This window comes from Nicotiana tabacum, chromosome 14, assembly GCF_000715075.1.
Source record: "Nicotiana tabacum cultivar K326 chromosome 14, ASM71507v2, whole genome shotgun sequence".
Lineage (NCBI taxonomy): Eukaryota > Viridiplantae > Streptophyta > Magnoliopsida > Solanales > Solanaceae > Nicotiana > Nicotiana tabacum.
This window is the reverse complement of record NC_134093.1, coordinates 34091797-34163885: the sequence shown is the minus strand read 5'-3', so window position 1 is coordinate 34163885 and position 72089 is coordinate 34091797. Positions and strand designations below refer to the sequence as shown.

At 38.4% G+C, this 72089-nt stretch overlaps 3 protein-coding genes and 1 non-coding gene across 4 annotated transcripts; 1 reads left to right on the top strand and 3 right to left on the bottom strand.

Annotated features, from left to right (window-relative positions):
- The first annotated feature begins 38083 nt into the window (after positions 1-38083).
- On the top strand, positions 38084-46428 carry LOC107793955 (uncharacterized). The gene is made up of 9 exons (XR_012698612.1): positions 38084-38281; positions 38367-38466; positions 40610-40999; positions 41829-41955; positions 42436-42730; positions 43062-43134; positions 45460-45550; positions 45626-45705; positions 45980-46428. It is a non-coding gene; the product is annotated as an uncharacterized LOC107793955 (transcript).
- A 459-nt stretch (positions 46429-46887) lies between these two features.
- Positions 46888-50834, bottom strand: LOC107793577 (uncharacterized). Its single transcript, XM_016615990.2, has 7 exons — positions 50826-50834; positions 49159-50766; positions 48807-49076; positions 48660-48733; positions 47639-47750; positions 47493-47559; positions 46888-47235 (listed from the first exon to the last, which is right to left on the bottom strand). Exons 1-5 carry the CDS (start codon positions 50832-50834, stop codon positions 47720-47722), a joined length of 1992 nt encoding a protein of 663 aa, XP_016471476.1. The 3' UTR covers positions 46888-47235; positions 47493-47559; positions 47639-47719.
- A 130-nt stretch (positions 50835-50964) lies between these two features.
- LOC107793865 (uncharacterized) lies at positions 50965-53889 on the bottom strand. The gene is made up of 4 exons (XM_016616340.2): positions 53712-53889; positions 53429-53547; positions 52095-52601; positions 50965-51431 (listed from the first exon to the last, which is right to left on the bottom strand). The coding sequence occupies exons 3-4, from the start codon at positions 52567-52569 to the stop codon at positions 50965-50967; spliced, it is 942 nt and encodes a 313-aa protein (XP_016471826.1). The 5' UTR covers positions 52570-52601; positions 53429-53547; positions 53712-53889.
- A 3352-nt stretch (positions 53890-57241) lies between these two features.
- On the bottom strand, positions 57242-63962 carry LOC107793780 (uncharacterized). Its single transcript, XM_016616248.2, has 2 exons — positions 63827-63962; positions 57242-60882 (listed from the first exon to the last, which is right to left on the bottom strand). Exon 2 carries the CDS (start codon positions 60758-60760, stop codon positions 57566-57568), a length of 3195 nt encoding a protein of 1064 aa, XP_016471734.2. The 5' UTR covers positions 60761-60882; positions 63827-63962; the 3' UTR covers positions 57242-57565.
- Positions 63963-72089: the final 8127 nt, after the last annotated feature.

Below are 72089 nucleotides of genomic sequence, written 5' to 3'. Positions count from 1 at the left end.
CCTGTTGTCTATGTTTAATAGAAGAACAATAGTATTGTTGCCACAACTTTTATCCCACAATATTGACGATAGTACTGTCTTGAATTATGTTCTGGGGAAATAGCGCATCTGCGTTTCCTGTAAATTGTTTACTACTTATAATCCATCCCTATTTCTATACATAACTGCCTTTTGCTCGGTGTTATTTGTATGGTTAATGATATAGCGTGAAATGCCTGGTTGAGAGTTTAAGTTAGAAATTTGAAGTTGTTGTTTGAACTTTGAAGCTGCATAAATTCAAGCTTTGTTAGGCGTTAGATGCAGGCCAAACGTTTCTGTGTATTCTGCTCACTTATGGATTAATCATTTTGAAATATGTATCCTGGACTCACTTTGAATATAGACTGGAATTTCCTATTCTGAATTTGTATGCTAGGCGTTAACAGACATATCTATGTCTGGACTCATGTAATGTAGTCTGTTTTGGGATTTAATGGTAGGCGTTAACATACATGTATGTCTGGACTCATATGTAGTCTGCTTTGGGATGTAATCTAGCCTACAATGTGTTCTACTTTTTTCACTCTACAACACATGACACACTACATCATTCTTATGTAGGCGTTAGCATACATGTTTGTCGGGACTCAATGTGTAATTTCCTATTATGAATTTGTATGCTAGGTGGTTAACAAATAATTAATGCACGCAATATAGATTTAATTAGGCCGATAAACCGTCCGATAAGAGCTAAACCGATACCAATCCGCCCGATATCTTATCGGGTGGCTAGCGGATTAATACATTTAAAAGCCGATAACCGTTAAGCCAAACCGTTAAGAGTAATTAACCGCCCAATCCGCTCGATAAGCAGCCCTAGTCATGATAAATCTTCGTCGACCCAGGGTGAATGGAGTACCATGAATAATGTGCCTCTGACATAATCCTGTCTCGTAGCCCTGCTACATCTGGAACACACAAACGACCCTTGTATCTAAGAACCCCATCTCCCTTGAGTTCTAACAACAGCTTCTTCTACTGCGGAACTCTCTCTCTCTCAACTCTAAGTCCTCGTACTGCTTCTCCTTTACTTCAGGTATGAGAGATGATTTTACTGTATTTTGGAGTACAACTCCACCATTGCCAGAGTCTACTAACCGAACCCCTAAATAATCCAATTGATGAATCTCTCTATTTAATTGTCTTTTTTCGGCCTCTACATGTGCCAAGCTACCCATAGATCGGCGACTTAAGGCATCTGCTACAACATTAGCTTTCCCTGGATGGTAGAGAATGTTAACATCGTAATCTTTCAATAACTCAAGCCATCGCCTATGTCGCAAATTCAATCTTTTTGCTTGAAGATATATTGCAGGCTTTTATGATCTGTGAACACATCAACATGAACACCATATAAATAATGTCACCATATCTTAAGTGCATGGACAACTACAGCTAATTTGAGATCGTGGGTCGGATAATTCCGCTCATGTTTCCTTAACTGCCTTGAAGCATATGCAATTACTTCCCATGTTGCATCATGACACATCCTAACCTGACACCTGAGGCATCACAATACATGGCATAACCATTTGGACCCTTTGCAAGTGCTAGAACTGGCGATGAGGTCAACCTATTCTTAAGCTCTTGGAAACTCTACTCACATGCCTCTGTCCACTGAAACTTAGTCGCTTTTTGCGTCAACTTCGTTAATGGTGTTGAAAGAGAAGAAAAACCCTCTACGAACCTCCGCTAGAATCCTGCTAAGCCTAAAAAACTATGAATCTTTGTCGGAGTGGTAGGTCTAGGCCAGGATTTCACAGCCTTAATCTTATAAGTGTCTACCTTTATACCTCCATCGGATACAATTTTCCCCAAAAATGTTATAGACTTCAACCAGAACTCACATTTAGAAAACTTAGCATATAATTTATTATCACGGAGGGTTTGGAGTACCGCTCATAGGTGGTCCATATGCTCATCCTTTGAACGTGAGTAAACAGAATATCATCAACAAAGACTATCACAAACAGATCTAAATATGGCCGAAATAGGCTATTCATCAAGTCCATAAATATGGCAGGTGCGTTCGGCAACCCGAAGGACATGACAAGGAACTCGAAGTGGCCATATCGGGTCCTGAAGGCTGTCTTGGGAATATCTTTCTCTCGAACTCTAACCTCAAATCTATCTTTGAAAAGCATCTAGCTCCATGCAACTGATCAAACAAGTCGTCTATCCTTGGAAGTGGATACTTATTCTTAATAGTTACATTGTTCAGTTGCCTATAATCAATACACATCCTCAGCGAGCCGTCTTTCTTCGGCACAAACAGTACCGGTGCACCCCAAGGTGAAGTACTGGGCCTGATGAAACCTTTCTCCAGTAAATCTTTTAACTGCTCCTTCAACTCCTTCAATTCGGCAGGTGCCATTCTATACGGAGGGATGGATGTTGGTTGAGTCTCCGGAAGCAAATTGATGCCAAAATCAATATCTCGCTCGGGAGGAATACCTGGAAGTTCATCTAGAAATACATCTGCGTACTCTTTGACTACTGGAATAGACTGAAGTGTATGCATCTCAGTATCTATATCTCTAACTCGCACAATATGATAAATGCACCCTTTTGCGATCATATTCCTCGCCTTCATATAGGAAATAAACCTACCTCTGGGTGTCGCTGTATTACCTACCCACTCACGGACTGGCTCACCCGGAAAATGAAATATAGCTATATTTACTCGACAATCAACTGTGGCATAGCAAGCTGCCAACCAGTACATGCCCATGATAGCATCAAAATCCAACATCTCTAGCTCAACTAGGTCGGTTGAGGTCTGACGACCACAAACCGATACCGTACAACCTCGGTAAACTCGTCTAGCAATAATCGATTCTTCGACCAGTGTAGATACCGCAAAAGGATCACTTAGTATTTCTTGCACTATACCAAACTTCCCTGTGACAAATGGGGTAATACACGTTAAAGTAGATCCTGGGTCTATCAAGGTATAAGCATCGCGAGAGCAAATGGTCAACATACCTGTCACAACGTCTGGTGAGGATTCCTGGTCCTGTCAACCCGCTAACGCATAGCTACAATTTTGGTTACCACCTGAGCTGAAACCTCTACCTCTGCCTCAACCTCTACCATCAGAATACTGAGACTCACGCCCTGAAGGATGCACGATCATAGATGATCCTATTGCTGAATTCGCTGGTTGAGCCATACCCCTAGAATCTCTATTTGGGAAATCTCGCATCATATGCCCTGGACGTCCACATGTATAACAAGCATCAGAACCGGCTCGTCATTGGCCTAAGTGTCCTCTACCGCAGATGGCACACCGCGGTGAAAATGGCCATGTCTGCCCCGAACCTCGTTGTCGCTGCAAACTTGATACTTGGGAGCTTTCACCTGGTCCTGACTGAGTATAGCGATCATCCCTGTAACCCTGTAGCTGAGGTGGCGGAGGTCTAGGTGGCCGTTCGAAGTACTGGGGCATGTAACTACCCTGAGACTGCTCCTGAGACTTAGCAAATCTCATCCTCTTACGCTGCCCTGAGTCAGTCCTCTCTGTACCATTCTGCCTATGCCTACCCCTTTCTATATTCTGGGCAAATGCCTGAATCCGGGAGATATCCATACTATCCTGTAATGCAGTAGTGGCACATGCCTCGGTCAACTCTGGGGCCAACTCTGCTATACACCTGTGGATTCTATCTCGCATAGTAGCAACTATGGATGGTTCATATCTGGACAATGAGTCAAAATGGAGACTATACTCTCGAACACTTATATTGCCCAACTTGAGGGCTAGAAACTGATTGACTCGGGCATGTCGGATCTCTCGCGGTAAGTACTGGTCAAGGAAAGCATCCAAAAAATTCTCCCAAATAGCAGGAGGTGCATCATGTCCCCTGGACCTTTCCCATCCCTCGTGCCAAAGGATGGCTATATCTCGGAGTCAAAAAGCTGCTAGATCAACTTCCGCTTTCTCCATGGTATGCATAACCCGAAAGATCCTGTGAAGCGGATCTATGAAATCCTGCGGGTCCTCCCTCTATTATGTCCCCGTGAACTCTGGGGGACTCAAAGCAATAAACTCTCGGACCTTTGAACTCCCAGATCCCTCAGAAGGTCCTGCACTAGCTGATGCCCTAGCCTGTTGTTGGGTAGCTACCAATTATGCCAACAAATGCATCGCATTCCTCAGGTCCTGATCTGATGGAAGCGTAGGGGAACTGGATGTGCGGTCTCCCTAGGAATCTCCTCAGGTGGCGGAGGAGCCGGTAATGGCTGAGTAGGGGTCTCTCCCTGGGCCTCCGATTGGTCCCCATCTACTGGGGGTACTCTGCTAGTCCCCTAACCTACTGATGTTTCTCTCCTAAGGATAGCTGTAGTCTTCCTAGTTACCGTCATCTGTGCATGCAAACACCAACACTTAAGTTTAACTCAAATTTCCTATAACTCAGTTCTACAGCACGATTTAGATTTGAAATAAGGGTAACCAACTCCTAGATGCCTTGTAGTCCCATGCTTATATAATGTGGTGCACCACACACCTATAAACAACACCTTACTAGACACGACTTATAGACTCCCTAGGACAGAACTGCTCTGATACCACTTTTGTCACGCCCCGATCCTGGGGACGAGACCGGCACCCGGTGCCTCACCGATCCTTGCATACCACTTACGACTAAGAGACTCTGAACATGTAATGTCATGCTTTGGCCATGGGACACATTACAAGATAATGTGTGAAGCAAAATATAAAACTGAATATAGACTAACGCTGACTAAATGTCAACATAAAGCTGGGCCTGTAAGGCCGTCATAATTACTACAACTGGCAAGCCAAAAAACTATACATACAGGGCCTTTAAGCCCACATATTGCACTAACTGATAGGATATGTCTACAAGCCTCTACTAATGGATATACTGTGATTGGAACAGGGCCCCGACCTACCGATAACCTAACTACATATATACACAAGATGTACACAAAACTTCTAGACCCAGCAACTCCGAAGGACGGGGAGCTTACTGATAAAGCTGAACTCGGGCAACACCTACTGAGGAGGTCTACCCGTCTGTCTATCTGAACCTGTACGCATGAAATGCAGTGCCCCCAGAAAGGGATGTCAGTACGAAATAAGGTACCGAGTATGTAAGGCAATATTCAAAAAGCTGAAACTGAACTGATAATCTGAACATATGCTTACCTGTTGATACTGACTCAACTCTCTCAATATAGTAAGTAAAATAGCTGTCTGGCCCTATAAGACTCGGTATATATATATATATATATATATATATATATATATATATATATATATATATAAAACTGCTCTGTCGTAGTAGGCTCGCTCATAGTCGCTCGGCTATACTAGGCTCTGTATCTCGACCAATTGGGCTCGCTCATAGGCTTTCGGCCATAATAGGCTCGGTATATAACTTACCATATGTTTAGAGGTTGCCCAATAGGGGCCTTCCCATCAATTATCGCTCGATGGTAATGAAAATACTGTAATACTGTATATATAGGCTCTCTGCTCTCTTGACTTGAAAAAGGAAATACTCAAATGAATATGAAGTCCCGATAAAGAGAATATTGTAACTTAGAAAACTAGAAAATATACGTAAATTCCGGGATATGAATTTTTCTTTATGCTTCGTTATCAAACTCGTGTAATTACGAGATCATGCAAAAATAAAAAAAGGGCTTAGCCTTAACATACCTGGAGTAGGGGGAAAACCCTTATGATATTCTTGGAAAAGGTTGCACCGTACTCCCTTAGAATCGCAAAATCTCACGTTGTTAATGCTAATAATTCTTGTTGGAATTTCTAACGTTCTGATATAAAGTGTTGTATTCCAAATATGAAGTGTTGCTATTTGGAAAATAAATTCACGTTCCTATGCTCCTTGGATTAGAATGTGATTGTATTATAATGTTCTTGGCAGAATCTTTCTCAGAGATTAGAAAAAATAAATTGAGTTAGGGAATTATCCTTAACTTTAAGTGGCTCCCTTTAATTAATGCTTGGTGTCACATTTCTTCCAAAGTGTGATACCTTGCATTCTTTAGTGCTTAGTCATTAAAAGGAAAGGGGTTGCTTGCCACGTGGGGGGGTGGGGGGTAAATCTTTATCCCACGCTTTAATTAATTACCCACATAATTAAAAATTATCTCAAATTACTTAAAATACTACTCACTTTAACACACTTTATACATCCTACTATCAGGGTCATATGGTACCTTGTATGGTACTAGTCCATAAGTATCGGGTATTATAGCTCGGACCGTATTATATCCCAAATCGACAACCTTCAACGAAACTCATTTTCTTTAATTCGTGTACCCTTTCCTTTATGGCACTTACTTATTGCTTGTTATAAATAGCATAAATATGCTAACCTCAAGATAATCTCATCCCCGAGTCTATGTCAATTAACTGAAGACGAAACTTTAACGTACGAGAAATGCGAGATGTAACATCCTGAGGGCCTCGGGTGAGTTTCGGATGGTTGGCAGATCATTTTTGGACTTGGCTTGATGGCTGAAGACTGCTGGTGTAATTATTCAGGCTTCCTTTTACGTGTTCACGAGAGTGGTATCGCGTTAGCGAAGGGCATCTGGTAGCTGAGGAAGATTTGTGCTTCGCATTTGCGAAGAAGAGGACGCATTCGCAAAGGTTTGGACTGAGAGTGCATCGCGAACGTGAGATAGGGGACGCGTTCGCAAATAAGGAAAGAGGAGACTGGGGGGGGGCATGCTATTAGTCTACGCGTTCGCGAGGGTGAGGCTGCGTTTGCGATTAGAGGGGTTAGTAAAGGTTCGCATTTGCGAGTGGTTGATCGCGTTCGCGAGTGGTTGATCGCGTTCGCGTAGAGGGGTTTTTGGTCGGAGTCAACTTGTGCTTCTCGAACGCGAGGGTGCTTCCGCGTTCGCGAAGGAGGCGTACCTGGGCAGAATAAAAGATTCAAAATTGAGGGTTTCGAGTTCATATCACAAAATGGATTTGGGAGCTAGGTAGAAGGCAATTTTTGGAGGGATTCTCACGTGGGTGTTTAGGGTAAGTGGTTTCTATCTAGTTTTGGTTAATTTCCATGATTATGACTTTAATTATACCATTAAATTTGTGATTTGGGGTGGATAATTGGGGATAATGAGGAAGAGTTCTTGGGTTAGATTTTTGAGGTTTTGAATGGGATATTATGATTGGATTTAAGTAAGTTTTGTATGGTTAAACTCGTGGTTGAATGGCCTTTTGGATTTTGTGACTTGTGTCGGATTTCGAGACGTGGGACCGGGGGAGGTTTTGAGCCAATTTCGGATTTTTGAGTGATAACTTTGTAATTTCTTGTAGAATTGATTCCTTTATCCCGTATTGATTGTATTGTACTGCTTGTGGATAGATTCAGGTCATTTGGAAGATGACTTGCAAGGCAAAGGCATATTGTAGTAGGTATTTGGTCGGATTGAAGTAAGTATCACTTTTAAACTTGGTTCTGAGGGTTCGAAACCCCGAACTTATGTGTTATGCGATTGGTATTAAGGTGACGCACATGCCGAGTAATGGGCGTGCGGGCGTGCACCGTGAGAATTGTGACCTGGTAGATTCCATGACACTGTATAGTGGTTCTATCTTGTGGATATCTGTGTTTTCATCATGTGATAAAGTAATTGAGCTATCACTCATGCTAGATATCATGTTTTAGGCTTTATGCCGGTACTGTTGGGGCCATAGTGTTCATTTCTTGTTGTTGTCTTACTGATTTCACTGATATTTCGTACTCAGTCATATTCATTCATTTCATATCATATCTCAGTATTTGTTGTTATTTATTGATACATCATATCATTATTTCAAGGCTAGTATCATGATATTATGAGCCTGTGAGAGATAGAGACTGGAGAGATTGATAATTGAGTGAGGTCGAGGGACTGATTATGAGTGACATGTATGGGATCGGGCTGCACGCCGCAATGGTTATACTGATTTATGATAGCGCTTGGGCTGAAGGAGCCCCTTCGGAGTCTGCACACACCCCTAGTGAGCGCAGTTGATTATATTGAGGGATGGATCTTCCCCGGACATGGATCTTGTCCGAAGCATTTATACACCTGGAGATGGATCTTCTCCATGGGCTAGATTGGCCCTACTCAGTACTGGGTGACTGATGGTCAGTGATGTATATATTTCGGGATGGATCTTCCCTGGGTCGTATGGTCCATATACAGTACTGAGTGATTGAGCATTTGAGAGTGTAAGCACATGAGGCTGTCAGCATGGTGTGTTACATATAGCATATGCATTGGCATATATAAATAGAGGAGTTATATTCTTCATATCATTCAGATTTGATCTATTTTTATTGTTTTGAGATATCTATCGAACTTAAAAGCATGTCTACATTTCTGCAATGTTATTTTCTATATTGAACTGTGCCGGTTGGGTTCGTCACTACTTTCAGTCCAATGTTTGGTCTTGTTACTTACTGAGTTGGTTGTTCTCACACTACACCCTATACTTCGTATGCAGATCCAGGTGCTTTCGGTTACGGTGGCTGCTGATTGGGGAGACATGATCTCGAAGACTATCGAGGTAGCTGCATGGTGTTCATAGGTCTTGACCCTCCTTCATTATCTTTATCTGTACTTCAGTTTTTACTCCTTAGACTATATTCTGAATGTATCCTGGTATAGATGCCCATGTACTCGGTGACATCCTGATTTTGGGAGAGATTTATATTGCGTTGTGGTTTTGTTTCGGTTTTTAAAGGGTTTTTCTTAAATATTAACTGATTCCATTTAATTTTCAAAGCTTTTACTTGGTTGAACTGGTTGAGTAGTTGGCTTGCCTTATTCCATGATAGGCGTCATCACGACATTTGGTTTTGGGTCATGACAAGTTGGTATCAGAGCCTAGGTTACATAGGTCTCACGAGTCATGAGCAGGTTTCGCAGAGTCTTGCGGATCGGTACGGAGATATTTGTACTTATCTTCGAGAGGCTGCCGAACCCTTAGGAAATTTCACATACTTGTATTCTTGTCGTGCGGATTTATTGATTCCGGTAACTAAACTTATGTTATTCTACTCTCTCACAGATGGTGAAGACACGTACTACAGAGCAGGATGGACAGCCACCAGTACCAGCAGCTAGGTCCGTGAGAGGCCGATGTCGTGGTAGAGGCCACGGTAGGGGCAGGGGTACAGCTCGTACAGCAGCTAGGGCATCACTTGCAGACCTACCAGTCGCTCCAACTTAGGAGCAGGTACCCGATACAATTGAGCCAGTGGGGCCAGCTCAGGCCCCAGTTGTGCCCATTGTGATTCCAGTCCTTTAGGAGGCTTTGGCCTAGATATTAATAGTTTGCACTGGCCTTGTTAAGGTAGTTTCGGCTCAGGCCGCACCTGCCACTTCTCAGGCCGTGGGAGGTACTCATACCCCATGTTTCCCATACTCCAGAGCAGATAGTGCAGGGACTTCAGATATCGGGAGCACTACCAGCCCAGACGGTTACAACTGCTCTGGCCCCGATAGTCCCCGTCATGGCTGATGATGAGCAGAGGAAACCTGAGATATTTGGGAGACTTCGACCTCCATCATTTAGGGGTGCTGAGTCAGAGAATGCTCAGGATTTTCTGGATAGGTGCGAGCAGATGCTTCGGACAGTGGGTATTTTGGAGACCAGTGGAGTCTCGTTCACTACTTTTCAGTTTTCTAGGGCTGCCTTCAGATGTTGGGAGGCTTATGAGAGGCTCAGGTTGGTCGGTACAGCACCACTTACATAGCAGGAGTTCTCCGTTCTCTTCTTAGAGAAGTTTGTGCCGCAGTCTCTCAGAGAGGAGCTGCGCAGACAGTTTGAGCAGCTTCGTCAGGATGGCATGTCTATGACACAGTACGAGATGAGATTTTCTGAGTTGGCTTATCACGCAGTTTGGTTGGTTCCCACTGATAGGGATAGGATCAGGAGGTTCATTGTTGTCCTCACATATTAGCTGCGGTTGCATATGACTAGGGAGAGGATATTTGGTACTACTTTGATGAGGTTGTCGACATTGCTCGGCAGATAGAGATGGTTTGCAGTCAGGAACGGGTTTATAGGGAGGCCAAGAGACCTCGTGGGTCAGGAGGTTTTAGTGGTGTTCCTTCTGGAGGTCAGTTCTACCATGACAGAGGTCGTCCTTATAGGCATGCTGAGGCGGCTTGTCCAGTTCACCGTGGTGCATCATCCGGCCATGGTTCATATAGTACACATCAGGGCCAGTCATCGCTCAGTGCCCTTCTACCTCAGAGTTCGTCTCATATACCATCAGTTCAGGGCTCATCGGCACCGGGATCTTCTAGCGGGTATTCTGGTGCTCGGGGCTCCCTCTAGTCCCCATCGCCATTCGCAGAGAGGGGTTGTTTCGAGTGTGAAGACATGGGTCACATCAATAGGTATTGTCCCCGCCTTACGGGAGGTCCAGCTCAGCAGAGGAGTCAGCCTATGACTTCAGCACCCGTTACTTCACCACCCGCCCAGCCAGCTCGAGGTGGAGCTTAGACAGTTAGGGGTCGCCTAGAGGGGGAGGCTGATCAGGTGGCGGTCAGACCCTATTCTATGCTATTCCTGCCAGACCAGATGATGTTGCTTCAGATGCGGTGATCATATGTAGTGTCTCAGTTTTCCACAAGGAGGCCTCTGTACTATTTGACCCTGGTTACACTTATTCATATGTATCATCGTATTTTGCTCATCATTTGAATATGCCCCGTGAGTCCTTAGTTTCATCTGCTCAATTTCTACGTCGGTGGGAGATACTATTATTGTGGACCGTGTATATCGGTCATATGTAGTGACCGTTGGGAGTCTGGAGACTAGAGTTGACCTTTTGTTGCTTAGTATGGTGGACTTTGACGTGATTTTGGGTATAGATTGGTTGTCTCCATGTCATGATGTTCTAGATTGACACGCTAAGACTATAACATTGGCGATGTCGGGATTGCCAAGGGTTGAGTGGAGAGGTTCTCTAGACTATGTTCCCAGCAGAGTGATTTCATATTTGAAGGCCCAGCGGATGGTTAGAAAGGGTTATTTATCTTATTTGGCCTTTGTGAGGGATGTTAGTGCTGATACTCCCACTATTGATTCTGTTCCGGTGGTACGGTAGTTTCCTGACGTATTTCCTACAGACTTGTCGGGCATGGCGCCCAACAGGGATATTGACTTTGGTATCGACTTGGTGCCGGGCACTCAGCCTATTTATATTCCACCCTATCGTATGGCACCAGCTGAGTTGAAGGAATTGAAAGAGCGGCTTCAGGAACTCTCTGATAAGGGGTTTATTCGGCCTAGCGTTTAACCTTGGGGTGAACCAATTCTGTTTGTGAAGAAGAATGATGGTACTATGAGGATGTGCATTGATTATAGGCAGTTGAACAAAGTTACAATCAAGAACAAGTATCATTTGCCGCGTATTGATGATCTGTTTGACCAGCTTTAGGGAGCGAGGGTGTTCTCCAAAATTGATTTGAGGTCTAGGTATCACCAGTTGAAGATTCAGAACTCGGATATTCTAAAGACAGGCTTTAGGACCCGTTATGGTCATTATGAGTTCCTTGTGATGTATTTTGGGCTGACCAACACCCCAGTAACATTCATGCATCTGATGAATAGTGTGTTTCAGCCTTATCTCGACTCATTTGTTATAGTGTTCATTGATGATATCCTGGTGTACTCTCGTATCCAGGAGGAGCATGCCCAGCATTTGAGGATTGTGTTGCAGCGGTTGAGGGAGGAGAAGCTTTATGACAAGTTCTCCAAGTGTGAGTTTTGGCTCAGCTCAGTGGCATTCTTGAGGCACGTGGTGTCCAGTGAGGGTATTTAGGTGGATCCGAAGAAGATAGAGGCAGTTCAGAGTTGGCCCAGACCATCCTCAGCTATGGAGATTCGGAGCTTTCTCGGCTTGGCCGGTTACTATCGTCGCTTCGTGGAGGGTTTCTCGTCTATTACATCGCCCTTGACCAAATTAACCCAAAAGGGTGCTCCTTTCAGGTGGTCAGATGAGTGCGAGGAGAGCTTTCAGAAGCTCAAGACTGCCTTGACCACAGCTCCAGTTCTAGTTTTTCCATCAGCTTCAGGCTCTTATACAGTGTATTGTGATGCTTCTTGGATCGGCATTGGGTGTGTGTTGATGTAGGAGGGTAGAGTGATCGCCTATGATTCGCGTCAGTTGAAGCCTCGCGAGAGGAACCACCCTGTTCATGATTTGGAGTTAGCTGCCAGCATTCATGCATTGAAGATTTGGAGGCATTATCTCTACGGTGTGTCTTGTGAGGTTTTTACGGATCATCAGAGTCTCCAGCACTTCTTCAAACAAACGGATCTAAATTTGAGGCAGCGGAGATGGTTGGAGCTGCTAAAGTACTATGATATCACCATTCTGTATTGTCCCGAAAAGGCCAATGTGGTGGCCGATGCCTTGAGTAGAAAGGCGATGAGTATGGGTAGTCTTGCATTCATTCTCGTTGGAGAGAGACCTCTTGCAGTTGATGTTCAAACTTTGTCCAACCAGTTCATGAGATTGGATATTTCGGAGCCCAGTCAGGTTCTAGCTTGTGTGGTTTCACGGTCTTCCTTATATGATCACATCAGAGAGCGCCAGTATGATAATCCCCATTTGCTCGTCCTTAAGGACACGGTTTAGCACGGTGATGCCAGAGATGTGACTATTGGGGATGATGGAGTATTGAGGATGCAAGGTCGGATTTGTGTGCCCAGTGTGGATGGGCTACGTGAGTTGATTCTTGAGAAGGCCCACAGTTAGCGATATTTCATTCATCCGGGTACCGCGAAAATGTATTGGGACTTGAGGCAGCACTATTGGTAGAGGAAATGAAGAAGGATATAGTGGGGTTTGTAGCTCGGTGCCTTAACTATCAGTAGGTGAAGTATGAGCATCAGAGACCGGGTGGATTGCTTCAGAGGTTAGAGATTCCAGAGTGGAAGTGGGAGCGGATCACCATGGATTTCATAGTTGGGCTCCCATGGACTTCGAGGAAGTTCGATGCTATTTGAATAATTGTGGATCGACTGACCAAGTCTGCGCACTTCATTCCTGTTGGTACTACTTATTCTTCAGAGCGGTTGGCTGAGATTTACATCCAAGAGATCGTCCGCCTTCACGGTGTGCCAGTGTCCATCATTTCAGATCGAGGCACGCAGTTTACATCATAGTTCTGGAGAGCAGTACAATACGAGTTGGGCACCCAGGTTGAGTTGAGCATAGCATTTCACCCTCAGACAGATGGACAATTTGAGCGCACTATTCAGATATTGGAGGATATGCTATGCGCCTGTGTCATTGATTTTGGGGGTTCTTGGGATCGGTTTCTGCCACTCGCAGAGTTTGCCTACAATAACAGCTACCAGTCTAGCATTCAGATGGCTCTGTATAAGGCTTTGTATGGGAGACGGTGTAGATCTCCGGTGGGTTGGTTCGAGCCGGGGGAGGCTAGACTAATGGGTACGGACTTGGTTCAGGATGTATTGGACAAGGTTAAATTGATTCAGGAGCGGCTTTGTACGGCGCAGTCCAGACAGAAGAGTTATGCCAACAGGAAGGTCTGTGATGTTGCTTACATGGTTGGGGAGAAGGTTCTACTTAAGGTTTCACCCATGAAGGGTGTTATGAGATTCGGGAAGAAGGGGAAGTTGAGCCCTCGATCCATTGGGCCTTTTGAGGTACTTCAGAGGATTGGAGAGGTGGCTTATAAGCTTGCCCTGCTACCTAGCTTGTCAAGTGTGCATCCAGTATTTCATGTTTCTATGCTCCGGAAGTATGTCGGCGATCCGTCTCATGTTCTGGATTTCAGCACAGTTCAGTTGGATGCTAATTTGACTTATGATGTGGATCCGGTGGCCATTTTGGATCGGCAGGTTCGAAAGTTGAGATCAAAGGATATAGCTTCAGTGAAGGTGCAGTGGAGAGGTCGGTCCATTGAGCAGGCTACTTGGGAGACCGAGCGGGAAATGTGGAGCAAATATCTATGCCTATTTGAAACTCCAGGTATGTTCTAGACCCGTTCGAGGATGAACGTTTGTTTAAGAGGGGGAGGATGTAACGACCCGGCCAGTCATTTTGGGAGTTGTAGCCCCGTTCCCCCGTTTACTGCTCTATTTGTGCTTTATAACTGTTATTTGACTTATCGGGTTAGTTGGTTTGGGTCCGGGGAGATTTCGGAATGAATTGAGACACTTAGTCTCATAATGGAAAGCTTAAGTTAGAAAAGTTGAACGGATGTTGACTTATGTTTAAACGACCTCAGATTTGAATTTTGATGGTTCTGTTAGCTCCGTTAGGTGATTTTAGACTTAGGGGCGCATCCGGATTGTGATTTCGAGGTCCATAGTAGAATTAGGCTTAGAATGGTGAAAGTTAGAATTTTGGAAAGTTTGACCGAGAGTGGACTTTTGATATCGGGGTAGCATTCCGATTCCAGAAGTTGTGTGAAAAATTTGAGGTCAATCGGACGTGATTTAATAGGTTTTGACGTCGTTTGTAGAATTTGAAAATTTCAAAGTTTATTAGGCTTGAATCCATGTGCAATTCGTGTTTTTAATGTTGTTTGAGGGGATTTGAGGGTTCGACTAAGTTTGTATAGTGTTTTGGGACTTGATGATATGTTTTGTTAAGGTCCCGGGGGCCTCGGGTGAGTTTGGGATGGTTGGCGGATCATTTTTGGACTTGGCTTGATGGCTGAAGATTTGTGGTGTAATTGTTCTGGTTTCCTCTTACGCGTTCGCGAGAGTGGTCTCGCGTTCTCGAAGGGCATATGGTAGCTATGGAAGATTTGTCCATCGCATTCGCGAAGAATAGTACGCGTTCGCGAAGGTTTGGACTAAGATTGCATCGCGAACGCGAGACGGGGGACGCGTTCGCGAAGAAGGAAAGAGGCAGTTGGGGGCCCCGTGCTATTGGTCTACGAGTTCGCGAGGGTGAGGTTGCGTTCACGATGAGAGGGGTTAGTGAAGGTTTGCATTAGCGAGTGGTTGATCGCGTTCGTGTAGAAGGGGTTTTTGGTCGGAGGCAACTTGTGCTTCGCGAACGCGAGGGTTCTTCCGCATTCACGAAGGAGGAGTACCTGGGCAGAATAAAAGATTCAAAATCGAGGGTTTCGATTTCATATCACAAAATTGATTTGGGAGCTCGGTAGAAGGCGATGTTTGGAGGGATTTTCACGTGGGTGTTTGAGGTAAGTGATTTCTATCTAATTTTGGTTAATTTCCATGATTATGCCTTTAATTTTACCATTAAATTTGTGATTTGGGGTGGAAAATTGGGGAAACTAAGGAAGAGTTCTTGGGCTAGATTTTTGAGGTTTTGAATGGGATTTTGTGATCGGATTTGAGTAAGTTTGGTATGGTTAGACTCGTGGTTGAATGGGCTTTTGGATTTTGTGACTTTTGTCGGATTTCAAGACATGGGCCCGGGGCCGGTTTGGAGCTAATTTCGGATTTTTGAGTTATAACTTCATAATTTCTTGTAGAATTGATTCCTTTAGCCCGTATTGATTGTATTGTACTGCTTGTGGCTAGTTTCGGGTTATTTGGAAGCTGACTTGCAAGACAAAGGCGTTTTGGAGTAGGGATTTGCTCGGATTGAAGTAAGTAGCATTTCTAAACTTGGTTCTGAGGGTTCAAAACCCGGAACTTATATGTTATGCGATTGGTATTGAGGTGACGCACATGCCGAGTGATGGGCGTGCACCATGAGAATTGTGACCTGGTCGATTCCATGGCACTGTATAGTGGTTCTATCTTGTTGATATCTGTGTTTTCATCATGTGTTAAAGTAATTGAGTTGTCACTCATGCTAGATATCATGTTTTAGGCTTTATGTCGGTACTGTTGGGGCCATAGTGGTCGTTTCTTATTGTTGTCTTACTGATTTTATTGATATTTCGTATTCATTCATTTCATATCATATCTCAATCTCTGTTGTTATTTATTGATACATCATATCATTGTTTTCGGGATAGTATCATGACATTGTGAGCCCGTGAGAGAGAGACTGGAGAGATTGATGACTGAGTGAGGCCGTGGGCCTGATTATGAGTGACATTTATGGGATCGGGCTGCACGCCACAGCAGTTATACTGATTTATGATAGCACTTGGGCTGAAGGAGCCCCTCCGGAGTCTGCACACACCCCTACTGAGCGTGGTTGATTATATTGAGGGATGGATCTTCCCTGGACATGGATCTTGTCCGAAGCAGTATACACCAGGAGATGGATCTTCTCCGCGGGATGGATTGGCCCTACTCAGTACTGGGTGACTGGTAGTCAGTGATGTATATATTCCGGGATGGATCTTCCTTGGGCCGTATGGGCCATATACAGTACTGAGTGATTGAGCATTTGAGAGTGTGAGCACATGAGGCTGTCAACATGGTGTGTTACATATAGGATGTGCATTGGCACATAGAAATAGAGGAGTTATATTTTTCATATCATTCAGATTTGATTCATTTTTATTGTTTTGAGATATCTATCGAACTCGAAAGCATGTCTACGTTTCTCCGCTATTATTTTCTATATTGAACTGTGTCGGTTGGGTTCGTCACTACTTTCAGTCCAAATTTTAGGCTTGTTACTTACTGAGTTATTTTTACTCACGCTACACCCTGCACTTCGTGTGCAGATCCAGGTGCTTCCGGTTACGGCTGCTGCTGAGTGAGGAGTCGAGATCTCAGAGACTATCGAGGTAGCTGCATGGTGTTCGCAGGCCTTGACTCTCCTTCATTATCTTTATTTATATTTCAGTTCTTATTCCTCAGACATTGTAATAGATTGTATCCTAGTATAGATGCGCATGTACTTGGTGACACCCCGATTTTGGGAGAGATTTGTATTGCGTTATGGTTTTGTTTCGGTTTTTAAAGGGTTTTTCTTAAATATTAAATGCTTCCATTTAATTTTCAAATCTTTTACTTGGTTGAACTGGTTGAGTAGTTGGTTTTCCTTGTTCCACGATAGGCGCCATCACGACGGTTGATTTTGGGTCGTGACAGCTAAGTTGTGGTGGCACACTCGTGTGGGTGAAGATGAAAGTATGGGCGGACAATAGAGTGAGTCATGGGAGCTGCTTAAAAAGGAGTTGAAGGATCAATTCCTTCCTAGCATTACATCTTGGATTGCTAGAGATAAACTGAAGAGGTTGAGGCAAACTTACAAGCGCAAAACACAACACGAAATTGATGCTCGCTCGCCAAAGGTAGTATAGTTTAATTATCGTCTCCACATGGATTAGATTTAAATAATGTTCAAGTAATTTCTAGCTTAACGCTATTCAGTATGATTAACACTTTGGTTGGGATGATTAATAACAAAAATTAACTAAGAAAACTAAAGCAATTAACAATTGATCATAGAAAGAAAAGAGTTGAGCAACACTGAAATAATCAATGAGAGAAATGAGGGTTCTGACATAATAGGTGTAAGATGGCAACTCAGGATCTAACTCTAGTTCAATTCACTCTAATATTCTAATACTTCTCACGAGTTCACTCGATGATTAGTTCAAATGTGTAGCCAAAACTCCTCTCTCGATTAAATCTTAACTCTACAAGGTGAACTAATATAAAATACTGCAAAAATATGCAAGAATGCGTTAATAGACTAGTCTTAAGGAAAATGTCTCTCAAATATTCTCCTAAATTGATTTAATCAACAATTCAACAAGCTCTTTCGATTACTTAAAAGAATTACTGAATTAAACCAGCAAAATAATGCAAAGATAATTATCCAAATTGTTGCATCAATTCCCAATTTTTTAAGCACAAACAAGATGAAAACTACCACTAGGAAGGAATCGATTTTTTTATTCTCTCTAATACATACACAAACTCTTTTATTCTTTTCAAAGTTCTGATTTTTTTTCAAACAACTTCAAAAAATAATCCTTCAATTCCTTACAAGAGGATCTCATAATTTCCAAACAGTGCACCTTTCTGCCTTTTCAATAGTTCCACTCAGAATCCCAACCATACCTTCACTTAGCTTTTAACAAGCTCATAACAATTTCAAGTGTCAGGATTGTAATGTGGTTGCCAAAGAAAATAGAATTACAGGCTCAAAAGAGCTAACTAAGATACACAACAATTAGGTGGGTAAAAGACATATATCTGGCTCAACAAAGAAATGTCTATATCACTTTATAGACTAAACAAGACTGCTATTTTGCTTTGCAAACACACAGGACAAGTTCTATACATCAAATGCAATGCACAGAATATCAACAAAAATATCACACACACATGGTACATAACTCACTTAGGATAGGATTTATCCCTACTCTCTAGTCAAAATAGTTAAGTAGAGTCAAAATTAAATAATTTAAGGCACTACAATACATGAGTCAAGAACTGAGCCTAGGCATCACAACTAAGGCACTCGCCACTCTCAAGGCACAATAAAGTCAATAAAAGTCATCTTCGTTTAACACCATAGAACAAGACTTCTATATTCCTAACAAAAGAAAAACTAACTAAACCTGGTTCAAGCAAAACACTTGAAAAAGAACTGCGGCACAAAGAAAAAATAAAGGGGATTGTTACACTACCTAAGAAAATAAAACTTTTTTTCTTCGACTTTGACCCCTCAAGAAGAATGACATACCCCGAACCTGGGCCTGGACATAACACGACACTCGGTGCCTGACTACATGTGACCGAGCGAACTAACTGGCTGGCTGAATCAATATGTGATATCATAATATTCTGAATACGGAAAAAAACTAACACATGCTAATATACTGAAAGCCTGAATGATATAAATCAAGTGAGGAAACACTAATATAAGTCTGAAATATATTTGTAGCAACATTGCTTAACATGAAAAGCATGTGACTCTGTCTAACTGTTACGCTAGTCTATGAAGCCTCAAATGAAGTACTAAAATCACTGATTATCTGTAAATACTGAAAGACTGTAAAGTAATGGTAATTCCCCAAAAGAACTAGGGCTCACCCAATAGCTGGTACGAGAATCCTAGCGCTTTGAATTGTCAACCGGTAAATCATTACCTGCATTGTGAGATACAGGCCCCGAGCTAAACGGACGTCAGTACATTTGAATTGCACCGGTATGTAAAGCAGCTGAATAAACTGTAAATGCTAAAACTGAAACTAAACTGATAACTGATCTGAACAAAGGAAGTAAGGATATGAATACTCCCTCTTTTGAATGATGAACCACTTGTTTATTTGAATAAATAAACTGCAGCCTCAGACCAAGATATATGTCACGACCCAAAACTCAACCTGTCGTGATGGCACATATCATGATACTAGGCAAGCCAACAACTCATACATACCAACACTTTCAAATTCAAAATATACTAAAACAGATTTAAATAAGTGAAAATCTCATAAAACGGATGAAAACGTCACAACTCAGTACAGAAGTTTCCCAAAACCCGGGTGTCACTGAGTACTTGAGCATCTATACAAATATCAAGTCTGACACACTGTCTAAGAAAAATAGAAACTGAATAAGTAAAACTGAGGGATAGGGGAGAAGAGTCAAGGTTTGCTGACGCTAGGGCAGCTACCTCGATAATCTCCGAACGGCTGGAAACTCTGAGATCAATAACCACCGTGTCTGGAAACACCTGGATCTGCACACAAACTGCAGGATGTAGCATGAGTACAATCAAATCAATAAGTAACAAGTCTAACCTTTGGACTGAAAGTAGTGACGAGCCTCACAGGTACAGACCATTTATAGAAGTACAGTACAGAAAATGTAGACATGCTTTCAAGTTTAACAGTTAAACTCAGAACAGATAAAATATGTCAAGTTTGAATGATATGAGGAATAAGACATAAATATATCTACATGCCAATATGTATGTCGTAGGTGAAGCAACACAATGAAAGCCTCGCGTACTCACACTCTCGGAGTACTCAACCTGACTATCTCAGCTCTCACTCATTACACTCAATCACTCAGCTCTATACAAGGCAGATCCAGCCTGAATCAAATATCGTGAATCAATAGCAATTGAGCTCAATGTGGGTGTGCAGACTCGGAGAGGCAGATCCAGCCCAAGCGCTATAATAAGCCAAATGCTGAATCAATAAAACCTGCTACGACGTGCAGCCCGATCCCATAAATATCACTCACAAACAGGACCTCGGCCTCACTCAGTCATCAATCTCTCCAGTCTCTTGGACTCACAACACTCATGCTAAGCAGCCCAAACCAATGATACAAGATGTGACAATATACGATAACAGAGACTGAGATATGATATGCAATAATGAATGTGACTGAATACATAACTGCAATTAAGCAAATAACTCAACAGTAAAGAACGACCATTGTGGGTTCTAATAGTACCAGCATATAGCCTAAACATGATTTCTAGCATAAATCACAACTCAACTACTTTAACACATACAGTACAGTAATAATGTTCAGATAAGATAGCTACACAGTTCCATGTAATTGACTAAATCATAATTGATGTGGTGCGCGCCCACACGTCCGTCACCTAGCATGCGCGTCACCTCAATACCAATCACCTAGCATGCGCGTCACCTCAATACCAATCACATAGCACGTAATTTCAGGGATTCATACTCTCATAACCAAGTTTAGATGTGTTACTTACCTCAACAGTGAAAATCTCTACTCCGGCAAGCTCTTGCCTCACGAATCGGCCTCTGAATGCCTCGAATCTAGCCACAAATAATTAGATACGATCAACTCAAGCTATAGGAATCAATTCCATATGAAAATACTAAGTTCTTAATCAAAATTCAAAGGTCAACTCAAACGTCAACCCCCGATCTCATGTCTAAGAATCCGATAAAAGTTACAAAATTCGGAAGCCCATTAACCACGAGTCCAACCATATGAAATTTACCAAATTTCGACACCAAAACGTCACTCAAATCCCCAAATTTAACTCTCCAAATCCCTAGCCTTAAACTCCCAAAATTTCACCTAAAAACACACAAACTAGGTAGAAAATTCAACGGAAAAATAACATTATTGAATAAAAATGATCACAAGTGATTTATTTCAAGAAACCCTTCGAAATCCCTCTCAAATATTGCCTTAGCCCGAGCTTGAAATGCCCAAAAATGATAAAAATCACTAACACACTGCTAGAGGTTCCGCTTCCGCGGTCCATTTAGCCGCTTCTGCGGTACCGCTTTTGCGGTTAAAAATCCGCACATGTGGATTTACACTCAACCCCCAACCTACCGCTTTTGCAGCCAAAGGCTTGCACCTGCAGCCTTGCGTCCGCATCTACGCGCCCAAAGCTAATTTCAAAATTCCGCACCTGCGACCACCATTCCACTTCTGCAGACTCGCGGATGAGCTCCTCCCTCCACACCTGCGATACTCCCTTAGCCAGACCAACTTTTCTTCTACGACACTCCAGCCACACCTACGTCCAATCCCTTCGCAGGTGTGATCACACCAAAAGGTCCACAGCTTCAGCAATGCTTGAAGTCCTATTTTTTATCTGTTAACCATTCAAAACCAACCCAAGGCTCCCGGGACCTTAACCAAACAAACCAACAAGTCCTAAAATACGATACGAACTTAGTCGAGGCCTCAAATCACATCAAATCACATCAAACAACATCAAAAACATGAATCGCACCTCAATTCAAGCCTAATGAAAACTAAAAAATTCTAACTTCTACAATCGATACCGAAATCTATCATATCACGCCCGATTGACCTCGAATTGTGCACACAAGTCATAAATGATACAACGGACCTACTCCAACTCCTGAAACCAAAATCTGAGTTCGGTAACCACAAAGTCAACTCTCGGTCAAACTTCTCAATTTCCAAAACTTCTAATTTTCCAACTTTCGGCATTTCAAGCGTAAATCAACTACGGACCTCTAAATCATTATCCGGACACACTCCCAAGTCCAAAATCACCCAACGAAGCTATCAGAACCATCAAAACACCATTTTGGAGCCATTTACACATAAGTAAATATCCGGTCAATCTTTTTAACTTAAGCTTCTAACCTTGAGACTAAGTTTCTCAACTCATTCTAGAACATCCTCGAAACCGAACCAACTACCCCCGAAAAGTCACATAATGACAATTGAGTATAAAATAAGCAGTAAATGGGGGAATGAGGCTATAACACTCAAACTAACTGGCCGGATCATTACAATATATGTTCACAAGTTGCGACCCCAGGCTCAAGTATACGTATACATAACTGCGGCCTCATGCCCAAATATGCTTAACGCTTAAACTGTGGCCTCAAGCCCAAACATGCATAAAGCATAAAATGGCGGCCTCAGTCCCAAATATAGGTGTTCAACATTCGGGGATTTAAAATCAGGAACTGAGAATCATACTGCAACACATGATACTAAAATACTGAGCCATACTAAGTTATATGATACTGGAATACTGAAATAGAACTAGACTGAGACATGTATTCATGAACTGATTATGAGAACTGAAGCTTCAACTGTTTATGACATGCTAAGTAATCTAGACCGAGACGCATGGGCATCAAACCCAAGCCTAAATTGATTACGCATTAAGCTCACAACATTCAAAATGAAAGTCATAAATGAGTTATGAAGCTAGAGAATAGAAGTTCTGCAACTATTCAAGGAACTAAGCTTAACTATATTTTCGAGGAAATTAGTAACGTTGTAAAAGAAACATAGTGTAGGAAGAATTATTAACATTCTCAAACATAGAAAGTTAGCCTCACATACCTTAACTTCCTGCTCTTGAGCGTAATATAACATTCACCAACCCTTTCAACTTTAATATATATATATATATATATATATATATATATATATATATATATATATATATATATATATATATATATATATATATATATATATATATATATATATACACACACACAGGAATTCCATATTAGCAATAATACTTATGTTTTAGTCACTTAGGCATTTTATCAAACACCTTATGGCTGTAAAGCCTTATAGCCCTCATTAATGGTATTTCTACACCCAACCCCCCATTCTCTTGCTCTTAGATAAATTCTAAAATCTCAAATTTCTTGTAACCAATATCATTCTTCTTCACTCACAAGATAAACAACAATCTTAACTAATAATCAACAATCAATAACCCAAACTTATAATTGTTCATGCTTTTCTATCAAACCCATCAACTCAAATCTCATGAACTTAGAGTCTATAATCCTTTATCCAATGCTATAATCAAATAGAGGGTGAAAATATTACCTTTTGATGTTCAATCTTCTTGAATTCGAGTTCTAGTGTTTCTTTTCTCAACCATGATGTTCCAATCGAATATCTAATGATTTGAAGGGTTTACCAATGTTAATAAGGTGTTGGAGAATTGGAATTAACTTAGAATCACCATTAGAACTTACTTGGATGGTGGAGGAACCATTGAGGAGTTAGGTTCTTGAGAGCTTCCCTTTCTAGAGCAGGTTTTTCTATTTTGGGGTGTGGGGGACGAAGTAGGGCTTTTAAAACAACTTCCCGGGTGCGCCCCCATGCAGCTGAAGGCCCAACCGTGCACCTAAACGTGCATCAAAGGTAGTGTCACTGCCAAAATTGTGCAGTCGCGCACGGGAACAGCTGGGCACGCACATGATCATGCAGACTGCGCATTATCCAGTAAAACCCATATAACGTTTTGCACAAAGGTTTGTTCGGGCTCCGTAATATATTATTGGAAAGGTATTTCAAAAGGATACAACTTTCAAGTTTTATGTTTTTCCAAAATTCCTAATATATTTTCACTAAATCAGGCTTAAAGGTAGACCTTCTATAAGCTTAATCAATTTTATCGAATCTTATGCACCTCACTCTCCATCTTGATTCCAGAATAACTATTTCCACCCATAATCATCCCAATAGGACTTTAAATATCTAAAATATCAAATTAATACACACCACACATAGTCCAAATTTACGGGGTGTTACATTATCTCCCCCTTGAGATTATTCGTCCTCGAATGATTGTCCTATCTGTAACTACTGCTAACTCTGGACCTTAAACGGTTCTGATGGAAACATGTGAACACTTAACTATCATGAACACATATATACTAAACTGAATGAATACATGATTACTGAACTTAACTGCTGAGGCACTGAACTAAATGACTACTGAACTGACTGAATACTGAGTTGAATGAATACTGAAAGACATGGAGATTATAATATAAGGTCTAAATGAAAAGGTTAGTTACCTTCAACATTTCTCTGAAACACCCGCCAACTATTATAGCATAACACAAGCCTCACAAGGCATCATAATGTGCATAACATGAAACATATACGTGAATACTAGTATGCCATGGATACGTAAATACTAAACTAACATGGATATATGAATATTTAACTGGCACGAACATTTGAGTACTGAACTGATATCCATATCTAAGTACTAAGCTGGCATGAATATATGAATATTGGACTGACATGAGTATTTGGGGACTGAACTGACATGAGTATCTGAGTACTAAACCGACATGGGTATCTGAGTACTAAACTTACATGAATATACGAATACTGGAAACTTGAATGGTATAACATGACACGTGAGATATTGGGCGTACAACTTCCAATTCTGGTGGCAACTCTAACTCATAAGCTACTTGCCCGATCCTTCGTAGGATCCTATACGGCCCAATGTATCTTCAACTGAGCTTTCCTTTCTTTCCAAATCTTGTAACACCTTTCATAGGCCAAACTTTCAGAAATACCCAATCATCAACTTGAAACTCTAGGTCTCTATGCCGCACGTCTGAATATGACTTTTGGAGGCTTTGATCCGTCTTCAAATGCTCTTGAATCAACTTAACTTTCTCCACAGCCTGATAGACCAAGTTTGGTCCCAACAACTCTGCTTCGCAAACTTCAAACCAACTAATTGGTGATCTAAACCTTTGCCCATACAGAGCTTCGTACGGTGCCATCTCGATACTAGAATGGTAGCTGTTATTATAAGCAACCTCAATGAGAAGTATATGATTATCGCAATTACCTTTAAAATCAAGGGCATATCCTCAAGTGTCTAAATAGTGCGCTCTGCCTGGCCATCTATCTGAGGATGAAAAATTGTGTTGAGGTTTACTCTTATGCCTAATCTTTTCTGAAAAGTCTTCTAAAAGTTCGTTGTAAACTGAGCGCCATGATCAGAAATGGTGGACAATGGAATCCCATGCAATCAGACGATTTCCTGAATGTACAACTTGGCATAATCTTTTGTTGAATCTGTGGTCTTTACTAGCAAGAAGTGCACTGACTTGGTAACTTGATCTACAATCACCCAATCAAATCATGCTTTCAAAATGAGCGAGGTAATCCTATAATAAATTCCATATTTACCATACCCACTCAAGAATATGTGTATTCTATGGTAAAATAGTGGCTTTCCACTGCTCGACATTCACTTGCTCGGACACTTGGCCATAAAGTCTGCGACATTCTTTTTCATGTCGTTCCACCAATAAATCTCCTTGAGCATGATACATCTTTGGGGAACCTGGATGTATAGAATATGTGGAATTATGGTATTCTAACATGATCGTCCCTCTCTGAGTCCATCTATGTCTGCAACATACTGCCCATCTCGGTACCTCAAAGTACCATCATCTCCCCTTGCTCAAAAGCTATCATCTTATGCTTGTGAATCCCCTCTTTCAGTTGCAACAAATAGGATCATCAAAGTGCTTCTCCTTCACTTCGGCTACTAAGGAGGAACAAGTTTTGTTCTGGACAACAACTCTACCATCTTCAGAATCCGAAAGTCAAACTCCTAGCTTGGCTAAGCGGTGAGGTTCTTTCACGATAGTTCTCTTGTCTGCCTTAATCATGAGCTACACTTCCCATACTTGATTATATTTTTAAGGTACTTCTTGAAAACACTTATAGCAGTATTGTGAGCTAAGTCTTTGACTCGTACTCCAAATATTAGAGTCACGCTTAATGGCACTACCCTCATGATACACAACTAGGCATGGTTTTATTGTTTTTGGCATCCCATGATAACTATGCGGGTTTCAAATCTCCAATTGGGATTACTGACAATTTTCACATCTCCCCTTAGACCAACGGCTAAGGTCTTGTACTTGCGGATCCTTCTCTTTTGTTGGGATTTGAACAACTTTCCTGATCTTCTGTAATTCTTTGCACTTTACGTCAATGATGAATCATCCTCTGACTTACTTTTGAGCAATCTTTCTTACTAGAAAACTAAATTACTTACATAAACAGAAATCTAATGTATTTATAACTATCATACACAATCTTAATGATTTAACTCTGCTCATACTGTAAATATTGGGGAAAAACCCTTTTCGATAACTCTTAAAGGCTATTCTTCTGTAGCTTGCTCATTTACTACCGAGCTGATTTTTTTCTTCTTCCATTATCACTATACTTTGGGTTTAACTTAAAATCTTTGGGTTCTAACACGCATTCGGTATTTCAAATTGTCATCCACTCATTAGAGCTTACCTGGCTAAGTAAATCAAATCGTACCTCTACTAACTCTGCTGAAATTGCTAATTCACTGTATTTACTCAAAACTTACTTACTATTCATTTACTAACCACCTGCTAGCATCATGTTGTTTTGTTCTACTTTGAATAACTAAAGTGAAGCAGAAGGTTATTCCTAACTTTCCTCACCATCCGACCATATCCTACGTTCGCATACTATCTTCTTCTTTTTTCTAAACTATGTACATGGATCACACTTAGGGAAATTTCACTTGTCTTAAACGAAATTGGAATATCTAACCCCAGCCTTTCTATGCACTTTAAAATCGTATCATACTATATACTTCCGGGGTAAACACTTAGTCACATAACCTAAGGGGAAATTGTCGTATCTTTTATCTCACAATAATAGTTGTTTTCTATAGTAACTTACTAACGCAATACTTTCTAATTCTGATTTGAATAAATCTAAACAACTTAAAATCATCTTCTAAAATTCAATATCGGCTGCTCTTGGTTCTCATTTGTTACCAATATGTACTCCATAAATATACCCCGATGGGCAATCATCCTTTCTAGGACCTTGATTGTTTTTGCCCGACGCTTGGACATTTGATACGTCTGGATTTCGATAGGAAGAGATTGTTACATATTGCTCTATGCTACATGGCACGATCTAGAGTAGAACGAAAGGAGACAATCTTGAATGTCTTAATAGTTAACCATTTTTATGTGTGGCCGGCACACACATATAAAGAAAATTGCACTCGACACGGCTTCATAGACTCCCTAGAACTCTTGAACCTAGGGCTATGATACTAAGATTTTCCACGCCCTGAACTTGGGCATGGACGTAACACGACAGTCGGTGCCTGACTACATGTGACCGAACGAACCAACTGGCTGGCTGAATCAAAATGTGATATCATAATATACTGAATGCGGAAGAAAAACTAACACATGCTAATATACTGAAAGTATGAATGATATAAATCAAGTGCAGAAACACTAATATAAGTCTGAAATATATTTGTAGCAATATTGCTTAACATGAAAAGTATGCGACTCTATCTAACTGTTACTCTAGTCTATGAAGCCTCTAATGAAGTACTAAAAACATTGACTGTCTGTAAATACTGATAGACTGTAAAGTAATGGTAATGCCCCGAAAGTAATGGTGCTTACCCAATAGCTAATACGAGAATCCTACAGGTTGAATTGTCAACCTGTAAATCATTAGATGCATCATGAGATACAAGCCTCGGGAAAAAGGGACGTCAGTACATTTGAATTGAACTTGAATGTAAAGCAACTGAAAGAAAGAACTGTAAATGCTGAAATTGAAACTAAACTGATAACTGGTACCTGAACAGATAACTAATAACTAATAACTAATAACTGAATTGATGACTGATAACTAAACTGAACAAAGAAAGTAAGGATATGAATACTCCTTCTTCTGAATGATGAACCACCTGCTTATCTTAATAAATAAACTGCGGCATCATGCCCAATATATGTGTACAAGTTGCGGCCTCAGGCCCAAGTATACGTATACAAAACTATGGCCTCGAGCCCAAAGATGCATAAAGCATAAATTGCGGCCTCATGCCCAAAGATGCATAAAGCATAAAATGCGACATCATTCCCAAAGATGCATAAAGCATAAACTACGGCCTCATGCCCAAAGATGCATAAAGCATAAACTGCACCCTCAGGCCCAAAGATGCATGTGTTCAACATTCAGGGATTTAAAATCAGGAATTGAGAATCATGTTGCAACATATGATACTGAAATACTGAGTCATACTGAGTTACATGATACTGAATACTGAATAGAACTAGACTAAGACATGTATTTATGAACTGATTATGAGAACTGAAGCTTCAATTGTTTATGACATGCTAAGTAATCTACACTAATACTTATGGGCATCAAACCCAAGTCTAAATTGATTACGCACTAAGCTCACAACGTTCAGAATGAAAGTCATGAACGAGTTACGAAGCTAAAGAATAGAAGTTTTGCAACTATTCAAGGAACTAAGCTTAACTATATTTCTGAGGCAATTGGTAACGTTGTAAAAGAAACGTAGTGTAGAGAGAATTATTAACATTCCCAAACATAGAGAGTTAGCCTTACATACCTTAACTTCCTGCTCTTGAGTGTAATACAACATTCGCCAACCCTTTCAACTTTAATCTATATCAATAGAAGTCAAAGGGATTCCATATTAGCAATAATACTCATGTTTTGGTCACTTGGGAATTTTATCAAACACCTTATGGGTGTAAAGCCTCATAGCCCTCACTAATGGTGTTTCTATACCCAACAACCCATTCTCTTGCTCCTAGATAAATTCTAAAATCTCAAATTTCTTATAATTAATATCATTCTTCTTCACTCATAAGATAAACAACACCCTTAACCAATAATCAACAATCAATAACCCAAGCCTATAATCGTTCATGCTATTCTATCAAACCCATCAACTCATATCTCATAAACTTAGAGTCTATAATCATTTATCCAATGCTATAATCAATTAGAGGGTGAAGATATTTCCTTTTGACGTTCAATCTTCTTGAATTCGAGTTCTAGGGTATCTTTTCTCAACCATGATGTCCCAATAGAATATCTAATGATCTGAAGGATTTACCCATGTTAATAAGGTGTTGTAGAATTGTAATTAACTTATAATCACCATTAGAACTTACCTTGAATAGTGGATGGACCTTTGAGGAGTTAGGTTTTTGAGAGCTTCCCTTTCTAGAGTAAGTTTTTGTGTTTTGGGGTCTGGGGGCGAAGTAGGGCCTTTAAAATGACTTCTCGGGTATGCCCTAATGCAGATGAAGGCCCAACTACGCATGTGAACGTGCATAAAAGGCAATGGCACTTCCACGAGTGCGTGTCCATGCACGGAATGGCTGGGCGCGCACATGAGCATGCAGACTATGCATTGTCCAGTAAAATACATATAACTTTTATCACAGAGGTATGTTCGGGCACCATAATATATCATTGGAAATGTATTTCAAAGGTCTACAACTTTTATGTTTTATGTTTTTCCATGTTCCAAATATATTTTCACTAAATCAGGCTGGAAGACATACCTTCTATAAACTTAATCGATTTTATCGAATCTTATGCACCTCACTCTCCGTCAAGATTCCAAAACAACTATTTCCACCCATAATCATCCCGAAAAGACTTTAAATGTCTAAAATATCAAATTAATACTCATTTAACACACCACACATTGTTCGAATTTATGGGGTGTTACAAAGATAGTCGAGAAAATCCATCGACGAAAAAAGTCAAAAAAAATTAAAAATAAAAATCCGTTCATGCAATACTAACAAAAACACACACAAAGATAAATAAAATAAAAAGTAGATATACATATACATATTTATATCCCCTTCCCACACTTTAAATTGTGGCATGTCCCCATGACATATGATATTTGGCTATAACTCTATATTTTTAGTGCATTACTTACCTTACATTTTGGGGCTTTAATGTTAAATTATACTATATTTGTGTTTAATTGAGTTTATTTTATGTGTAGGTACATTGAAGATAAATTTTGAACAAAGTGACGAATTTGGAGTACATGATGAATTAATTGTAAATAGTGTGTTTATGATGGAGGACCAAAATTATTCAATGTGGAAAAGAAACAATGCAAAGGAGTTGGAAAGGAAAGACAAAAACGTGACTTGGAAAAGTTAGGCTGTAAATCAATTGAAAACAAAGTGAGGCGTCAAAATTCAGCCCCCATATGCCAAGCGACGTGAGAGAAATTCCTCGTGTTAGGCTTTGCGACGCGAGGTCCAGCGCGGATTGCTTCGCACGTTCCACGTGGCAACGCGTAGTCCGGGTTTCGAAGTTATTTTATCTTCTATTTGGTTTTGGACTTGATTATTTTATTTAGATTTTTTCCTACACATATAAATAGTCATTAAAAACCATTTTGAGAGAGGATTAGACTGACTTTGGGGATTTGACCTAAGGAGGCAAGAACACACTAGGAGCAAGGCGGTGAATTCTTCTACGAGTTTTTCACTTCCTTCTTCCTATTTTCATTATTGGTTATGAATTCTAGTATTGTAGTTTTGCATACTATTATGAATAGCTAAATTGTTATCTAGAGTTTTGATAGAACCTTTTGTAGGATAAATTCTTGTTATGTTTTTATATAATTGAGTCGTTGGATTTCTCTACTTGTTCAACTACGTGTTTATTGTTGTTGATTGAATGACCATCAATTGACTGTGCCTATTTAGTATGTATTGCTTGGAAAAGGGTACATATTTAGGTAGTTGTTGAACAATATCACTCCTGATGTATGTGAGGAATCAATACGAAAGGTTTAAAGGTAGGATTAGGAATAACGAAACCTTGGTGCGATCTTAGTGAGCAGTAAACTAGTGCCAGCTAGCGTAGTTCGGAAGAATATGTCTAGTAAATTGTGATAGTTGCTCGGAAGAGAATTATGACACCTGGAGTACTCACGATCGGTAGAAAATACTTAGGCGAAATTATAGAAGGCATAGCGGGAAGGATTCCGACAATTGGGGAAATCATAACTCTAGACCTCCTTAGTCTTGTCTCAACTTTCATCCTTGTTAGTTGATAATTTTACTGCTTTGTAATAGTTGTTAGTTTATTAGTTAGAAATAAATATTGTAATCTCTATAATTAGGAAATTATTTGAACTTGTGTTTCTTAGTAATATTGAACAGCTGTAGCTAAGCCTTAGTTCTCTGTCGGATTTGACTCCGGACTTGTAAACTGGATTATATTTGAAACGACCGCTTAGTCCTTTTTATAAGGCATAGTTGGGCGCGATCAACATACAAATAAAAAGCAAGAGGTAAAGGAAACTCCCATGAATCATCTAGTTTGGGTCTGAATCGAAATCGGGATCCACTTTGCACGCTTGACCCAGTGCACACATCCATGCTGAAAGTTTATTTTCTACCTTCTTCGAGTACACCCCACAATTATCATACTTACCCTCTCTAGCTCGCTCTTTTAGGGCACCTACCTTGGAATCAGAATATGCCATCAACTTATCTCTAAGTGCACCTACTGCCTCCTTCATTTTGAACACCATTCTTTCTTCCCCTACTTTTAGCAAGAGATGTCTTTCCTGGATATCCAAAATAGCTCTGCCATTAGCCAAGAAAGGTCTCCCTAAAATTAGAGGAACCTCTTTATTCTCTTCCATGTTCACCACGATGTAGTCCACAAGGAACACAAATTTGTCCACCCGAACTAGCACATCATCCACTATTCCTTTAGGCATGATTGTGGTCTGATCCGCGAGCTGCAAAGACACTGGTATAGACTTGATTTCTCCAATTTCCTAAAAATAAAGAAAGGCATAAGATTAATAGAAGCACCTGAACCACACAAAGATTTTTCGAATTTAGTACTTACTAAAGATCAAGGTATAGTTAAATTCCATGGATATCCACACTTTCGAGAGAGCTTATTTTGCAGAATAACACTATACTGCTCTGTGAGCTTGACTACCGATGTCTCCTCCACTTTACACTTGTTGGACAATATCTCCTTCAAGAACTTGGCATAGGCTAGCATTTGTGACAGCATCTCCATGAAAGGTATATTAACATGCACTTGTTTGAGCACTTCTATAAAACGCCCGAATTATTTGTCCAGCTTCTCTATTCTTTGCTTCTAGGGGAAAGGTATAGCAGGCATATTTGCTCTCCTCAGTCTCCTCATTCATTGAATTCTCATCCTTCTTCTATTTTAGAGTTCTAGTCCTCCCCTTCTTCTTCAGACCATCATCTGGATCTACCCTCACTTCACCTTCTTGATTGTTGCTATTTTTCTGCTCCTCCACAATCTCTACTTGTCTTTTAATTAACTCACCCTTTTGTTTTGCTATGGGGTCCTTTAATACTTGCCACTTCTCAAGGACACCTCATTTATTATTTCTTTTGGATTCCTTTCGAGATCAGTAGGGAGAGTTCATGTAACCCTCTCAGATAATACATTAGCAAGTTTCCCCACTTATCTTTCCAAGTTTCGAATGGTTGTGCCTTGTTCTCAAATAGTTGTGCCATGAGTTTCAAGCCTATCATATATCTTAATAATAAAGGCCTTCATCAAATCTTTTATGCTAGACTGATTGGACTGTGGAGGTTGGTATTCCTGCCTCTGCTGATTTTGAAATCCTGGAGCTCCTTGTCCCTGGGGTCTCGGATTATTCTGCTGCCATGAGTTCAGACTACTGCTTGGTGAACTCTAAGAAAAGCCTGGGTGCCTCTGCCCCATAGAGTTAAAATTATTTCCACTTTGGTAGTTGCCTCTGTCAAAGCTTCCCAAAGCATTTACCACTTCATTTGTAGTCGAGGCCTGACACACATGTGTTAGATGACCCATTCCATAAAAGTCACATACTGATGATGGCTGCCTCTGGACCTTGGCTAAGGTCAACTTTCTTATCTCTTTGGCTATGGTGTGTAGTTGGGCTTGCACTGATGTGTTAGAGTCTATCTGGTGAACCCCAGCTGATTTTCTCCTATAATTACTCTTAGCGGGCCATTGGTTAGCATCTTCAGAGAGCTCATCAAGAATCGCAACAATATCCTCAGGAGTTTTCTTCATTAAAGGACCTCCAACTGCGATACTCAAAGTTCATCGTGGAAGGTGTAAGTCCATCCCAAAAGTCTTGGAGTTGCATCCACAGTTCATTTTCATTATGCTGACACCTTATCACTATCTCCTTGAATCTTTCTCGGGAGTCAAAAACTATTTTAGTGTCCCTCCGGCAGAAGCTGTGGATTTTCCTTCTGAATTTCACTGTTTTTGCAGCTGAGAAGTACTTGTCAAGAAACTTTTTAGTCATATATTCCCATGTCCTGATCGACCCAGTTGGTAAGCTTCAAAACCAATGCTTCGCATCATCCTTCAGTGAAAAGGGGAATGCCCTTAAGAAGACTGCATCTTTTGATACTCCATTGTACTAGAAGGTGTTCATGATTTCCTTAAAATCCATCAAGTGAGTTTTAGGATCTTTACTCACCTTCCCTCTAAAGACATAGCTATTCTGGATGGTTTGAAGCAAGCCTTGCTTCAACTCAAAATTATTTGCTGCTATGGGTGGAGGTCTGACACCTTGGCAATCCCTGATTGTAGACTGGTATGGGAAAATCATCTAATGCTCTCCCAGGCCTGGGAGCCATATTTTTGAAGTGGTCTTCAACCAGGAGTTGATTTAAATTGAATCTCCGACCCCCATTCTCTTCAACAGTCTCATTAGCAGCTCTAAGGACTGCTTTAGCTGCTCTCTGTTGTGTTGCCTCTCTTGCAGCTAAGTCTACCATACCATCACCGTTCTTAGCCATGTGTTCTTGGGTTGAAAATTGCCCCAAGAATTTTTCGGTGAGTTCTTTCTCTTTCCTCAACTGTCGTAGACACTTTTCCACCTCTGGATCGTATGGATTCACTTTTTTTGAAGAAGGTCGAGTCATACACCAGAGAAGTTAAACGTGTTACTTGCACGCAGAAGAGAAAATCTGTGAAGAATAAAATAAAATTGGTTCCTGAAGTAGCACCAAAAACTTATTTTGAACACTATTAATTGTCAATCCCCAGCAATGACGCCAAAATTTGACAAGCGCAAAACATAATACGAAATTGATGCTCGCTAGCCAAAGATAGTATAGTTTAATTATCGTCTCCACAAGGATTGGATTTAAATACGGTTAAAGTAATTTCTAACTCAATGTTATTCATGATGATTAACACTTTAGTTGGGATGATTTATAACTAAAATTAATTATGAAAATTAAAGCAATTAATACTTGTTCACATAAAGACAAGAGTTGAGCAACACCAAAATAATCAATGCGAAAAATAAGGGTCATGACAGGATAGGTGCAAGATGGCTATTCGGGATCTAACTCTAGTTTAATTCACTTTAATATTCTAATGATTCTCATGAATTCACTCGATGATTAGTCCAAACGTGTAGCCAAGACTCCTCTCTCGATTAACTCTACGAGGTGAACTAATATAAAGCACTGTGAAAATATGCAAGAACGCTTTAATGGACTAGTCTTTAGGAAAACGTCTCTCGAATATTTTTTTAAACTTGATTTAATCAACAATTCAACAAGCTCTTTCGATTACTTAAAAGAATCACTGAATTAAACAAGCAAAATAATGCAAAGATCATTACCCAAATTATTCCTCTTTCGATTAAATAATTCGATGAACAAAATTACAATCAATTCAAAGCTCCATAAATGAAATCATACAAGGAACTGGAGTTAAAATCCACAAATATCAATCAAAATACCATATTCGTCAAACCGTAAAGTAAACTACTCTATAATCATGGAGAAGGTCATCACAAACAAAGTTAAAGAATAAGAAACATGAATTCAATCCAAACTCAGGTGTTGAGTTGAGGAAAGAATGATGAATCCTTATGCTTTGAGTCTCCAATGCTCTTCCAATATTCTGTAGGTCAAAAGTCCCTTCAAAAACCTATTTTTGGTGTATTTATACCATGTAGGAGCGAGCCCGGACGAAACTACCCTTTCCAAGCCGAAATAAAAAAATACTCTGTAAAAATTGCACCGGTGCGGTGCATGGGGCGCTGCCCAATGCGGTGTGCCAGTGGAGACGTTCAAAGAGTGATTTCTGATGGACAACAGCAAATACACTGCCACACCATCACATGTGGTGCGGCTGTGTTTGTTTTCCAGAATATTTTGTTTCCTTCACGTTGTGATATACAGAATTGGTCCTCGGCCCCCAAACGCAATCCCACTTTAATTTCTTGGGCTTTTACTTAGACTTCAAAAAAGGTTCACATTGTTCGATTTAGCTCCAGATTATCTTTTTAACTTGAAATCACTTCTTGCAAGGTGTAAAATACGTAATAAGTACAATTCACTATTATTTAAGCTCAAACACAAGTAAAATACAGTAATTAGAGTGCAAACTATGACTAAAGACTACCATCAGACCAGTGAGAGTCTATGTCAAAGAATTTACTTCTTTGATGCTGATCATAAGTAATATGTCGGAAGATAAATTGCACAACTTCATGAGCAGGCTGCAGTAGTGGGCACAATTGGAGTTGCATAGGCAGAATATTCAAAACATCACAAGTGATGTGGCGAATGCAGATACATTGGGTGATTTTCACTTAGGTGGAGACACTTCTATTTCAAAGTCCAACAATGGAAAGAATGACAAGGCAAAGGAGTGGATGAAATGTGAAAATAATAATGAAGACATGGGTAAGGGAAAGAAAGAGGATGGAACTTCAAAGAGCCAGGAGAAAGGTAGCAAATTTAGTGGTTGTTTCATTTGTGATGAGCCACATCAAGCAAGGGACAGTCCAAAGAAGGCAGTGTTGAATGCAATAACTATTGCGGATAAGAGGGTTGTATTAGAGGCAATGAATAGTAAAAATCAAGAGGTTGGGGTCAATGCAATTTTGGCTAAACAGGAGAGAGGCCAAGGTGTGTTGCATGTCAACCCCTTAGGACTCATAAATTGAGTTGACCTCGACGAGGACGTCGAGTTTCAAAGGGTGTGGTTTGTTTGTTAGGGGTACACCTCTTTGAGCTTGTCTTGACAACAAGAGTCTTGTCATGAGGCAGCAAGAGTGTTGCAAAGCTAAGGTATGCGATATAACACAAGGCAAAAGGGAAAACGAACAAGTGATGACCAAGGTCTTGAGGGAGGCAAGGTAGCTTAGCAAGGCTTGACAATTGAGATGCGGGCTGAGGGTGACACTATGGCATGGAAAAGGCATCAAGTCATGAGGCAGTGATGCTAAGGTAAGGCCAAAATGAAGTGGGCAAGGGAAAGCTAAGTGCAACGAAGGCATGCGCACAAGGAAGACTTGTCATGACATTGGGGCGTGGCAAAAGGCAGTGTGCGTGGGAATTGACTAAGGCTTAATGTGGCTGCAATGCACCTGAGAGCAAAGCATTGACGCCTGATTCAAACCAAGGCACGCACATGGGCAGCAAGCTTCAACATTGACAAAGTCAAAGGCGGTTACAAGGCACACACTGTGCACATGGCAACAATTAGCTTTTGTTCAAATCTGACAGGTGGTTACATAACGTTTTTGGAGCCTTATTCCCATTTTCTTAGCATGATCCTAGTAGTTGGGGGATGTCAACTACATTAGGATAAATAGTGGACTGTGTGGGACAAATGTCTAAGCCTAAGAGCGACAAGTGTAAAGGAAAAAGGCTATCACATGATCTATAAAAACGTGTGGGAGTACATGTTTGAGTTAGGAAAGAGTTCCTAAGTATGTTTTCAAGAGTGAAAACTCATAAGGGTAAGAATAGTCTTTGAGAGAAAATTTGAAGGTCAAGAGTGATCTTTTATACACGGCATTGTACTTTGAGTTTCTTTGTATGCTCGAGTTAAATACAAAGTTGGAAAAAAAAATTTCTGTATATTTTGCCTTGTGTTCTTGTTTTTATTCTGTTGTCTTTACTTAAATTTGTTGCATAAATCAGTCATAAACCTAATACGTTAAAAGCTGCCTAAAATATTCTAAGTCCAAAGTTGCTGAAATTTTGGCTAAGTAGTGTTGGGAAGGCTGAAGTTGGGCGTGAGGTCTGGCTGCCGTGCATGCTGGTTTCGGCCGACAGAAATCAAGCTTGTGACACCTATCTTAATGCAAGTGTCAATTACTAATTTCACGGTTCGAACCCGTGACATATAGGTCACACAGAGACAACTTAACTGTTGCTCCAAGGCTCCCTTTTTCCATGAACTTGACAGTGTAAATCTAAATTAATTGGATCAACGGATTTCAAATACAAGATGACTAAAAGAAAGAAAAAGAAGTCATGCCAAATATTGCTAGACAATACCAATATTCTGAATCTGTTAATAAGTTCACTTCTTGGAACACTTGTAGACATTGGAATCCCAAGCAATAACTTCTGGGACATAGGTGGAGTCCATTGAATTTGGAAGCGGTGCATCATTGCACTAACAAATTCTATGTGATTCCTAGTTTAGATTTGGTATAGATATGTAATTTTAAAAATATTTCAATTACATATATATAATCCAAAGCAAAGGGAATGGATGTGCCTGCACCCAGTACCAAAAATTGAATCATCCATAGCAACAAGCGGTTTATCAAAAAAAAAAAAAAAAGAGTATTACACGAATTAGTTCCTAACTAATTTTTTTTATGCGTAACATCGTCAGCTTGCGTGTATTTTTACTAACTATTGCAACCTCCCACCGGCAGATATCCTAACAACTTTGTCCTCCAAAATTGGATGAGTTGCTATCTTTACAAGCTCAAATTATTTAAATGCCAAATAATTTATAACAAGTTAAAATGGTACCTTGAAAAGAAGATAAATAATTACTGTTGGTAAGTTGTTCTAACATTATCAATTACATACTTAGAAAACAAGGTAATCTAATACCAAGATCAGATTCTGGTGACATAAAAATTTGTTGGTATATACATGAAAAAATAGAAAAGAAACCTATACTAACATCTAACGTAATAAAATAAAACGGCAAGAAAAAAAGCGATTTCAATACAGTGGTGGGCCAACCACAGCCCCCTAAACAGTCACTTTGATTCTCAGTCTTATTCCAAACAAACGACCTGTCCATAGTCTCAATCCATTCTCCTCAGTCTTCCTTACTCTTTCTTAGTACCCTTCATTTGGGGAATTAGGGGTCTTCTAAAATCTCCATAGATATCTTTAATCCTCTGTATGTAAAGTAAGTTGGCAAATTTTCTGTTCATTTTTTGAACTTTTTACTTGGCTTTCTGTTCTATACAATCTCTTATTGTTGTGTTTTTAAGGTAATAGTAATAAAGAATGGATGCACCTAGAGGAACAGAAGCAGCATCTACATCAATTTCAGATAATGGTCCTCCTCCTGCTTCGCCTAGTACATCACAGGTTAGTGTAGTTTTACACTTTTACTGTTGTGGCTGCTCAATATAGAGATTTTGTTTTTCTCTTTTTTGTTCAGCTTCAGATGGTGCTTTTAGTATCTGGATTCATATGTTACCATTGTGCATAAAAGCTTTCTTTTTTAATCAGTTATAGAGTATAAATAAATATGAGTGTGTTTAATATATGTACTCTCTCTTGATGTGTTTGGTACTAAGTAAATTGTAATTTACCCATATTTGGTTGGCTTAAATAGTTTGGAAAATATTTTTCTTGTGAACTCATTTTTCTCCAAAATATTTTCCAGAACAATTTCTTAACCTTCTCGCCCTATTCCCCACCCCTACCCCTACCCCCACTCCCTATGCACCCACCCCACCCCCACCCCCTCTGATGAACCTATCCTCGCCACCCCAGCCCCAAGACCCCGACCTACCACCCTCCCTCGCCCTTACCCATTTCGTCTCCCTGTTTGTCTAAATTATATATATTTTCCAAAAATATTTTCTGCGACCTAATCAAACACCGGAAAATAAGTAAGAAAACCACTTATTTTCCAAGAAAACATTTTCCAAGGAAATACTTTTAAACGAAAATATTTCCTTCATACCAAATGCACCCTCTATCTCAAATTGTTTGGTACTCACTGTTTAGGAGACCAAACCGTGTTTTCTCAGACGACCATCTTTTAATAAAATTTGATTATTTTTAAATGTAAAAAGTTGTGATTTCTAGCACTTTTTGTGTAGTACCCAAACAAAAGGGCAGCCCGGTGCACAAAGGATTCCATGTTACGCACCCCAAGGAGGTGTGATGTAGCCCGACTACCCTAATGTAAATGGCTGATTTCACGGATCAAACCAGTGACTTGTGGGTCACACAGAGTCAATTTTATTGTTACTCCGAGGCCCCCATTCTATGTAGTTCCCAAATATGTAATTTTATTTAAAAAGGTGAGATGGATGTCCGAATTCAAATGAAAGATTAGATGAGTTGACTCTTCATATCCCTATGCCGTTCTTTTTTTGGGATGATAGCTTTTCTAAAACTTCAGGAAATGCAGGCTTCTCGGTTTCGAGAGGTAGTGCTTTCCTCATTTATTTAGGTGCCTACTAATGTATGAAATATGTCCAACTTTTTGGATGATAATTCAATACTGAAAAATGTTTGAGTTCTTGTTTATGGGGATTAAGATTGTCATTGCAATGGTATTCTATGCTATTTTAGTGATTTTACGTTACCTTATGGCATTTAATAGGGGTATAATTTTTGCTAGAGAAATCTCTAGTGACATTTGAAAGAAGTGCGATTGTAGAACGTAAGACCTTTTGAAGGCTTTTTTTTTTTGTGCTAAGAAGATATATGTGAGAGTGTCCGTGCGTAGATATTCTTTGAAGTACACAATGAAGGATATTTTTGCATTAGTTCTGTTTTTACCATTATCTGGCATCTAGATGAAGGATAGTTCTGGTCTGATGGTCAATGATAGATCTAAGAGACTTTTACTTAATAGTAAGTTGACTTTAAACATTGTATAATTTCTTGCAAAGTTCCGAAAATAATTTCACAAAAGCCATGATCCAAAAAGTCCTTTCTTCTTCCAACTTTTTGATCTTCCCATTCATCCCCTTTGTGCCCTTCTTCCCCAGGTCTTCCCATTTTTTGGGTTCTATGAGGCCTTGAGCGTCAGTTAAGAATGTTTTTCTACTTTCAAGTGCTATCTGTCTTTAAAATTTATGAAAATATTTTCCAGAGGAAAGTGTTTGTACATCACATAAGGAAGTAGGATTTTAGTCCCTTTAACAATGCTTCATATAACTTGCTCCTACCACTTACAACTATCACCAAGCATAAAAACACTTCTATTGCTACTGCATGACGCTAACATTACTCTCAACTAATCCTGAATATGATTTGTAAAAACTGTTGCAGGAAAAATAAAAATGCTTTACATCTAACCAACTGATGCCTCTAATCATGAGAATATAACATTAGTTAGTTTCTGTCTCACCTGTCTTTCTGAAGATTACCATCAGCTATGTTACTCAGAGTGGAGAAATTAACAAGTGTGCAATTACATAAAGTTAGAAGTTCTGTGGCAGTACTACCACATGTAACAAGAAATTCTTTATCTTTGGGGTACATGCAGACTGATTTTCAGAAAACGGAATCCTCGAATATGGTTTCCGGTTTGGGCCCAAGCATGAAACGAGCTGATCTTTCCCTTCAAATACCCCCAAAACATGCTGGTTTTGGAACTGGAATTGGCAGAAAGTATTCACCCCATTCACTAAGTCCAAGAGGTTTTCTTCGGGCTTTAAGCTTTAAGAAGAAAGTTTCTTCATCTGACGGTGAGAGAAACTCTCTCCTCAGTTCAGATTACAAGGTAGCTCCAGGAAGCCCTCTTTCAGCAAACTTCGTCTCCTCCTCCAATTGGCAAAAATGTACCTCTCTACCTGTGACCCCTGCTTCAAATTCATCTCCATCAGTTTCCACGCCTATTTCTGCTAGGACACATGGCGAACAACAAAAGTCACATGTGAGTTTCTTCTGTTCATTAACAATTATGCCCTTTTAATAGTTTCTAATAAATTCAACTTTTTTAAACAACTTCGAAAGTTTGGTATGTGTTGACACAGAAATAATAGCATTTTATATTGTACTGATTATACTATGCAACAATTTAGGCTATATCCTCAATGTTCTTGCATTTGATTTCGCTAATCAATCTCCCCTCACCCCAAATAAAAAAAGAGTCAAATCTAACTGAAATTATGATGCAATTTATTTTAATATAAATGTCTGGTCTGACAAACTTCAACAGATAATCTAATGTTTTTGTATACAACATGCCAGTCACGTCAACCTGTTGATCCTTGTGTTAGTCATACTTTTCATACACACTAAGACAGAGTCAAATCTAACTGAAATTATGATGCAATTTATTTTAATATAAATGTCTGGTCTGACAAACTTCAACAGATAATCTAATGTTTTTGTATACAACATGCCAGTCACGTCAACCTGTTGATCCTTGTGTTAGTCATACTTTTCATACACACTAAGACAGGAATTAATGCCACAGAAAAAGCAATAATATTTTGGAGGCCAGCCTCACTGTATGTTCAATTACCTAATGGCCAAGAAGATCTCCTGTCATTATAAATATTTAGGAACTCACTTTTGAAAGGAATTGTAATCTAGAGTTAATCCTCTTTCCTTCCACTCGCTGGAACCTTCTACCAGTTATGAGGCCATTAACATATTAGATGTTTCCTACTTGTAATGATAATAGATGTTACGTCCAATGGTTTCTCTACTTTCCATGTACACTAACTCATGTCTGTGACTTGTAATTCTGCTTGCAGTCATCGCAGATTGGGGCATCTAAAGCTAGCATGTCAAGGTCTCTTTCTGTGCCTGGGAGAAATTTTGTCATTGTTAGATCAATGTCCTTTGCTACCCATGAAGAGCATGTTCCAGATACTGGAGATGGTAAGTCATATTTGTTTAAGCTGTGTGCCTGAATTATCAAACACTAGTGTACCACGTTTAATCAAGTCAAACTAATTATGAAGCTGTATGATGTTAAACTTATCCACATTCTACTGTATTCGTCACAAATGTGTAGTGAAGCCTTCCAAGTAAATAAGTGATCGCTGATACAGCCTTTTTGGCAGTTAAGAAATCAATAATGTAAAGTAACCATTTCTTCACAGACTTGTTACTATCTAATCCAACTCTGGTTTTTACTTATTTATAAAATGATTTCTGTTATAAGCTGATTAATGAGTCCCATGCATCTGAATCTTCATTCTTCTCCTGAATCCATTGAAAAAAGTGTTTCAAAATTTTTAGTGACTTCTACTTCCTAGTGTATTCGAAAATTCTGTAGTAAGCTGTTGAAAATGTTATGATTAATATTTGACTTTTCCTCTGCTTCGACGCTTCAAAAATTGATTAATATGAACAAAGAAATTACTCCTGCTCCTGAGAATGAGGATAGGGAAATTCCTGAAGAGGAAGCAGTTTGTAGGATCTGTCTGGATGCATGTGATGAAGGCAATACGTTCCAAATGGAGTGCAGCTGCAAAGGTGACCTAAGACTTGTTCATGAGGACTGTGCGATCAAGTGGTTTAGCATGAAAGGGAACAAAACTTGTGATGTTTGTCGACAGGAAGTTTCTAATTTACCTGTGACGCTGCTTCGGGTCCCAAGCACTAGTCAACGAGATAACAGACAGGAGCACAACAACTCTAGAAGAATAAGGTGAACATCACTTGGAAAATACGATTTCTTTCACACAGTTGTGTTACACATTCTAAATTTTTCTTAGTTTTTGCATTGATTGTACACGTTTGCCTTGTGAGATTTGAAGAAGTTCTATCTCCAGTTTCCGTTTGATCCTTCCAATTGGTGCTTCTTCTACATCTGTCTGTATTTAATATTAAAAAGTAAATTGAACCCTTAGTTGTGAATAGTGGGAAGAAGCTCTAGTACTGGCTGATGGAGTAGCACTCCGTACAATGTTGTTGAACTAGTTTCTCAGTTACTGTGTCTGTTTTTGGAGTCTAATCAAAATTTGAATCTGTCATTGCAGTGCTTGGCAGGACTTTGTGGTGCTTGTTTTGATCAGCACAATATGCTATTTCTTCTTCCTTGAATAGTTACTGGTGAGTATTTTAGCTTCTAAATAGAATTTTAAAAATAACTTTGGTTGAGAACCCCACCCCCCTCCTCCCAAAAAAGAAAAAAGAAAACAAAAAAAAAAAAAAACACAACACAACTCTTGGAACATAGAAAGGTAAAATTCCTGTGTATTTCGGAAATATTTATTTATCTGATCCTTGGATACCCGAATTCCAGTTCATCTGCTTGTTTATCCAAGACTTGGATAGGAGTAATTAAATAGGGTCTTTTGGCAGTGTTATAGTACTAAGTGCCACCAGTTACGTTGATCAGGTTCTCATCTGAGCCACCATCCCGTTTCCTTCACCATAAAATCCAGAAAAGCAGGGAAACCATAATGTGGCCCCAGCGGTGGAACTAGGATTTGTTCTAGAGAATAAAGTAGGTGGAACTTATCAGAACTATGGTACAAACTAGTAGTTACTTGGGTAAAAGGCAACAACATGAAATGCTTTCTTGTCCCCCCTTTTTTTTTTTTTTTTTGGGGGGGGGGGAGGGGGGGGGGGATTTGGTCCCTCTTAGTTCTGCTGTTGTGTATGTAACTGAGGAGGCAGAAGATACAGACTTCCTACCTATATAATAATCTGCAGGGGTAAAACTGATTTAAAAAACAAAAAAATTGAATCCAAAGTTCGAAAATCATAAGTCTGAGTAAGAGGAGAGGCAATCAAGGCCCTGCCTAGATGATTGCATAATATGCAGACACATATTCTCAAAAATGGAGATGATTGAATAAGTGAGAGATAGCCTAGTAGTAAGGGAATCCTCCAGCTCCAACCATGAGGTTGGGCTTTCGAGTCACTGAAGGAGCAAAGTGGGTAAAGCCACTGTTTGGTTCCTATTGGATTGAGGTTTACCATATCCAAGAAAAAGAGAGGATTTTGAAGCACAGATGGCATGACCTCTATTATTGAGCTCGATTTTTGAATAGCTAGAAAGTGAAAAATTACAGCAGAATATATTCTGGATGAGTAAAGCAAAGTGCAACTATATGGCATTTCTTTCATTTTCCCCAACTTGGTTCCATAATGTTGGAAAAGCTTAAGATGTCCAACAGTTACTCTATCTCAGTGTTGCCTATTCTTCCCTGGTGATGCATTCAAAAGCAATAATTTTTCTCCAACATATCGTCTCTGCATAATTGTGTTGCCTCATAGTGGCGGATCCAAGATTTTGGGTCCGTGGGTGCATAACTTTATTTGACGTAAAGTTACCACCAATCAAATCGTATAAGTGCGCAACTATTTAAACATGATAAAAAATTAATGAGAAACCCATATTATTAATATTACCGATGCCATAAAACTGTGTTGGATAACGCAATTGACAAGAAAGAAAATTAGTGAATTTTACCGTTCTAGAGTAACACTTTATTTTGTTTAAAGCAAACTTTTGTTTTCTTTCTTTGCTATAGTGAATTAGATGAAGTAGAAGGAAAAGCCCAAAAAAAAAAAAAAAAAAGGTAAAACAAGTCAGAATCAGAGAAAAAAAATAGTATTTGGTCAAAACAATCGCTGGTGAAAAGCAAAAAAGATGGCCTAATAATTGGGCAAAAGAAAAATAGTGCTTGATAATATAAGAAAAGAAAAAGGGAGTAAAACAATCTTAATCTTGCTAGGAGTCGTTTTGAACTCTCAACCTTCAATTTTTATAACCCTCCGGCACCCATTCTAAACCAAAGCACCCGCCAGCCTTTTTGTTAACTGGGTGCTTGTTGTTTAATTATATCCGTTCCCTTAAATATTCTATGTAATTATACATACTCCGAGTCGAGGCTAATGGGTGCTCGAGCATCCAATTTTTATATGTAAATCCGCCCATGTTGCCTCAGAAATTAGACCATTATCTTGGTCCTTTTATGTAACATTTCATTAGAGTTTAAACTACTAAACATAATAAAATTGAGCATAATTTTTCATTGCACTCTTTCATTTGATTATTTGCCTAAAATATCCACCTGGCTTAGGAAGCAAAAAAGGTCATAAAGTTTTATCAAACAATAATTTGTAGAATTGATTACCTTTCCTTTCTCAATTAAAAACATTAGTGTGTGTGCGCGCTTGCTCTCAGCTGCATTTTGATGTCAGCATTGGAATAGAATGCACATCCATCAGCTTTTATATCTTTTGCCAACTCTTAAGTAGAAAGGTGGAATTTGATGACGCCAACTACGTGGAATGTCATCCATCAACTTTTATATCTTTTTCCAACTCTCAAGTAGAAAGGTGGAATTTTTTGACACCAACTACATGGAATGTTATCTTTTATTTTGTTATTTGTGGAATTCATATTTTAAATCTCTCTTGAAGGTTCATGACATGAAAACTCAGGCGCTTGTGATTGCTGCACCATTTGCGTTTACACTAGGTCTTTTGGCATCTATTTTTGCTGTCATCCTAGGTACGTCTGAGCCCCTAAATTTTATTTATCAAATACTAGCTGACTTGCGTTATAGAATTTTCATTTGAAATGCAGCTATTAGAGAGTACATATGGACATATGCCGCTCTAGAGTTTGCTCTTGTGGCCATTACTCTGCATGTTTTCTACTCTATGGTAAGATGCATTCGCTATTATGCAGTTGATATTTGATAACTCTTAGATATTTTCTAGTCTGTCCATTGAAGATCCCGTGTCTTCTTTAACCATAAAAAATTTCTAGATGAAAGTCTTAACCATTGAAAGATGCACCAGATTCACAACACATGCACCCCCACCCCAACCAAACCCAATGCAGAAAAGAAAAGGTCTAAGAAAATTGTGTACACACAGAACACCTTTGGCAGATATGAAATGAGGAGTAATGCCCGGAAATCTTGTCTTTTGGCAGCTTCAATTGCAGGCAGTCTATTCAGTAATGATAGCATCAGTATTGGGTTTTGGTGCCTCTATGAGTCTCAATGCAATGTACATTCGATACTATTCCTGGCGAGTCCAAATCTCCGAAAATTCTAACCCTGCATGAAATGAGTATGATGGTGAAATGATCAAGTTGTATAGGAAATATTGTATATGCTTCTTTTTCACCTTAAAGATGTATTTTCTTCGTATTATTTTCTCTTATTTCTTTTCCTCATCATCTTATGTGATGAGGTGGTTGATACCTCAAGAAATCTGGCAGTCAAATGTGTATACCGATATAGGTAAGGTAGTTATCCCTTGTCTTCTTTCTGTCTCTAGTGCTAGAGAATAGAGCTCAATGTAAGGCTGGGACGGACATTATCAAATTCTAAAGCACTGGTTCTACCCTGGTTGATCTGATCAGGTTTCTTATTTCAACTATCATTGTTGTTTTATTCCATTTTAGGCCTGGTGTTATTTACCAGGTACTGCAAACCATGTAATTTTTCGCCATTTTAAGTGCCAAAAAAAGGACTCTCATTTGGGGTTTCATTATGTTAAGCTAGGGTTAGTGCGCAGAAGAATAACCCACCCAACTTGGAATAAATTGTTTGATTCAAATTGACCTAGCTATTTTGATTCACACTTTAATTGAATCATGACTGAACTTATTTGTTGGTTCCATTTATCTTCAGAATTAGCCCACCTGACCTATTTGACACCTTATGTCAAAGATGGCTTGTAATGCTGGTCTTTATTGGTGCAAACTGGACATATCTGAAGCAACAAACCAGTCATCCAATTCCATTAGTAATACTTGTCATGAAATTGACCATATGAAAAGAAAAAAAGACCATATGACATTTGAACCACAGTAGATGAAAAATTGCTGGCATCTAACTAGAATTATCTTTTTTTGGATGTCCATTATTAGTTGGAATCTGAAGCCAGTTCAAGATTCAACAGGACAAGTTTTCTGAAAAATAAACGCGGAGGTAGAAATTATATAGCACAAAATTGCATGAGAGAAGACTGAAACACTATACATTAAAAACAAATTAAATTTACAGATACCTACACTTGTGATACATATGCCTCTTAAAGGAATGCATACGCCACTCTTTTAAAGGACAACTAAGCCTCAAGCCTTATTTGCATTTGGCAACAGCTAGGTGTTGATTGTTATTTTTCTTCACCCATACCGTTGAACGAGTTCTCTTAATATAATCTGTGAAGAGGCGGTACCTGCAGGACAAATATGGCTGGTTACAGAAGGATATTCATCTTCATATCAGCAACTAAAATTCGGAGCCAAATGGGATCACATATTGCAATATTTTGGTTGCACTACTTATCAACAAAAATCAGAGTAGATTTTAGGAACCCCATTTTGATCTTATGTTAAGATCTTAGTGAGAACCATCCGCACATTCCCGCACCCAAACATCAGGACTTCTCATAAGTATCATAAATAATCAACGCAGTTGAAATTAAGAAACCACCTGTCAAACTCCAGTCTCTGAGTAACTATCCCATTCAATAGGAGCTACGAACTATATACTGTTGATCCTGTAGATGTAACGAGGGATTGCATGATTATTCAAATTAATACAAAACTTTTTACAAGGCAAAAGAATAAGAAATCTACCCTTCTCAAGAAAAGGGATGCAAACTTCATAGTCTTCTTCACAAGATAAAACTAGAAGATCGTCAGGAACAACTTCCTCTTTCATAACAGATCTACCAAGTCGCTCCACTGCCTGAAAAACATTTGGAACAGGCGTTACCAAGCACGAACAAACCGTCAATAAAATAGTTATAATTACGGAGAGAGGATTCTGCCTGAACAAATACAGATTGATTATGGAACTCTCGCATGGAGGATGTGATAGTGATAAACACTAGAAACACTAGTAGACACTAACTTCAAATTATAGGAATTCCAAAATATTTGATGTACTGTTACACATAACCATAGAGTATAAGTTTCAAGAATTCAAATCAGTCCATCTTTAGTGTGGATTATAATCCATACCACTTGTTTTCCCTATCAAAGAAACCTTCCATAAAATTGGTTACAAATGTTTGCTTCAGCTACCGTAAGTCAAACTAATGATCTTTTTTTTTTTCTGAAAATGGTAACAGTGTATTCATCAGCATTAAGGAAATGCTGGCCATCCTATTTACAGATCAAAGTCAAAACTAATGAAGATCTTAATATTCAAAAAAGTCAAACTAATGATCTTTAACATGTCACCACTTATCACCTATGTTACCATGGACATCATCTTGAGCACACACTCAAATATATGATATTCCAACATATTTAATAAGGCTGGTTCTAATCTTTCATAACTAATCCTGTTGCATTTATAGCGGATAGGAATCCTACACTCTACCATATCCTCCTGACCATACTAATGAAAGACTGATTTTGTCACAGGTATTCACAGAAGCACCAATATATGAGAAGATAGACTGAACATTTTGAATCTGCTAGCTTTGGACTTGACACAACACTTTTATTTTCAAAGCAGAACTTAGTACGGTACCATTGTGGCATCGAAGATGATTCAGGTGAGTGGATAGACCATATGAATATCTTATCCAGAATGGTTGAATTTTAAAGTGAAATAGAAAAGGGGTAAAGAGTAGAGTAAACACCAAACCATGAACTGCCTTCACCAAACTTGCCAATATCTTTACCAGGCTTTGTATTTGGAGTGGTAAAAACTTTATATCCCTGAAAAAAATTACTATGAGAAAAGGAAAAGCACAGCTGCTGATCTAATAGTCATCCAAGGCAGCATCTTTACCTGTAAAAGGGGATGTTGGCATGCTCGTGCAAATGAAACTGGCATGCTGAAGCCGAACTGTTTTTCCTTTCTTGCATCTCTCAAGATATAATTTTTCTCATCAATAAGACAGCTAGCTTGTCCACAACTCTCAAGCCATAGATGTGTCACCACAGGTTTCCTTACAGCAATAGCTTCTAACATGTTTCTAGTTCGAACAAATTCATCAGCCACAAAATGAGTGGCATCGGACATAGAGGATACGCTTGAGGCTCCTAACCGGGCTAAGATCTGCAAGAAGAGATGATAAGGTGATTCCAGTTTAAAACATACTATTTTTGCACAAACAAAGAAAAGATCATAGCGAAATTACCTTCTTTTGCTGTTTGATTATATCTGCATCCAGGTGCTGACTGAACAAGACTCGAACATTAGTCATTTCTCGCCTCTTCCTAGAATCTTTTAAGGTGGAGCCAATTTGTGTTCCAGTAGAATGTAAGGAAGTGATTTCTCTCAAAAGAGATGATCTTGACATATTCTTCCTGCATGATTGTTTATGATACTCATCACCCATACAAATAGGTGACACGGCATTCTTCTGGATTTTTGCATTGGTGGGAGTGGTGCATGCTGCAGCTGACGCTTTACACTGCTCTCCTGTTGAAGATTCTGTTCCCTGTGTTTCATCAACAGATCTAGTTATCTCTACATTAGTTTTCCTATTAGAATCTTTTATGGACTTATCTAGAATTGTTTTTGCACTTCCATCAGCAAAAGCATCATTAGTGCTGTTACCATCCAGATGTCTTTTATCTATGCCTTCCTGTAAGAGCTTCTTCTGAGACCCCCTCTCTGAGGAAGCAATATCAGGGAGAGTGCACTCAGGTGAATACTTTCTCCTTTTTGTGCTGACATCAATTGAAGTACTTGTCTGGTCACCTCTTAATCTTTTAGACCTTCTACTAGATTGAGTAGTGGTCTCTTGCCCCATGGTAGGCATCTTCCGGTGACTTCTTCTTCCTTTGGGATAGTCTACAGCAGAAAGGTTGGCCCACGTTGATTCCATATTTCTTAGGTTGGCAGTTTGATTGGTAGCGAGTGTACCTTGATCCATCAAAGTCTCACAAACATCAGCATCTGTCCCGCTTCTATCAAAAGTGGCAGCGGCAGACAGACGTCTTTTTGGTTGACTCTCTACACGGTGCTGCCCAGTTCGACGAGCTACAGGTGTGAAGGAGTGACAATTCTTGACAGACATGGAACCTGCACTTGCTTTTGGTGGTCTTTCTTCCTGTCTTAACTCTTCTTCTCTTCCCCTTGAAGCATGGGGTTTAGTCATATTTAGCTTGATAATTTTTAATCCGGTCCCTTGTTCTTCATTGCCTTGCTTCTGGATACCTTTCTGTTGTTTCACTCTTTCTCGATGGTTCTCTTCAACTAATCTTGCATTCTTCTGCATTGTGCTCATGGACATTATTGAAGATCGTGCTTTTTTCTTGGAGGACCTTTGCTTTGACAGACTCTCATCATCAATTCGATCTTTGCAAGAACCATCTGTCAATGACTTGTCTCCTTTCTTCTCACTGCTACTATCATTTTCCAGAGCAGGAGCTCCAAAGCATAATGTTTGCATAGCTTCAGCAGCCATTTGAGTATCTAAACCAACATTTAGCATGTCAGGAACATCGTCTCCATTACCATCGTCTATCATTCCATCACCAGCCCCAGAATTGAGTTGTTCATCCAGCTTCTTAACAAAGTTCTTTCTAGATCTGGACTTTGACAGCTCACTTTTCACTCTACTTTTACTTGACAATAACCTTGAATCAGAACGGGGGGAACCCTTCAACTTTTTGCCGCTCAACGGGTGCTTTTCCTTTTCTCCACTACCTTTAACTCCCCGTCTTAAGGGGGGGTCAAGTGAACTACGCTTCGGAGGTTCAGTAGTAGGACTCCTGCCAACAAGAAGTTCCTTTTTCTTCTGGAAAAACTCTCCACCTCCTTCATCTTCACGATTGTCATCCCAATCAAAAATCTCACCCTCTGCATCTGCAATTTCAGCTGCTCTCCGAGCCAAACTTTTTGTCCCTTTTGCAGCAGAGACAAATTTCGATTTTCCAATGGAGGACTTCCCAAAGTCAATATGTTGATCAAAATCTAAAGGATTGAGCTTAAGAAACTAGTCAACAACATCTAGTGCATTGGCCTGAGACTCCTCTCCAGGTTCTTGAGAATCTACATAACTTAAACCTGCCAATCCATCTTTGTAGGCAAATTGAGGCAAGTCCACTGTCTTCTCAGCATCATTGTTGCCATGTTCTGACCCTTTAATTTCAACAAGTATCTCATCTCTGAAAAGTTTCCTCACAGCTGAACTACCAACTTTGCACCGGTTTCCATTACCTACATCATTCATTTGTTCGTCATACTCCTCACAAGCATTCGGGTTAAGCTCCTTCCTGACTTCAGATTGAGGTCCAACCATAGATGTCCCATTTTGGCCTGCACTTTCCTGCTCCAGAGGATTGTCATTTTTAATAGACCATGTACTTCCTTTTGTCCCTTTATGGCTCATGTCATAAGCAGCCAAACCAGAAGCCCTGACAGATGTAGCACGGATTGAAGTAAACCCTAGTTGCAGAGATCCTGAAAAAAATACATGAATGTCAGACCTCCAAAATTCTGAAGCAGCTTTGTTATCAAATCTTCAAAGGCATTCTGTCTGACAACGAATATGGCTAGAATATAAAAGTGGAAAACATAAAAGGAATTCATCAACCACCTAAAAGTACCAGCAGATAAGTGTATATTAAATACCTTCATGTACTGAATAAGAGAAGAGAAATCTAGATTCTATTATAAAACAGAGAAAGCGAAGACCAAGCCTCTCTTTCAATAGCAAAACTTTTCCTGGATACAGCAGAAATGACCAACTGTAGACACCGAGAGTTCAGAACCAAAGTCAGCAATTACATACTAACAGTGATATCAAAATACATGATAGTTGACGAACTGGCAAAGAATATACAGATCCAGTTAAGTGAGGAGGCCTATTTATAGTGAATTTTAAAAACTGGATGATGAAAAATGTTTTGTCCAACTTTACACTCGTAGAAGAACATTTCAATTAATTGCAAATTTAAGGTATGGATTAAGAAAGGGAACTTTTTGCTCAGTTATAGTTCCATGCAGAACCTGCATAATCAAAATGAAAGAAAAGAGATAGTAAAATGATAAATTTAGGCCAAACATGTATAGTGTTAGAACTCGATTAAAATGAATTATCTCATGATAGCGAAACCAATTTACCTGAATGATGCTTGTCATTGCTTAGAACATCTGATTGTGAAATCGAACTCCTATCACCTTTGTTGGAATTGCGGCTTTTAGTAAACTTCACCCGATCAATAGAACTGAAGCTGTGTTCCATTGAATAATCATCTGATAACTCTTGAGTATCACATAAGACCTCAGTTCTATCACTTCCTTCACTATCTACGGCAACTTCGACGTTGCACTTTTCAGAAGTTCGGATGCGTTCATTTTGTAGACCATCATGATCTTCAACCACTTGGGTTTCACCACCAAAATCCACCCGTTGAGTTTCACCACCAAAATCCACCACTTGTGTTTCACCGCCGAAATCCACAACTTGTGTTTCACCGCCGAAATCCACCACTTGCATTTCACCACCGAAATCCAAAAACTGGTTTTCACCACAAAGATTTACTATTTGGGTCTCAAAGGCATCATTGAAGAAAAGACGGTCATCAGCAGGAACCATACTTTGGTTACGGTACAACTAAGGATCCTCGCCTTTAAATATAAACCAAATTGTATCGTCAGGGAAAAAAGCAATTTCAAATTAGAGTTCCAAATCTTAGAGAAAAAAAAAGTATATCCCACATATTTGACTAACTTTGCATTTTTATTTTAATCTTCTGAACCCCCCCCCCCCCTCTTCTCATCCTAAAGAAAAAAAGTAGTACTCCCTCCGTCAATGTGATGCGATTCGGAGTACGAGGGTCAAACTATCTAATTTTCGGTGTGAATTCGAACATAGGATCTTCAAGTTTTTTGAAACAAAATTAACATATTTAGAAACTACATAAAGTACTATAAGTCACAATAATTAAAATATAACACATTAAAAAGGGCATTGCGGTCAAAGAAAAACTTTGTTGACTCTCCGAAGTGTAATTTGTAACTGCATCACATAAGGTGGGACAAAGGGAACAGTAGTCTTGCTTGAAGAGTTCCCTCTCTAAACAATGGTATCAATATACATAGTGCTAACAGAAAACTTAACAGAGTAAACCGTATCACACACTTATTTGATTATAAATCCAAACTTGAGCATGCGTCCTCTTTTATTCTTTAGCAGTTAACTAACAATTGACCATGACCAACCAATACAACCTCGTAACAGCAAATTTCCGTCTGCTTATAAAATCAACTCCAACTAACTTTATAATACAGCAAATATTACTGATGCAGTAACATATCTTCTGTTAATAAAAGATTCAATTTTTTTCTTTATCCTTAACAGGCAAGAAAATTAAAACTTTAAATAATATTTACAAATAATCCACATACCCTAATTTACCCCAAAAATAATTAGAAAAAAAATAAAATAAACTTGCCTGGGAGTGGGAATGATGCAGGTGAAATTTGAGCGTCCACTGGCTGTGTATTGCCAATACCCGTTTTCGGGTCAGGAATGTTCGCATTCTTTCTTCCACCGTCTACCATTTTAATTCATCTACAATTCCATACCAAAAGATAATTAAAAAATCATAATCACAATAATAGTGATAATATTAATTGACACCAAGCCAAAGATTATGCCTTTAGAGCACAGTATCGCAATTGAATAAATAAATTTAGAAAAAAACTGAAAAAAGTACACAAAAATAAAATACTAACTGCATCAAATCGTATTGAATCGGAAGCGTCGGAGAAATCCGCCGGAGAGATTTGGGTGTAGTGATGGGGGTTGCGGGCAAGTATAGGGTTAGAGATTAAAGGAGGGAAAATAGGGAGAAGTGGGAAAATTTCTTAATTTGGAGGGAAATTTCTGCCTTTTTATATTCTCCTGAGTTTCTACTGCTACACACTACCATGGCCTTTGGTAACTGAGTACTTTTATTAATTTACTTTTCCTTTTCCTTTATTTTCAATTTGTACCTTTAACCCTCTTTGTTCTTTGGAATAAAAATGATTTCTGAAAATGTTACATTAAAATGTTTAAGCTACTTTAATTTTTCTTTAACAAAAACTCCTCCCTTGGAAAAAAAATTGGTTCAAAATTTTATATAGTATCTGACATCAATTTGTTAGGTTTTTAATAAAATTATACAAGTATAATATTTTGAGTAGTAGTTGTTATTCAAAATATTTTTAAATGCTTCTCAAATATTATTTCTATCATAAAAAATGAGACATAAGACTATTTTAAAATGCTTCTCAAATAGTTTATGTTGTTTAAAAGAAAAAAAATTATTTTAATACTCTTGCTGTAGTAATTTTTTTTTTTTTTTTTTTTGCATTACATGCATTCCAACTATCTTAAGGCCATGATATTTATGGCTTACCTGTATTTACCGTTAGCAACGCACACATCACTATATTCTATAAAAATAGCACGGGCTAGTTAGTTTTTGAACTGGTAATTAAAAAATAGTCAGCATTTGCAAAGTCATTAAAAAATAGCCATTATTTTGCTGTAACACAAAAAATTCCAGCATAATATACTGGAGATTAGCGCACTTGTGTATAAACTTCCAGCATATTATGCTGGAACTCCGGTATATTATGCTGGAAGTTAACATGTAAAAAATTCGAACTCCAGTATTATGCCGAAATATTTTTCGGATTTTGAACAGTGTTTTCGTTCAGATTTATCTTTATATAAATAGTGGTTAAATTTCGATTACTTTTGAAACTGTGGCTAGTTTTCAATTACCGTATGTAAATATGGCTATTTTTGAAAAACATCACTATATTTCTCTTACAAAAATGAAAACAAAGGCTTGTTTCACGGCCAACAAAGAAAGGTAAAATAGGTTGGATTTGCTTGTAGAAGTTACAAAACAGGTAAACATGTATATGCTAGTGTTGAAAAATAATTAGTTGTACATCTAGACTTTAATAAGCAAGTGTCCAAGAATCTGCACAGAAACTAGGCAGTTAAAAGCATTGAAACAGCGTCGTATTAAGCTAGTGTTGAAATTGAGCAAAAAAACAATTAAGTGTTGAGAAAAAGGGGGAATTCCGAGAATCTAACTCGGGACCTCTCGCACCCAAAGCGTGAATCATACCACTAGACCAAATGCCCAGTTTGTTCTAAAGCCCAATTATTTTTCTTATTTAATCATCAACTTTTGTTATCTTTTATTGAAATACTTCTAAGCAAGCTTGTGTTAGACTTTGATTGGATAACGATAAGCTAATTGACTTTTCTAATGATATTCGTCATGCTACTCTCCGATTGTTGGTTGTTTGATCATTTCTTCAATTAACTTTTATTCTTCTTTTTCTTTGTCGCACTCCCTTGTATCATTTTCTATGTGATCTTAAGCAATTGTCATGTATACAAGAAAATTATGTTACAAAATGTACCCAATAGAGTGATCATAATTAAGATAATAAACTACAAGAAAATTGTTAACCAGCATGGAAATATGTTATAAATGAAAAAGGTTGAATAATTGTTTTTGCTATTTTCACCATATTTTCTCCTCTTTTTTTTTCTTTTTCTTTTTTTTTTTTTTGCGCAAGGAAGTGAGTGCTGCAAAGCACTAACTTACAATGTTGAAACACAGTTTTAACTAAAAAAGGAATAGTATGGTAGCTAGGGGTGTCAGTGAATATTCGAAAACCGATTAAACTGATCGAATCGATTTTTAGATTTCTTTTAAAAAAATCGTAGGTTTTTATATAAATCTATAACCGTCTCGATAGTTAAGGTAGGTTTTTTATTTTATAAAAATAAACCGAAAAAATACCGAACCTTACCGAATAAATTTTACATGTGGAAAATATATTTATATAGTAAGTTTTAAAAAAATGCATTAAAGTTTTCTTTGGGCCTTGGAATTATGAAAATTGTTACAAGCCAACAAGTAATTAAACTCAAAATATAAATTCCTAAAACCTATTATGCTACTTCTACTTAAACTAAGTTATTTCAAGTATCTTAACAAGACACAAAATATTCTAGCGATTATCAGTAGCAAACTACAATGTATTGGATATATTTCCTTTCATATAATTTAGATTTATCTTTTTGAATATTTAACCTTCTATAAACTTTATTCTTGAGTCATAGCTTGGTTAATATCTTTTCACTCGTGTGATTTATATTTTCTTTGTCTTTGTCTATACTCTAGTCATCTTTCATTTTTTATTCACCTTTTAAACAGTAAAAATGTCTAGAGAGTTTTGTTACGTCCTATAAAAGAACATATGTTATTGCATTCTACTTCTACTGGTGAATTTTACATGATATTTACAAAAATACGAAAATTAACCGAACCATACCGATACCAAATAGAAACCAACATAATTGGGACGGTTTCGAAAAGTCTAATTTTGATTATACATAATAAAATAACCAAAAAATTGATATGATACTAATTTTATAAAATAATCGGCCGAACCAAACCATTAACACCCCTACGGTAACCATGTAATAACAGAAACAGTCACCACAAAGATAGTGTACCTCCTTAAGCTATTGACAAAAATGTAAGTTCCAAGGCAGGGTACAGTTGCTAAAAATCTAGTCATATTCAAACTGAACATCAATCTTCAAATACTTCCTCATTAGCCTTATAATAAAGGGTGTGAATTTGGCTAATCTGTGGCATTCTTCATGTGTTTTGGTTTCTGAAACAACCCCATGAAAAGAACCCTGCAATTGCTGCCTCTCGTTGTTCATAGCTCAAGGAGAGTTTGACTTAATTGAGGAAAGAAAACAAGCAGAAATTGTCTCAATAACAACAACCTCATCGTCGTCATCAAACATAACTCCCCTTTAGCCTCAGTCTTCTCAGTTCTGATAAATTTTGCTATCATATGATGGAACTTGGACCACATGATTGTGAAATTGCTCAAGATTCTCGGCACTGTCACCAACATCAACAATAAGTTAAACGGGAAAAAGAGATATGAAGAGGCATTAGCAGAGAGAAGAGAGTGCATAGTAATATATCATTTATGTACCACCAACGGTTATTGTGAAATGGATAGTATCCCTCTACTCTTAACCAGAGCTCGGGTTTGGGAATGAAAAAGATCCTGGAAAAAAGTATCTTTTTATAGTTAACTCAAGTACCTATACTAAAAATGTAGTATACCTTGGCTTGGAACAATAAAGAAAACATGATTACCTTTCACTGTTTCACATCTAATATTAGCAATGTAATACTGAACTGTGAAGTAAGAAACCAGAGGAGCTAAAATTCAGGACTTAAACATAACATTCAACTGGTAACAAGGCAATGAGCACCCATTACTCATAATTTAGCTGCTCACAAAAGCTGCATATCAGTTCAAACAAAGACTATTAAACTAAGTTCAAAGGCATAGCCTGGGGAGCATTTCAGCAAATGTATCCAGAGATAAACTAACTCCTGTGCAAAAACCTTCATATTTGGGGCTAGGATATAAACTAAGAAAAGATAAGTTAATAGGCATGACCATCCTGTACAAATATCTTCACATTTTGGGATAGGATAAATAAAGAGAAGCTAAATGCTGCTTCACGTCGCCTCTGTTCAGTCTGTACAAAGTAAATAAACAGGCATTGCTGCTGGATCGAGCTCCCAGAAACCTCGCACGATGCCACCTCTCTCTTCTGTCAGGCGAAAAGCAGGAATTTGATGAGAGAACTTGAGTTGCTCGGGTAGAGATATTTTCACAGTTACATTTGCCTCTTCTTTCACTTGAGGCTTGTAGACAGACTTGAAACCGTTTACCCGTATTAAGAACTTTACGGATATGTACTTATCAGTAACATCCACAACATCAACAATTTCATACTCACAATCTTCCAGTTTGTCACATTTCAGCTGAGCACTCCAGTTTTTATAAACTGCCCAAACTTCACCTGTTCTGGGGAAGATCTTGTAGGCACCCTTCTTCTCCATAGGTTGTGGTCCTACTTGATGCGAAAAAGCATTGGTTTCCGTATATGTGTTCAGCTTTCTGTTTTTAAACTTAAACATTCCACAACCAATTGGCATTGTTTTATCACGCCACTGTATTATACCTTTAGGTGGTGGACAGGCATAAAGCCAAGCCACGTGCAAGGTAAAATTAGGGAAAGGATCTATCTTCTTTATCTGGCCATAGTACCTCGGCATGGCGTCTTCATCACCGTAAATTGCCCAAAATTGACCAACTTGAAACTTCTCCAGTGATCTCTCAGCATCAAAGTTGTAGAATTCGGGTTCAGGAACCTCATTAGCTACTGATGCTACACAGTTTTCTGCAGAATTTACCGAATCCATGCGACTGTACATCATACAGTTAGCTGTCTCTCTTTGATCTAAGGATATATTATTTCCTAAGTTAATTCTGGATCGTCTATCAGCAGGATGTGCATTTCCTTCAGACTTCCCCTTCAGATCAACAGGAGATGTATCTCCTTCGGATGTTAGCTTCACTTCCACCCCATCTGCAGGAGATAAAACGCCCTGTGGCTTATCATCCCATCGTTCCATTCTGTCTAGAGGTGATATATCTTTATCAGACTTTGCCATCGGTTCTGAATTCATTGCAGAAAACGGATAGTCTTCAAACCATGCGTTTGATTTTGGCAAAGAAGGTGCCTCTCGTCTCACCCTCTTTGCTGGAGATCTAGGACAAGAGACATCATTGTATGCATTCCCATGCTCGACGTCAAGATCTGCAGACACAGAAATGCCTAGTTGGTCAATGGGTAAAGAAGCAGGGTCTAGTTCGAAGGATCCTTCAGGAACATCATTCCTCTCCATGCCTGTCATCTTAAATGAAGGAACTCTATGAGAGAATCTAAATATCTCCTTTGCAGGAATTAGAAACTGGCCCTTTTCCCCTAGTTTTGTTGCAGCTCGATGAAAAAGACAAGTGAAGCCTTTTACTTTACCCAAGTATGCAACATGAACACCAATATCATCAGCATAGTCTGACAGCACCTCAACAAACTCGTAATTGTACTTTTTCTTGCTCTCAATAGGAGAATACCATTTCATATCCCAATCTTTAAAGATTGCCCAAGTTTCACCTTGCCGTGGAAATATCTTCATCGTATTGGAACAGCTGCTTTCATTTTTTGCACAGGCCAAATGTGAGAACATTGGATGATCTTCAGCGAATTCTGAGTTTCCCAGTTTGAACATACCACAAGAAGCTGGAAAGCCGTCAGATTGCCATTTGGTTTCATTTTTATCCAACGGATCGGGCTCTAACCAAGTAATGTGCAACTTAAACGCAGGAGAGAAAATCTTCCTGATGACTGCATAGAATCTCGGCATGGCATCCAGAGTATCATAAACAGCCCATACTTGTCCAACCTTAAAGCAAGATTCCTCCCTATCCTTTTCAAAATCACTAAAATCTGGGTCTGGATATTCAAACGTTTCTGGCTCATTCATATTTGAAGGCCCTAGATCTGAGGGAAGATCAAAGGTCTGTCCACAGCCTTTTTCAGGTACACCTGCTCTTGCATTTGCATTCTCAACTTCCTGCGCTGTGTTCGACAAGCTCTCTTCAGAGAAAAAACTTTCCTTTAATTTCTTATTTTCCCCATTGGGAGTTGCTGCCTCAGACAAATTCTGAACCGAAGGGTCTTCTTCTTCTTCTTCGCCACTTAGATTCGCACGGTAAGTGACACGCTGTCTAGACCGAGTAGATCTTCGCCGGTTCTGCTCACTGAGACATTGAGAGTTCTGCCCAGGCGGATGATCACACTCTTCAATATTTATATCGTCTTCAGAATCTATGCTCATTGATGAATCGCAATTTTCACTAGATTCTGCTGATATCTTCTTTCTCTTTGTGTTTTTCCTTTTATATTCCCCTGATAAGCCCTCGTTCATTTTTCCATATGCATTTTCTGAGTTTTCGTTGCTATTAGACTCCTGACCAACCTCTGAGGGAAGCTCTGACTGTATAAATTCATCAGCAGCCTTCTTCTGACAACTTCTCTTGGTTGCAGAGCTCATACGAGTGTACTGGGAGCTATCTTTAACATGATCTTGGTTTGTTGTACCATTCTTCTTGGAAGCAGGCTGACTCCTATTGGTTCCGGGTGTTGCATCTGAAGCATTTACTTCATGACCTGTGTAGGACTTTTTACAGTTTTGACACCACAAAAGCTTATTCAGCATGGACTTATAATACTTATACTTAACAGAACAGAATGGACATACAGTCCAAAAAGTTGGTTGGCTTCTAGGAACTCCTGATTGAGTGCCGTGCTGATTCATGAATTCTGATTTGACATTGAACTTGTTTTGTACCCAAGGATGTGACCTGATATCTGGCTGGCCGCAGCTTGTTTGCTGCATTGGTACTTGAGATCTTCCTGAAGGAATGCGTCTACTGTTATACAACATTCGTTTTTGTCGATCCAAAAGCACCATTTGAGCTTCACCAATCAGTGTAAAGGCATCAGCTGCACCAGGGAACTTGTTCTTATCAGGATGTAGCAAGAGAGCTAACCTGCGGTATTGCTTCCTGATAATAGAATCATCAGCCGTTGGCTCCACTTTAAGAATATCGTACCAGTTTTTCTCGTTTCCAAAAGTTTTATTCTCCGCAGAGCAATACACGTCACAAACCAAAACCATCTGCTCAATGTTCTCCAGATTAGGAAAGAGCTCCTGGGCTTTAGATGCAAACTTTTTAGCTCCAATGAAATCTCTATTTTCCATCTTCTTTTCGGCAATCCCTCTAGCCCTGATCGCCTCTTCTTTGGTGCAGTCCATCACTGGTCTAGAATTTGATAGTGACGCTCCTCTACTACCTTATGCTTCAGAAGGTAGAATTCAATAGAAGCAAATGTTTAAGAAACTATAATATCCAGTTCAGCTATTCAAGTTCGTGTAACCTGAAAAAATATTGGCCAAATCTCAGCTTAATTGAGAAAGAAAAAACTAAAAGGATTAATTGTTCAGAAATGCTGGTCATGCAGCTAGACGTTTCCTATTTTTACAATTTTAATGAGAAAAAGCAATGGTAACACTCTAAGCAGTTTAAATCGAAAAGGATTCACATTTGCCAGTGGAAAAGAAAGAATTGAAAATGTGTTGCCAAGCATGAGGTGCGTTAGATATCAAAATCAGTTACTGTATAATTTCATCTAATGACTACACAATTCAACCCCAAAGTGATCATCTAAATACCTCGCCAATTTAAACAGTACCACGATCCATACTGGCTTTCAGTGGGGAAATAATGTTTAACATCCTTTATCACTTTCTTTCTACCCATTTTACAAAAGATTAATTCTGACTTAATTCAATGCGCTCTGTGAATAATCCTCTTTTAGCCCATAAAATTCAAAGTCAAGTTAAAGAACATACACCAATACAACAATTAGAACCAAGCTTCTAAAGATGTGCTTTCTCAATCAGATTATCCAACAAACTAATTATGATTGGAATACAAAAAAAAAAGAGAAGATAATCTACCATACTTATCACCAAAAAAAATTCTCCTGCTCAATAGAAAGAGCAATTCATTTCTAGTTATCTGCCAAAGAGGAAAATTAAACGAGGTGACTCAGCACTAAAAATGGTTGGGTTAGCCAAGAATATGCTTTAAATTACTATACACTTACATCTAATCTGAAAGCTTCATTCTATTCATTTATCTTTTCACACATATTAACCTGTTAATGATTTTCACAACCAAAATTTTGCTGCACTAAAGCAGATGCTCATTCTCTTTCCATGCTTTCCACAATACCAATTGCTTAGATTTCTCTGTTAACCTGAATTCTATCAAGAGTTCCCTTCACTACAACAAAGCCTATGCTTATGATTCAAAGAACTGCTAATTTGAACAGTTGCAATGTCTGAAATAGATTCTCTATATTTCCAATTTGTGACAACAAACTTTTCAATCTTTGATACTCAACTTAAACACTTAACAAACCTAAAATTGCTCTTCACCGTAAAAAGAGATTACATCAAACCTAAAATTGCTTTTCACTGTAAAAAGAGTATGCATAAAGCTCATTTGAACTACATAAATACACACACGCAAGTATGTGCGTGTATACACATACATCCATATGTATGCACGTATGCATCATTATCATAACAATAGATGCAGGATGTATATCAAGTATTAACCAGCTTTTATTTTGCTGGAAGTATTTCATCAAGCTCATCCACATATTATCTTGTAATTATTTGAATATAGTATCATTTTACCGGCTGTATATAGGAAAGAGGGAGTTGAAACCTGAGCCAAAGGGAAGTTTATGATTGAAGTCTTGCTATAAAATTATAAAAGCAATTTACTTCTATACTCTCAGTCTCAAAACGAACGTCCAAGTTTCTTCTTAGTTTTTTTCCATATTATGTGCTAACAGACTTCTACCACATACTGCTATTATACTAAACCAAAAGTTACTTGGGTCCCACCTTTATCTCGCTTTAAAGAACATATTCTCTTTACTACTTTTGAAAAAAATAATAAGTAGAAGACAACTCGCTCACCACAAATGTTCCTCGTTTAATGTTAAATGACCCACATCTTGGACTTCAAATTCAATTTGGAAGGAAGTTACACCAACAACAACTAAAATCTAAAATCCTAAACTAGTTGGGGTCCATTATATGAATACTCTTGCATCCATTGTGCTCTATTTGAGCCCATATCATCTTCCTACCCAATAAATTGCCTTTGAAGACAAATTATGGGTTCTCTGCCCGTGACTTTGGTTCATCCGCAAAGATAGTACAGCGCGAGATATCTACTAGGTACAATTCACTGGTTGAAAACTTGGTATTGAAACAAGCTTGATAGTTTAGTGGAGAAGGGTAAAAGGTAAGCCAAAAGATTTCTCAGTCATCAAAAAGAAAAAAAATTGTGGGTTCTCAAGAATATATCTATCTCCTCCCGTGCATTAGCTATCTCCACCCCCACCCAGTGGAGGAGCTGGAAGGTTACATACAGATTCGGCCAAGTCCTGTAACTTCAGTCCAAACCCTTAATTGTATTAAGAAATCGTACTGAATATACACAAAAATTAAATTCAGAGCCTAGTTACTAACACCTAATATCGTTATCCTAGAATTTAAAATCCATAAAGTACAAATCCTGGCTCCGCCTCCACCTCTGTCCCTTTACCCACCCCCAACCCCAACCCCCATCATAGAAGTTTGAAACTAGAGGTTCTCTAAATCTATCAGTTCTACTATGACAACATACAAATCTCCAACCAAACTGAAAAGGTTCCTATAATGGACTGACAACAAACTAAATTAAAAACTAAAATGGAAGCATGGACAACTTTACTCGCATGTATTTCATACCCAGTAATCCAGCACTACTGTGAAAGAATATCACTATTCATATATCAACAAGATCACAACTTTCATAGAAAATGATTAAATAGCCAAAAAAATCAATCTTTCTCCTATCATAGCAAACAAACAAAGTGGGTGTTTTCAGAAACTAAAAGCATTAGACAAAGACGCCATTTTTAGTGCTTCCCATTAAACATGCAACGCTATAATTAACATTTTCACAATGTACTTAAACCAAATACAAGAAACATTCTAAACAGAGCAAGTAAAAATAAGTCATTCTCACCAAAATTACAACTAAAATAAAACTTAACTTGCACAGAAACTATACTTTCACCCAGAAAAACAAACCTTCATGCAAAAATAAAAACCCCAAACTGTCGATCAAAAACAAAAAAAAAAACCCACAAAGAAAAGACAAAAAATCACTTTTACATGTAAACAAACAAGAAATGGCTTTTTAATTTTTTTTTTTTTTTTTAAAAGAAGCATAGAGTGTATGAAGAAGCTTACATTGGGTTTAACGTGGAGTTGATGAATTGTTTGGCGAAAAGAAGAGAATGCAAAATAGAGAAGTGGCAAAGGGACTGAAAATTTGTATATGGAAGATGAACAATGAACAGTACGGGAAGAGTATCAAAATTCAAAGGGTCCTTAGAGTTGGCCTAATTACAGCATGTTTTTGTTGGTCTTTTTGTTATTTTACCTAAGTTCAGGGGCTAAGAAAGGTTTAATCATTTCCAATTATGCCCTTGACAGAGCAATTAATTTCCGCCCAATGGCATGCAAAGGGCCAAATATAGCGTTCTGCCGTCAAAAATGGTCTAATAACACCACTCGTTATACTATTAGGTTATTTATATCCCTGCAGTCATACTTTGGATTCAAATATACTCCTTATTTAAAGATTCAAATATACTCCTTATTTAAATAGAGAGACACGTGTCATAATCCTGTTAGTCAATTCTAAATATCTTCTAATTAATTAAAAAGACTCATTAATCATACCCGAAAAGCAATTTTTTAAAGCAATTTTTTTTGTAAAAACTAAAAAAAACTGAAATTATTTTTACTAAAAATTGAAAAAAAATAAAAATATTTTTTTTCCAGTTTTTACAAAAAAAATGCTTTAGAAAAAACTGAAAAATATTTTCTAAAACAATGTTTTTGAAAAAACTGAAAACAGTTGAAAATTAATTTTCTAAAGCAATTTTTTTTGTAAAAACTGATATTTTTTTTACTAAAAACTGAAAAAATGAAAATATTTTTTTTCCATACCCGAAAAAAGACTCATTATCCATACCCGAAAAATACTTTTTTTTTATAAAAACTGAAAAAACTAAAAAAAAATATTTTTACTAAAAACTAAAAAAAAAATTCCAATTTTTATAAAAAACTGCTTTAAAAAAACTGAAAAATATTTTCTAAAATAATATTTTTGTAAAAACTGAAAAGTAATTTTCTAAAGCAATTAAAAACTGAAAAAAACTGAAATATTTTTAACTAAAAACTGAAAAAAAAAATTGTTTTTTCAATTTTTATAAAAACACTGCTTTAGAAATTTGCTTTTTAGTTTTTTTTTCAGTTTTTACAAAAATATTATTTTAAAAAATATTTTTCAGCTTTTTTTAAAGCAATTTTTTTGTAAAAACTAGAAAAAAATATTTTCATTTTTTCAGTTTTTAGTAAAAAAAATATCAGTTTTTACAAAAAAAATTGCTTTAGAAAATTAATTTTCAACTGTTTTCAGTTTTTTCAAAAACATTGTTTTAGAAAATATTTTTCAGTTTTTTCTAAAGCATTTTTTTTGTAAAAACTGGAAAAAAAATATTTTTATTTTTTTTCATTTTTTAGTAAAAATAATTTCAGTTTTTTTCAGTTTTTACAAAAAAAAATTGCTTTAAAAAATTGCTTTTCGGGTATGATTAATGAGTCTTTTTAATTAATTAAAAGATATTTAGAATTGACCAACAGGACGATGACACGTGTCCCTCCGTTTAAATGAGGGGTATATTTGAACCCAAAGTATGATTGCAGGGGTATAGATAACCCAATAGTATAACGAGGGGTATTCTTAGACCATTTTCGAAAGTAGAGGGGTATATTTGGCCCTTTGCCGTTTTGAATATATAATTTTGCGTGATCGTAGAACATTTTAAATTACTTTTAATATACACTACAAAATGTTTTGTGTAATTTAATTATACTTTTGATCCTCAGTTATTAATAAATTTTGATTTTAATCCATGAAATATTCACTAAGCATTTTATATATTTAGATTATGAAATATGTTATACTTAGATTATTTTTAGAATAATATTATTTTTAAATACAAAATAACAATACAATTTTGACATAACACATGGATAATAAAATTGTTTAAAAAGTTAATAACTTGTATAATCTGTGAAATTTCACCAACAAAGGAATCAAAATTATGCATTTCAAATAATTGAAGGTGGAATGTGAGTGCATACATTTTTTAATTACTTTATCTTTTTTGATATTAATTAATATGAAATATACATGCTCGGTGAGTGTATTTTTTTTTTTCTATGCACATAAGTTGCACGTGCATAAAATTAGTATCGATAAATAATGATAATAATATTGGGGTTGGAGAAACTAAAAGGCGTTCTTGAATTCCAAAATTTTAATTGAATTACTTTTTTATATTGAATTGTATTTACGTGCTTCAAACACAACCTAGCTTTATTTACTGTTAAATTGAGAATCATTATTCTTTTAGGGGAAAAATAATGGAAGTTTTCCAAATTTGTTACGAAAGAATAACACACTTGAAACATTGCTCATGGGTAATAATGCTTTCATAGGATTTCTCAATCGGCCTTCATACACCTAATCCGATGTGGAAGTAATTAATATATAAGAGAATCGATAAAGTGGGCAAATTCACACAAATATAAGTTTAATATTTTCGAACCTTTCATTTTTGAGAATAGGCAAAAGATTATGAGCACCTAATTTTTTACCGTACTTGAATATTTTCCGCTCCCATCTTCCTACGCGTCTCCCCACTCTTTGTGCCCCACGCTTTATCCCCACTCCACTTTTTCTTGTCCCCCATGCTTGCCCTCATGCTTGTCCCCCCTCACTTTGTCCCCTCTCCACTTTTCCTTGTCCCCCATGCTTGTTCCCCACTCACAAAAAGCTTAGCCGCCTCTCCATCCTCTCGAGAACAGACCCCCTCTTAAAAATCCAAGAACCCTAGCGTCCGCTCACCTTCATCTCCCTACTGCCACCTTCAACCAGCCGACAACCACCCCAAAAACAACTTCCAAAACTCAGCAGAATTCCAGCTCCAAAACACCTCTAAAGTAGCCAAAAATAGCTCCAAATCACTCCAAAGGCGGCTGAAAACGTAGCCAGAATCCAGCTTCATCTCCAGCCCAACAAACACGTCAAAACTAAGCCAAAATCAGTAAAAATGACCTCAAAATCCAGCCACGAAAAACAGCCAAAACTGACCCGAAATCAGCTTCAAATAACCACCAAACCCCGTTATAAATAGTTTCTTTCTTCTAGTTTTCGTTGCCGTCGAGATTCGAGTTTTCCGACAGGTTTCAAGGTCGCCGGCGAGGTCCTGTTTGAGGTCGACGTTTGGTTCCCTGCCTCTATTCGTTGGAATCAATTTCTCTGCACGTTGGTTTTGAGTTTAGACAGTTTTGCTCCGAGTTTTTGTTCAAATGTGAGACCTTCGGTACAAATTGAGTTACAGAAATAAAAGACAATTAAGGTTGTTCCCTTTGCTTCTTTTTTTTCATTACTGATTCGCATTATGTTTCTTTTGGCTACAATTTTTGAGTGATTTGCATCTTGTTTCGCTATTTTTTGCTTGATAAAGCGTCATGTTGATTCATTGCCTTCTGTACGTTAATTGTAGAGTATGGTTAATTAATTTTTCAAAAAAAGTTTAGTCATTAATTTTTTTCAAAAGAAATTTGCATAGAACCTTAATGTTTGTTTAATAGAACTTAGAAGAATTTTTGGGTCTATGTGATTTAAGATTAAAGAAGGTAAAAGATGAATTGGAAATGAATTTTTAATGCAAGTGAGCTTAGAGAATATTTGGGTGACATCGAGAAGCAGAATATGGATTTCGTGATTTGTTTAGTTGCATAAGTTTTCTATAAAAAAAAAACTTCCATAACTATATGCCTCACAACAAACTTAGATAGAATTAATTCAAGAACACACGTTAGTTTGCTTTAGGCACGCTAATTAATTGAATTATCGTGATCATGTATATGTTCGCGTGACATAATTATGACTTTCAAATTAAAATCAAGGTATGCCTTTGCGTAACTTTGGGCCAAAATAATCTTAATATAATAAAATGCTATTAATTGTGTACACGTACGCGTGACATGATTTTGGCACGATAAACAAAACGGATTCATACATGTAATTCATTTCAAAGATAATTCCATATTTTAAAAGTCGAAAGATAAAACATGGAAACCAATAAATTACAGTTTATCCAAAATTAATTCAATCCAAGTTGTAGTCAATAAAGTGACCGTGCTAGAACCACGGGACTCGAGGAATGCCTTACACCTTCTCCCCGGTCAATAGAATTCCTTAGCCAAAATTTATTTTGCAGACCAATAATAAAAGAGTCAAATCTTCCTTTGACTAGAGATTTAAACAAAAGGTGACTTGGAACACCCAAAAAATCAATTTTAAGTGGCGAGTCTGTAAATAAAATAATCGCTATTCAAGTTTGTCACTTTAATTGGAGAAACTCTTTAACCCACCATCCATAACTACACACAATATCTTTTTGGGGGTAGAAAAGGGGGTATGACAGCTCTGACGACTCTGCTGGGGACTTCAAGAATTCGAGCTTGTACATTGACTTTATTTGGCTTTATTAATTTTTGTATATATTGTGATTTATTTGGGCCTAATGTGTTACTTGTCGAGTTTTTACCGTTTTGATATTGTTGAACTGTACATATAAATTGTATCTTCTCTCGCATCCCTCTGAGTCTTCTGATAATTAGTTATGTTGTGTTTGCCTACCAGTATCACAAAATTTCTATTTTGAGATAAAGCTAGTTAGCCTACCAGCTTCTAGTGAAGGATTTAGTCACACGTGTTTAGGCGGGAGAGCCGTTAGCTAGCCAGTACTGTTCTATTACTGGTGACGCTTGACGCTCCTCGGCTCGGGTTGTCCGCCCGGGTAAGCCAGGTCTAGATATCATCTCCTTTAGGATTTACAAACTTAGAAGAACAAGCCACAAGCAATGAATATCCCTAGTAAGCTACGCTTTATTTGCATCATGTGCATTTGACTTAGCATCACTCGACGCAGGGGCCGATTTCTATTTTAGGACAGATACCTTATTGAGACCATTATGTCATGTTATGTGCTACTTGTTGCATTATTTGGGAGGCTTGCATGTCGACCGACTTCAGCATAAATCAGTTGAATGAACAGAGAAAAAATGATGTGGTCTAGTGCATATGATTTTTAAATATTAATTTTCATTAAAGAAAAAAATAGTCGGTTTTGACCGAACTACGCGGGTCTGATTCTCACCGGATGTGAGATACGTAGGCAAACCTCATCGGTTCCGGTCCCCAATTTTCAAAATTCAAAAAGATATTTTCCTTTAATTGCTTCTTTAGAAATTTCTTTTGTTTTTAGACCAAAAATCCAAAAATATTTTCTTTCTTTTGAATTTTTTTTTAAAAAAATCAAAATTCAAAAAAAATCTTTTTCCTTCTTTAGAAGTTTTTCTTTCACCAATTCCAAAAAAAAAAAAAAAAAAAAAATATTTTCTTTGCTAGGAGATTTTGTCGGATTAATTGTATATGAAAAAAAAGTTAGTTTATCTATATTATTTCTGATCCACCGAACTACGCGAGTCTGATTCTTACCGGATATGAGATACGTAGGCAAACCTCATCGATTCCGGCCCCAATTATTTTAAAAAAAAAAAGAAAAATTCAAAAATAGTTTCCCTTTCCTTGATTCCCTCTCTAGAATTCTTTCCTTAGAAAATCCAAGAAGAAATTAAATCCAAAAATATTTTCCTTCTTTTTCGAAAATACATTATTTTCAAACTCAGTAAAACAACAAAGATAGGAGGGAAGGGGACTTCAGGGCTGCGAATATTGTGCAGCTGTACCTCAAGTCTCCGTCAACAACTGGATCCGAAAAAAGCTACTGAACACCCTAGGACCAATTCTGGTATCTGCACAAGAAGTGCATAGTGTAGTATGAGTAAAACCGACCCCATGTACTCTGTAAGTGCCGAGCCTAACCTCGATGAAGTAGTGACGAGGCTAAAGCGGGCCACTTATAGAGTACCTTGTACGCAGTAATAATAATAATAATAATAATAATAATAATAATAATAATAATAATAATAATAATAATAATAATAATAATAATAATAATAATAATAATAATAATAATAGTAATAATAATAATAGATAATAATAATAATAATAATAATAATAATAATAATAATAATAATAATAATAATAATAATAATAATAATAATAATAATAATAATAATAATAATAATAATAATAATAATAATAATAATAATAATAATAACAGGGAAAGAAAGCAGAAACTGAAAGTAAAGCAATTAGTTTATGAAAAAACTAAAAAAATATATTTAAAAGTCTTTATATATAAAGAAAAGAAAAGAAAATAAAAAATGGGTCTGTCTATTCCCAATTCCCCTGAACTACGTAATGATCTGATTCATGCGGCGACATGATACGTAGGCAACCCACAAAAGGTTCGATCAAAATATTTTTCAATGATTCTACGATGAGGGATCAAAATGAGGCGTGAGTAAAAAAAATGAGAAGAAAATAAGAGCGTCAATAAGAAGCAACCTCATAAGCCAGAATGAAACATGAAGCCTCCAAAAGCATGTTAGAAATAGTGACAATGATAGGAGCACGACACATTATGTGTGATTCATATCTATAAAATGCTTAACCCTAACATGTTTGTTGTCTCTTACGTAGTAAGCTTAAGGTGGTTGGTTTGTGGTGAAACTGGCAACACACCATTACTTCACTAGATCTAAGGGAGCAGTAGTAATGGCCAATGATGATGAGATCGAGCTGATCAGTGACGACCCCCAGGGTCAATCAGTTGAACAAGAGTCGGAGGAAATAAGAAAATTGAGACATCAATTGTCTGATGTATATCAAGCTTGGGTGTCTGGTCAACCTCTACCCCGGGGTCCCTCAGAGGGAACTTCCACCGTATCCTTGGCTACTCAACCACCGCTCCATGCAACGAGCGACCACATTCTACCACCAGGGTATGTGCTAAATTACAGCCTCCATGTTGAGCCTGGTACCTCTAATGTGTGACCTTGTGACCTCCAGTCGCACCGGTCAGGAACACTTCTCTAGTCGTGTATGGCGCACAGACATACACAATCCCGCCTCCACCTCCTGTGACGAGGCCAATTAACGAGCCACCATCTCATGCTTATGATGGCCAATACTACTCTCCAAATATGGCTTTCGGGGTCTCGGCTCTATGTAATCAGACTCTTCAGTACGAGTCACCAGTGAAAAATAAAAAGCCTGCCAAGACGGTTGAGCTGGATGAGATGGCCAGGAAAGTGAAAAGTCTTAAACAGAACATAAAGAACATACAGGGACTAGGGGGTCACAAAAGTGTTTTGTTTAGTGATCTATGCATGTTCCCTCACATCCATTTGCCACCAGGGTTCAAGACCCCAAAATTCGAGAAGTATGATGGACACGGCGACCCTATCGCCCCAACCAGCTGAGGGGTGCAGGTGGAAAAGAAGAATTACTGATGGCTTATTTTGGGGAAAGTCTTGTGGGGGTAGCCTCCGAATGGTTCATTGACCAAGATATCTCTCACTGGCATGTCTGGGATGACATGGCCCAAGCCTTCGTCAAACAATTTCAATACAATATAGATATTGCGCCGGATTGCAATTCCCTGCCCAATATGAAGAAAAAGCCGACTGAAAGCTTTAGGGAGTATGCAATCAAGTGGCGGGAGCAAGCAGCTAGAGTTAAGCCACCCATGGATAACCACGAGTTGATCACTATTTTTCTGGAGGCCCAAGAGCCTGATTACTTTCAGAACATGATGTCCGCAATGGGTAGACCTTTTGCGGAAGCGATCAAAATAGGAGAAATGGTCGAAAATGGCCTCAAGACTGGCAGAATTGTAAGTCAAGCTGCTCTCAAAGCCACCACCCAAGCTATCCAAAATGGGTCGGGAAGTTTGGCAAATAGAAAGAAGAGATATAAAGGGTCCATGATGACTTCGGGATCCAGGGAAGTTCAAAGAGGGGCATCGCACCCTTATGTGCAAGTTCAGCAGGGGCAATCCAGCTACCCTCAACACTACTATACCCCGCCAATTCCTCAGTACTCCGTGGGACCTCCACAATATACAGTGTTTAATGCTCAATCATATGCTCGTCCTCCCAATCAACAGGTACAGGCACCAGCTCCAAGATTTCCCCGACCTCAGTAGCAAAATTTTCGGGCACCCTACAATGCTCGTCCTAGGTAGGATTATGGTCGAGAGCAGAGGACGGTGGAAAAATTTACTCCATTGGCTGAATCATACTCTAGTCTGTTCCAGAAGTTGAAGCAGATGGGCGTGATTGGGCCCATCGCTCCCCACCATATGCATCCCGATTCACACGGATTTCAAGAAAATGCTAGATGTGAATATCATTCAGGTGCTCGGGGGCATAGCACTGATGACTGTTGGACCCTGAA

What these genes read in the sequence shown, in the direction of transcription:
- LOC107793577 (XM_016615990.2), bottom strand. An exon ending in TAATCAAACAGCAAAAGAAG is followed by an intron (nt 49,077 to 49,158) that starts GTAATTTCGCTA and finishes CTCTTCTTGCAG; the next exon opens with ATCTTAGCCCGGTTAGGAGC. An exon ending in TTTGGTGAAGGCAGTTCATG is followed by an intron (nt 47,751 to 48,659) that starts GTTTGGTGTTTA and finishes AATGTTTTTCAG; the next exon opens with GCAGTGGAGCGACTTGGTAG.
- LOC107793865 (XM_016616340.2), bottom strand. Translation starts at nt 52,569, where the DNA reads ATGGTTCCTGCTGATGACCGTCTTTTCTTCAATGATGCCTTTGAGACC. An exon ending in CAATGACAAGCATCATTCAG is followed by an intron (nt 51,432 to 52,094) that starts GTAAATTGGTTT and finishes TATTTTTTTCAG; the next exon opens with GATCTCTGCAACTAGGGTTT.
- LOC107793780 (XM_016616248.2), bottom strand. Translation starts at nt 60,760, where the DNA reads ATGGACTGCACCAAAGAAGAGGCGATCAGGGCTAGAGGGATTGCCGAA.